The sequence below is a fragment of the Ipomoea triloba genome, chromosome 5, assembly GCF_003576645.1.
Source record: "Ipomoea triloba cultivar NCNSP0323 chromosome 5, ASM357664v1".
Classification (NCBI taxonomy): Eukaryota; Viridiplantae; Streptophyta; class Magnoliopsida; order Solanales; family Convolvulaceae; genus Ipomoea; species Ipomoea triloba.
Window position 1 is genome coordinate 12,707,750 of NC_044920.1, and position 72,089 is coordinate 12,779,838.

The following is a 72,089-nucleotide window of genomic DNA, read 5'->3' on the forward strand; positions in this document are numbered from 1 at the left end:
TGGGGGTGTGGCAGAGTTGAGATTGATGGTTCTTCCCAATATGGAGGGTTGTAGAGGTAGTATGGTTCTCTTTCTTCGCGCATGAAGTGGGTGTGGTGTGGTGGGGGTTCATTTGGATATTGCATGTGATTAGAGACGTAGGAGTATGTGGTGTTAGGAACATCATGTAATTAGTTTTGATGATACCAAATGTTTAGAAAAATCCCCTAAGTCTCGAAGTATAGGCATAATATTGTAAGTTTGCCAAGTAAACTAAGAGCACGAATACAACCGGGAAAATAAATTTAATCCGGAAAATGTTTAGGCTCAAAGTAAACTTGGGTGAACACTTTAGAAGTTTTGTGTTGTAAGTTTTGTCTTTGAGAGATCAGAAGATGGCACGAGATATCAAGAAACATCGCAGGAGGAAAAATGGTCTGCGAGACATCGGTTGAGTTCGAGACATCAACTAAGTCTCAAGAGGTCAGAACGTTTCCGACGGATGAAAAGTTCGAGACATCGGTGGATGAATATTAATCAAGTTTGGAGAAGAAGAATATCATGGAGTCAAAATATTAAATTGGAAGAAATGCTGATTAGTATATGGAATATCAGCTACAAGCTCAAAAGGTCTTGAAATGGAATCCACGTAGGATTTCCATATCAAACGGATAAAAAGAGCACCTGACCAAGCATGATCTTATTCCCTAGAACAAGGTATGGTGGGAATATAAAAAGGATTATATTTATCATAAGAGGAAAGCTAGATATTCACTCGAGAAAGTGGGATAAGGAATATCCACTAAAAGACAAAAGGCTCAAGTTACAAGACCACTACTCCATGAAATATGCTGAACGAATACAAGTCCCATGATCAGCATGAGATCAAGAATTCAAACGGAATAATTTTCCCTCCAACGGAATTATTCCAAATCTCTCTATAAGAAGGCACTTGAAGACAAATCACAAGAAGAAGAGCTGTACAAATTAAGAGGTCTGAAAAGATTAAGGTAATACAGTGCGATCGAGCCAAGTGCCAAAAACTGAGAATATCTTTATGATATTCACAAGTGCGAGAAAAAAACATCCTAGTGTCTGAGAGAGTTCTAAGCTTAACATCATACACATCTAGAAGGTGATCAAAGTTGTTCTACAAAGGAGATATCCAACGACAAGCTGTTGATCAGATTGGAGATTGAAGATCAATCATGATCAAAACAACCACCTTACTTTGGAGAAAGTAAGAAGAGGCGGAGTAGCTTGGAGGCTGTCTTGTGAAAAACCCGGGAGAGGCGGAGTACGGGTGAAAAACCTGAGGTGTGAGGCTTGAGGCTGACTTAGTGTTCAAAGCTCAAGCGCTCGTGAGACTTGAGGCTGGCTTGGTGATCAAAGCTCTAGGGCTCATCATTGTACTAAAGGGAAGTTAGTGCAATCCTTCTAGGGAGTTTCTAGAAGAAGAGTGGAAGTAGGCAGTGTTGGCTGAACCACTTAAAAATCTCTCTCGCATTTACTTTATGCTTTCTAACCTCTCGAATTGCATTGCATACTTAATCTCACCTCTCGAAAGATCAAACTCGTGCTAATCTAAAAGGGGATAACATTTCCGCTGCACATAAAACCTTGTCTTCAACTTGTGAGAAGTTAGACTTAAACATCCTAAGTCTACTGCTCACGAGAGGTCGAAAAAGATTTACGAAATCTTATACAAGTCTATTCACCCTCCCCCCCGCCCCCCTCTAGACTTGTACCCCATCTCCTCGAGACCAACATGTGGCATAACCCTCTCCAATGGGTATGGTGGACCGGTGGTGAAGGTGGATGATTGTATGGGGGTGGAGGATAATTATGTGTAAATAGGGGTAATGGGGTTGTTCTACGTTCACAAGTGTGAGGTAGGAGAGGTATCTATGACTCTTCTCTACGAGGTGGATACACGTAGGGAGGAGCATCATTGTACAACGGTTGATTCCTTGGATCCATTTCAAGAGGTTGAACCTACACATGCAAGAATCAACAAGCAAAAGAGTGGCAACTAGAAGTAGTTGCTCTTGAGCGGTTAGGATAAACAATGTGTGAGCTCAATTGTCAAGTGAAGTGAAAAGTAAAAATAAATAAATAAATAAATAAACAATGAAAAAAATGAAGAAGCAACCTAGAATTCTTGCCAATACACTTCAAGTAATGCACTCTAATCTACATTGTTTGCCATCCCCGGCAACGACGTCATTTGGACAAGATGTTTTATAGCCGTGGATGGAAAGAAAGGTGGGAATGAAGATTCCTAGGAATGTCGTTCTCAAAGGATGACAACTTGGAGAGATTCAAGTGCGTGCAAATTACAAGCAATGTATTGACAAGAACTATCTAGGTGCACAAGTGGTAACATAGAGCATTGGTTGAAAGTTGTAAAAGCATAAAAGTAAAGAAAATGTAATAAACAAGCAATCAAGTAAAACGGAGAATTGGATGGGAACTCTTGGTCTTATGCATTCTATGTCTAGGGTGGAATTGATGAGGCATATGAATGACTACTTTGTGAGAACTAGCAACAAGTACTAAGCCATGAAAGACTTAGCCTCTTAGACATCTTCAAGTGCCTAAGGCATTCATCAAACACCTAGTCTACACTCTCCTTTCGGGCTTAGCCCTCTCAAATCAATGGCGGGAAAAACAAGTGAACAAGACTACATGAGACATCAATCTCTTGCAAGCCTCACTCTCTCTAACACCTAACCTATTGTGGCCACCAATAAAGCTAGGAACAATCAAAGTTCACTCACAACAAAGATATTTCTCCCATACACCAAATCTCATCATTAAACAATTAAAGAACTAGAATGCATAATCAAAAGAGATTCCAATCCAATTCCTAGAATATCTAGCCACACCTCATCATTATAGATTGAAAACACAATGAATTGAAATCAAGATTGAAGATAGACAATGAAGATGGAAATTGAAGTGCAAAAAGTAAAGATGATACCAATTTCAATCCAAGAGTGAAGTCCAATCTACAAATTGAGGAAAGAATGCTCCAAGATCTCAACCATAGAGCTTTCTCTCACTAGAATTCAAGAAAAAAAATGTGTCTAAAAATGAATTGATATAATGAATCCCGCCAAACAACAATTTAAACCAAGTGATCTGTCTCACGTACAAGCACCCATATGTGCGTACGCGTACACGCACGTGTCTCATTTTAATCTCGGCCACTGCCACGATCATGATCCAGTCCACACCACTCGGCCTCCTGATGTGTGAGCCCATGTACTATCATGCACTCGTACATAGCACAGTTTCCATGTTCTTCTTCATTTGTCATTCTTTTTGTTTCCAATTACCTTCAAACACTAAAATGCCTTACAAGTGCTCCAATGTTAGTGCTCACATGAAAATATAGCAATTAAACATACAATCCAACCCAAGAGGACCCAATTAATGTAATAAAGACCACTCAACCCTACAAAATAAGATGCATTGGCACTCATCAAGCTCCAATCTCTGGCTATAAATACTGTTATCCAAGTTCAGGAAAATCATCAACTCAACTCAATCCTTCTCCATCCCTTGCAAAGCTTCAAAGCTTTTACAGAGAAAGAAAAACTTGCATACCTATTATCTCTTTTGTTTTTAATCTTAAAGGCTTGTGTTGTAGTCTTCTAATCTTATAGCCTTCAAGATTAGTTAGCTGTTGCTAAATCCTAAGGAAGTAGGTAGTGGTTTAGACAGGTACTGAACCACTTTTACAGAGAAAGAAAAACTTGCATACCTATTATCTCTTTTGTTTTTAATCTTAATCTTAAAGGCTTGTGTTGTAGTCTTCTAATCTTATAGCCTTCAAGATTAGTTAGGTAGTGGTTTAGACAGGTTACTGTTAATCTTATAGCCTTCAAGATTAGTTAGGTAGTGGTTTAGACAGGTTACTGTTCCACTGAGGCTCGAACCCACCACCTCCCGTATAAAGAAAAGGGTTTGATGCCACTAGACCACAAGGTCCTTGGCACACTGGTCGTTATCATTATACTTACACACAGCCTCTTGAATATCACTTGGACTCTTAGCACAAAATTTTTAATAACCTAATTCAATCCCCCTCCTAGGTTGTTTATTGGTTTTCAATAGTTGATTGGCTCAAATCAATAAAAGAACTTAACTTTGTCGTTACCAAGTCAACAGTTTGACCAATTTGGTTAGGTTGCCCCACCTTGAACCTTTTTGATAAGTGGTGACTAGAAGTGTTGAAATAAATTTTCCACATTAAAGATAGTGAACAATAGACTTCATAGTTAAATTATATAATTGTAATGAATAATTATATTCCCTAATTACCAAAGAGATATTTTTTAAAGTGGTTTTAAAAGAAAATTATAGATGGAGACAATTGTATGATAAATTGATTTACAGTGTGTCAAAGCAAATGTACTTGAGAATTACATCCCACTAAAGCACATATCATAAAAACTGCATGAATTGGTTCATTCTAATTCAAATATTGCTCTCAACTCTCTCCATTATCATACAATCAATCCAAGAAAAGTCAATTTATACAGAAAGGAAAAACCCAAGTCTAGGAACAGTGAAGATACACACACTCATAGGGGCTCTATTCACAAATAGAAAGAATCAAATCCTATATGGTATTTACACTCTGTCCTGTATGCACATTGATTGACAAACCATTCATCAAAACCTTGGACTGTCTGGAGTTATATCCTGGAAGACTTGCAGTCTGTTCCTTCGCTTTAGTAGTCTAAGAGGAGTTTGGATGGTTAAGTCCCCCCCTTCAGGTGGAACCAACTTAACAATCTCAAAATTCAACTGTGTGTGGAATGAAGAAGATGGCCATGTCTCTATTCCATCTGTACTTTGTTCAGGTTGAGTATAGTATCCACCATTGAGATCTAATGTTTCAAGACTTTGGCTTATATTCTCTGCTAGATTCTTTAGACTAGGGATCTCTCGAATTACATTGCAGTCAGCATTTTCGTCATTGAACTCCTCGTCGTCGTCTCTAAGCTCTTGACTGTTAGAGGACTTGTTGCTTTGAGTTTCGAAAGATTGCATGTCTTCTTGCTCATCTTCTTCTTCGACCATATCAGCCCAACTCTTCTTATTTTGTTGTTTCTCATTATTGGCAGATTTCTCAGTTCCTATGAGATTGAGATGTTCGGTTGTGTCAAGCAATTCAGAATTCTGTTTCAAGAAATGAGGTGCACTTGAAAAATCAACAGTTGGTGATTCTTCTTCTAAGGCAAAACTAATTGACTCCATAAATTTCTTCTTGTTATTTTGCAACGAGTAGTAGTCTCTTCTCCATTTCTCATCATGAATCATCTTTGGCAATGTAGATTGAGTTTTCATAACATTGCAATTTTTCCAGTGACCCAAATCAGATCTCAGCAGCTTCTCATTAGTAGAAGGTGGTGGTAGAAAGATGCAAGTAGTATTATTATTGCTTTCAAATGACAATTTTCTGCTAGTTCTGGACCATCCTCCTTTCTTCTGATGGCCATTATTATTGAATGATGACCATGCAGCAGCACATCTTCTTGGTTGCGTAAAGGGTCCTCCTCCCGGGGATTCTAGATGTCCACCGCCATATTTTCTCCAGCAAGAAACAGAATCTCTCTTCAATTTATCAACGGTTAAAAGCCGTACAACAGTCCCTCCTTTGCTGTCAGATTCAACATCTAATGTACTAGTGGAGGATGTTCTTCCTTTACAAATCTCTCCTCCCGCCACCATACTACCGTTCTGTGACTCAAATTCAGCAAGCATTTCCATGGCTCGTTCTAGGGACTTGTGACACGAGTCATCCATCTCCCTATAATCAGATGAAGCCCTTATGGATTGAAGCAGAAACTTCGCCTCAGCAATCTTATTCATGTGCATCAAGCAGATTGCAAGATTGCACTGCTTATTCTTATCTGGCTCAAGGGAAAGAGCTTTTCTGCAACAAAATATAATACCCAAATTGTAATTTTTTTTTTTTTTTTTAGCATTGCCACTAAAAGTTTTGCAAGCATGGAGTCAATTCTACATACCTGTAATTCTCTTCGGCTGATTTATAATTCTTCAAATGCATGTGTGCCCAGGCCAAGTTACCTAGCAATCTGCATTTTGAATGATACTGAGTTGAAGTGAAAAGCAGAAAACTAAGTTGAAATTAAGCCAAAGCAGATAGATAAACATACCTTGAGTACTCTTTCTCAAGTGTGATTTCAACCTTTTTGCCCTGAGATCTAGCTGTCTTAGTCTTCTTCCCACCAAAAGCTATGCCCTCTTCAATGTTCTTAAGTTTATGTTCAATCATTTCAATTTCCTCTTCGATTCTACCCGATCTCTGAAACAATTAATATGACCCCCAGCCCCATGAGGCAAGGCAAGAACACCAAAATGAAACCATAATTTGAGAATTAGGTTACCTTGTAGAGTTCAATCAATATATTGTCAATGGATTCCTGTGAGTCTGTAGGGCTAAGATGGCGAAAAGACTTGATTGCTTCAATGGCTTCATCTGAACGGTTGAGCTGTTTCATCACAATAGCCATGTCTTTAAGAGCACTATCAACTCGATCACCAGAATTTATAGCTGCCCAGAACAGCGAAACTGCCCGGCTTGGATCCTTTTCGATTAACTGCCCATCATATTATATTCTTGATTTCATAAGATTTTCAAGGAATCAAGAAATAACTGAATAATACACAGAATTCTGGAAAATTTAAAGAATTGATATGATATTCAACATGGAGGAATTCATCAAACTCGATCAAGAACACTGACCTGAACATGTTTAGCCCGGACATAGGGAGAATCGCCGGCGGGTACTTTGTGAATGACGTGAAAGAGATCCTGTTTGCCGGCGCTGTGAGGACGAGGCGGCTTACACTGAGAGGCCGGCACCGGCGAACCACTTAACTTGAGCGGCTGCGGCGTAAAGAAACCCCTTGGATTCTCGTTAGCCAACATCTCTAGTCCTCGCCGGATTCTCTAACCCAAAGAGAGAGTAAGTTTACTGAATTCTTGGAGACCCTTTTCAATGGGGTAATGATTGCAAAATCACTGTTGAAGAAACATACAAAATGTTCAGAAAGTCGCCTTTTTCCTCTCGCCGGAAAATTTCAGAAGAGAAAATTGGAGAAAACCAACTGAAAGGCAATAGCCGTTGTATATGTATCCGTTGGGAAACAACTTCGCGAAGCGATGGGACGCGTAGCTTAGACGCGCTCTCCTTTTGTTGTTTCTAACTAGCTAGCTACCTAAAATTTTATCTATTCTAAAATTTTTAAATAATAATCCACTTAACAATGTGAACTACAAGTTTGTTACCCTTCTGATGCAAATGCAGTGGTATGCTTTAACAAGTACCTAGCGGATCCAAGATTGATATCAGTCCTCGTTAGTTCTTTTTTTTGAAAACATCCTCGTTAGTTCTGAAGCGCTTCGGATGTACTCATCATATTGTTGCTAGATATTGGTAAACAGTAAAGCGCATATAGATCTAGAGTGAAATTGAAAGCTCGCATGTTTTGCTCAATTTAATTATTTGAAGGTTCCCAAGGTAATTTGTGACTTTCAACCTATTGAATTACAGCGATGCTAGAGACTTTGTTGCCTTTAATATGATTTTGTTTTGTATTGTTTTTTTTTAATCTGGTCTTCATGGAGAGTTCATTGGCGACTTTAATAGCAGTTTTTGATGCCATTCAATAGTGGGTCAAGTCGTGGTTTCCCTCTTCGTCGACAAGCTTGCCGATGCTTCTATAGCCTATCCCCTAAGCCAAGTGAGTACATAGACTTCCATCATCAACAACAACGGATTTTTCTCCAGCAGCAATGGTTGTGAAGATGGTAGTGACATGCTGAACCAAATGTCCGATGGCATCTCCACTTTCAATGATAGTAGTTGTAGTGACATCGATTTTGTAGGGATTTTCTGACGATGTCCCTTCCGAGCAATATAGTTACTTCTCCAATGATAGTCTCCGGTGACAAGAGTTCAAAAAATGGTGGAATGCAACCTAGAAAACTAATTTCTAGTAGCTCCAGTCTGTTCTTAGTGTTCGATCGCATCTTCAGCGTACTAAGATTTCTTTGATCATTTCAGAAGGTGAGAGTCCAAACAATGGTGGAGCATATCCCAAAAGATCGATTCTAGCAGTTTCATTTCCAATGTCTTTAATCTCTATAGGGTTCATTCTTTGAGCATACGTTGTATATAACATGAATTTTGCATGTTCAAGATTAAATAAAAAATATATATCACAATTATAATTTGAGATTTTACTGTTTCTTGAATACAATAAGATCATTTAGTTTACTGGAATTTATCATTCAATTTCACTTACTGTTTCACGATCTTATTAACCTATTAATAATTCAGATAGTTAAATATGCAACTAATGTAAATTAAATGACAAAGAAACGCAATCAACACAGAATTTGTTGACCCAATTCGATGCAACCAACATCTACACCTTGGGGACCACCATCGGTGAATCCAATCCGCTATATCAAGTAGTATTCAAACAAACGGTAAGAGGAACGATATGACCAGTATGTGATACACCTCATACTATACAGTACCCACTCTATAAACACCATAGACGGATTGATGAAGTTCGGTGATCTTCACAACAACTATCGAATTTCCTAATTCACCTATCGTTACACCATTGCTAACATAGAATACAGTCTAAAGATGTGATAAAATCACACAAGTGTGTTTCTCTCAAGATCAGTTTAGATCAATGTTGAAGATGAATATCTTGAGAAAGAAAATTAGAGAATAACTTGAATCTGAAATCCTTTTAGAGAGGAAATTTTCAATAAAAGTGATTTCTTATATTTCAACAACCAAAAATCAACTCTCTTCAGGTAATACTGTGATCATATATGGTGAGAAGGGTCTAGATATTTCCAAGTAAATCTAATTTTCCCTTTCACCCTTGAGGCTAGTGTTAGAGATCTCGTTCATTGACCATTAGATCTCCCAACGGACTTATACATTCGTGTAAATTGACTCAAGACGGTTATATCCTTGCTAGTTGTAAAATGGACGCATGTGATAGACTTCAAACACTGGTGATAATATCAACTGTACTTAGTTCTAGGTTCAAATAAAATAGAGTATTATCCCAACATAGCTTTCAATGCAAGGATAGAGATGGATCAAAATACCTTATTAGACCTCACGTGAAACCCTTAGTTCCGAATCCTCAAAGACTTAAGAAGAATCCCGTTGTAGCTTCAAGTACCTTTGATGATTCAATCTTCAATCAACTAGAGTCCGATCTAGTTTCCTTCAATTAAAGAATGATTCCACAAACCTAAATCTAAAGTTGAAGAGAGGAAGAATGATTCGAGTCCACGAATCAATTGCTAGTTGAGTCCACGAGCTAGCCACTAATTGAGTCCACAATTAGCAATAAGGTTTCTTACACAAGTGTACAAAAAGACTAAAGAATTTTATTGAATGAAAAGTTGTCTTAAATCTTTTATGTTCATGCTTTATTCATAGGTAGAGGGGCAGCATTGTTGTCCTAAATACAATGAGAAACAGAGTCCTACACCTAATCTATAAATGCAAGTAAAAACAGTCCTATTTAGAAAGGAAATTAAGGTGTTATCTCCAGAGACTAATTTAAAAAAAACAAAATGAAAGTTCATTTTTGGGTGCCTCACACTCTTGTCACACCATATCACAAATTCTAATCTCTAAAACGAGTTATGTCTATATAAGAATGTAATACTAAGGAAAAAGAATGCAGCTCGTGTCTGAAACGCTCTCAGAGTTAACAACGCCGATGGCGACCACACGGTCGCCGGAGGACCAAGATTTACTAGAAAGAAGTACCAAGAAATCTAAGCGAGGAAGGGAGACAAAGAACAGAACCGAAGCGTCACCGGAAGTCGAGATGGTTCAGGAAACCCCAAACTCAGCCGGATTGAAATCGCCGGAATCGGCCCAATGGAGAACCCCAGCGGCGACGCCAAATCATGCATGGCACCAAGAACAACCTCAAGAGCGTCCAGAAGAAGAACCGGTCTTAGATGAGGAAGTTATGAATGAGGATGAAGCAGATCCGATGTGCCCTGTTATTCCCATTACGAAGGAGGAAAAGGAGAGACTTCGCCGGCCGTGGAAAAGATCGCTCATCATCAAGGTTCTTGGCCGAAGAGTGACTTACTCATACTTGCGGCAAAGATTGCTCAAGATGTGGAAACCGGAGGCTACTTTCGAATTGATAACACTGGATTCGGATTTTTTCTTGGCGAAATTCGAAGCACTCCACGACTATGAGTTCGCCAAATTCGAAGGACCATGGATGATTATGGATCACTATCTGGTGGTTCAAGAATGGAAACCTAACTTCGACCCAAGGGATGATAAACCAAGTAAGTTACTAGCCTAGGTTCGGTTTCCGGCTCTGCCGGTAGAATATTTCGATGATGATTTTCTGGTAAAGATTGGCAAGAATGCAGGTAGACCGATTAAAGTAGACACTACTACTAGTCTAGTTTCGAAAGGCAGTTTTGCTAGAGTCTGTGTGGAAGTCGATATCTCAAAAACTTTAATTTCAAAGTTCACCCTTGAACAAAAGGTCTGGCCAATTGTGTATGAAGGTTTACATTTGGTATGCTTTAGTTGTGGATTATATGGGCACAGGGCAAAACAATGTGGGAAGGACTCCCCAATGGCACCACAGGTTCCGGTGGAGGTGGATGCCCCCATTCAGAACAGAGGGGTACAGCCAGAGACTCGAAACGTTTTCACGCACCAACGCCAATCTGCTGCCCACCAGTTCAAGGATAACTTTGGTCCTTGGATGTTGGTTTCAAGAAAAGAGATAAGAGGGAGAGGTAGAGGTGGCGGTCCAAATTCAGGGTACCATCCGACAAGGAATACTTTGTATACCCCAAGGTTCCCGCAAGGAGGAGTTGATACGCAATCGCGCTTCGCGCTACTAGAAGGACTAGAGGAGGAGGGCCAGGTACCCGGGCAGGGAGGAATAGTTACTGGAACAACTCCCATTAGCTCAAAGGAGAATCTTCCTAGGATCATAACCAATCAACGCTAGAAGCAAACGTATGACCACCAATTCTCATTTGGGATTCAACAGCAATATAATGCCCAAGCAGGTCAACATGCTCGATATATTCCACCTCATAGAGGAGGGTCCAATTTGAGAGGTGGCAGAGGCGGGACCTCAAGACAAGCGGCGGCCGAAATACAACATACAGTAGTACGGGGTTATAACAAAGGAAAGAGTATTGTAAGTTCAGTAGTCGGTGCGGGGACAGACCAGCCGGAATGTTCGCACATTGTACCAGACAATACTTTACTGGGAGATCCACCAGACATCCCTGCAATCTTTGATGTTCGGAATGAACCTCCCGTTGAGGCGATGGAGGGCTTAGAGAGTAATCCTGGTCAATATGACCACGAGGCCAATGGCCACATGCGCCCATGAGCGCTTGTTGTTTGGTTATTTATTTTTAATATGATATGTTTGATATGGAACTACCAGGGTGCGGCATCAAATTCGTTTCGCCGCACTCTGAAGAATTATACTCGAATGTTTAACCCTTCTATTGTTTGTCTGTTAGAACCTAGAGTGTCAGGAGATCAAGCTAACAGGATTTGCTCTAGCTTTGGATTCGAAGATTGGGTTCGTGTGGAAGCAGTAGGATTCTCGGGTGGCATCTGGGTCCACTGGAATCCAACAGTTAATGTTACTGTGATAAAAACTCACCCGCAATTTGTCATTTTGCAGGTTAATGATGGGAGAACCAATCCCTGGATGTTAACAGTTGTATACAGCAGTCCTAGTCTCATGCTGCGCAGAAGTCTCTTTACAGATCTACGCCTGCAAGATTTTGGCCCTCACAATCAATAGCTCACAATTGGAGATTTCAACTCAGTCACAGGCCCCAATGAGGTCAGCAACCCCGATGTTTTTAACCAAGCCAGAAGCACAGATTTTAATGAATGGATTTTCTGGGAGGGTTTAATGGATTTAAACTACCGGGGATCAACGTTTATCTGGGCAAGAGGGGTGAACACTCAGTTCTATAAAGCTGCAAGACTAGACCGTGCCCTTGGAAACTCAGAATGGATGCTTCGTTTCCCAGATGCTATGTTAGAACATCTCCCGATGATGGATTCAGACCACACCCCATTACTTCTAAACACAAATCCAAGTGAAAATCATGGGGGTAGGAAGAAGTTTAGGTTTAATGCTGCACGGACCACCCACAACAAGTTCTTTGAACAAATACAGGATATATGGGAAGCAGAAGATGAGCTGGAATTAAACAACAGGCGTATGGCGGAAGCCCTGACTAACTGGAACAAGGAAACATTTGGGAACATATTTCAAAGAAAAAAAAAGAATGTTGGCCAGATTAAGAGGGATTCAACGCTCTTTAGCCTAGCACATGAGGTCTGATCTTATTAAACTCGAAAGGAAACTCCAGAAGGAATTAGAAGTCACACTTCATCAAGAAGAATTGTTATGGTATCAACGGTCAAGGGAGGAGTGGATTACATCGGGGGATCGAAACACAAGGTTCTACCATCTAGCTACACTGACCAAAAAAGGTGCGGTTAAGAGAGGTAGTCTGAAGAAGGAGGATGGAAGTTGGATCACAGAGGACCATCAGATAATCGAACACATACAAAATCAGTTTAGTAAGCTATTTACTGATGAGCAGATTTCGCAACCACAGCAACAGATGTGCAGCCAGTTCCCGGTTCTTAGTAATGAAGAGTGGCAGGAGATAAACAGTCCCTTCACACTAGAGGAAATTAGGAAGGCGTTGTTTGATATGGAACCAACCAAGGCACCAGGACCGGATGGATTTACCGCAATGTTCTATCAAAAAGCTTGGGGTGTAGTTGGAAAATCACTCATAAAGTTTGCAATGAATTTTTTCAAAGAAGGGACGCTGCCAGTTGAGTGCAATGATACGCTAATCTGCCTGATTCCCAAAGTCCCTAAACTAGAAACGGTCAATCAATTATGGCCTATTGGGTTATGTAATGTCGCATATAAATTGATAATCAAGGTGATGGCATCAAGATTACAAAAGGGGCTCACAAAGCTTATTGGTCCATACCAATCAAGCTTTATTCCGGAACGACAAATTTCGGACAATATCCTTGTGTTTCAAGAAGTCTTGAATTCAATGAGGATTAAACAAGGTTCAACGGGCTGGATGGTGATGAAAATAGACTTGGAAAAGGCGTATGATAGATTGTCGTGGAAATTTATTAACAATACTCTTAATGATGCAGGTTTCAACGACACTTGGAGGATGTTGAGATTCACTGTATTCTTATGTGCTTTTATTAGTTTTTATTTGCTTTTATTAGTATTTATTTCCTAGATAACTGTTAGTATCCCTAGGTGCTGTTAGTATTCTTCTACAGCCTATATATATTGTTGTCAATGATTGTTTGTAGAAAGTTCTAACGAATATATCTCTTCTTCTTCAACATGGTATCAGAGCCACCTCCTGTGGCCTGATTTCTTTTTTCCTCCTTCGCATGAACAGTATGAACAGTAGCAGTACTGTTCATCAAACCCAAAACAAAATTTCCAGACTTTTTTTTTACAAAATCTGAAGAGCCAACTCCAGTCTAGAGATTTTCCAGTCTGGTTCACGACTCTCCCCTGACTGCCTGATTTTCCGGCGAGGATTTCCAGTCTGGTTGGTGTCCCTCCCCTGCCTCGTCTGGTAATATCTTTCCTTTTTTTTTCAACCATGTCTTCAACTGGAACTGGTGAAACCTTTTTTTTTTCAACCATGTCTTCAACTGGAACTGGTGAAACCTCTGGCAGTGTTGAAAATGCTTTCCCTAGCTCAGGTGAAACCTCTGGCAGTGTTGAAAATGCTTTCCCTAGCTCAGTTTTTGTGCCTGGCAGTGTTGAAAATGCTTTCCCTAGCTCAGTTTTTGTGCCTAACTGTGTTGAAAATGCTTTCCCTAGCTCAGTTTTTGTGCCTAACTTATCTGGAAATCCTGTTATAACCTCTGAAAAATTATGTGGGTCACAAAACTATCATTCTTGGTCGAATGTCGTTGAAATGTGGTTTATGGGCCAAGGTGTTATTGACCATTTGGAAAAGGGGGTAGAAGAGGTTACAGAAAATGAAAAGGCAATTTGGAAAAGGGTAGATGCTCAACTTTGTAGTCTCCTATGGCAATCCCTTTCACCTGAGTTAGTTCAGTTGTTTAGAGTTTTTAAAACATGTGTTGAGGTTTGGAATCAAGCTAAAGCCTTATACACCAATGATATTTCACAATGTTACACAGTTGTTGATAATTTGGTTAATTTAAAGAAGGATGGTGTGAGTATGGAAGCCTTTCTTGGAAAAACTCAAAGTTTATTGACTGAATTTAATAAACTATTACCAATTGGAGGGACACCTGCTGAACAGACTGCCCAAAGGGAAAAATTTTTTGTTGTCCTCGTTTTATCTAAATTAGGCCCTGAGTTTGACAATACTCGAAACCAGATTCTTGGGAATAACGTTGTGCCAGGAATCAAAGAATTGTTCAAACGCCTTCTTCAAGTGGCTTCTTTTCCTGGTGAGATTCCTGGACCCACCACAGAACAGTCTGCTCTTGTGATCCAAGGAGGTCGAGGTAACAATTCGGGCAATCGGAATAAAGACCGTAGTGGGCAGAAAAATGCTAGATACTGTGATTACTACCATAGATCTGGACACACACGGGACCGATGTTGGAAGCTACATGGGAAACCATTGCCTGCCCCTACAAATGTGGCTCAGCTCAATCAAGAAGGATTTGGCTCTAAAACTATCTCTCTTGCAGAATATGAAGAATTTGCCCGGTTTAAAGCTAATGCCCAAGCTGTTGTTGTCACTCCTTTGGCTCATACTGAAGAGACTCATACTGCTCTTGTTTCTCAATCTGAATCTCTTGGACCACGGGTCCTTGATTCAGGTGCCTCTGAACATATCTGTGATAATTCTTCTTTATTGACTCACCTCACAAACTCTAAGTCTCTCCCGTCCATTGTGTTTGGTAATGGATCCATATGTACTAATAACGGAGTGGGTAAAGCGAGACCTCTTCCTAATCTACTTTTATCATCAGTTTTGTATATACCTGCATGTCCTTTTAATTTGATTTCCATTCGTCAGCTTACTCACTCTCTAGATTGCCTTGTCACCTTTTCTTCTGATTCTGTCATTATACAGGACCGTCGTTCGGGGAAGACGATTGGCTCGGGGTATGAATCAAAAGGGTTATACCGTCTATCTACTCCTGCTTCCACTGTCTGTAGTGCTACTATTCCTCCGTCCCTTACTCATTGTCGTCTAGGTCATCCAAGTTTGAAGAAACTTCAACAACTTGAACCGAGTCTCTCAAAGTTGTCTTCACTTGAGTGTGAATCTTGTCAATTGGGAAAACATTCAAGAAGTTCCTTCCCTGAACGAGTTAACAAAGTATCCTCATCCCCTTTTTTCTTTAGTACACAGTGATATTTGGGGTCCTTGTCGTGTCACTTCTGTGTTAGGGTTCAAGTATTTTGTTACTTTTACTGATGACTTTTCTCGTTGTACTTGGGTTTTCTTAATGCGACAACATTCTGAACTGTTCAACATCTTTCAAAAGTTTAATAATGAGGTTAAAAATCAATTTGGAGTGTCTATTAAAACCCTTCGAAGTGATAATGCCAAGGAATATTTTAATACTCCTCTGTCTATCCTTCTTGAATATGAAGGTATTCTCCATGAGTCTTCTTGTCCAGATACCCCACAGCAAAATGGTGTGTCTGAACGAAAGAATAAGCATCTAGTGGAGACTGCTCGGACTATGCTTCTTCACTACAAGCATCTAGTGGAGACTGCTCGGACTATGCTTCTTCACTACAAAGTTCCTTCTTATTTCTGGGGAGACGCTATCCTTCATTCATGTTATCTCATTAACCGTATGCCATCATCTGTTCTACACGGTAAAATACCCTATAGCATATTGTTTCCTCAAGAGCCTTTACACAAGCTTCCACTTAAGGTTTTTGGTTGCACTTGCTTTGTTCGGGATATTACCCCCGGTCGTGATAAACTCTCACCCAAATCCTTGAAGTGTATTTTTGTGGGGTACTCTAGGGTTCAAAAAGGGTTCAGATGTTATTGCCCTGGCACACGACGGTTCTATGTCTCACCAAATGTTACCTTCTTTGAGTACACTCCATTCTTTTCATCCGACTCTACAAGGGTTGTGGATCCTTTTCCTGATGTTCTACCGGTTCCCTCATTTGAAGGAGGGATAGAAATACCTCTGTCTCCTAGTGTCCTACCTCCCAATACATCACAAGGTGTCCTACCTCCCACTACATCACAATCCCGCACTGTCTCTCCTTTCTAGTTCACCTATCATCGTCGATCAAAGGTACCACCAACCACTACTGCTGATTCATCTCCTGAGTTGGTTCTTCCCTCAGATCCGGTTCCTGCTCCTATCTCCAATACTCCCATTGCTAGTCGAGTGGGTAACAGGTCTACTTGCAATCCCTACCCTATATACAATTTTGTCTCTTATCATCGGTTTTCCCCTGTTTATAATGCTTTCATCTCCAGTTTACCATCTGTTTCTGTTCCTAAAACTGTTAAGGAGGCTCTTTCCCATCCTGGTTGGCAACAAGCTATGGTGGAAGAAATGGTTGCTTTGCATTCCTCAGGAACTTGGGACTTGGTTCCATTACCGCCTGGCAAAACGGTTGTTGGTTGTCGATGGGTCTACAATGTCAAAATTGGATCTGATGGACAAGTAGATAGACTCAAAGCTTGACTCGTGGCCAAAGGGTATACTCAAGTGTTTGGTATTGATTACACTGATACATTCTCTCCTGTAGCCAAGATCTCTTCCATCCGAATCTTTCTATCTATTGTTGCTATACATCATTGGCCTTTATACCAGTTGGACATCAAGAATGCATTTTTACATGGAGATCTGAAAGAAGAAGTATATATGGAGCAACCTCTTGGTTTTGTTGCTCAAGGGGGGGAGACTGACTTGGTCTGCAATGGTTTTGTTGCTCAAGGGGGGGAGACTGACTTGGTCTGCAAACTAAAACGCTCTCAAGGGGGGGAGACTGACTTGGTCTGCAAACTAAAACGCTCTCTTTATGGACTGAAACAGTCTCCACGTGCCTGGTTTGGACGTTTTAGTACAGTTCTACAAGAGTTTGGGTTAGTTCGGAGCAAAGTGGACCACTCTGTGTTCTACCGGCATCAACAAGGTAAGAGCATTTATCTTGTTGTTTATGTCGATGATATTGTTATCACAGGAGATGATGCAGAAGGAATACTCCAGTTGAAACAGCATCTTCACCAACACTTTGAGACAAAAGATCTTGGAAAATTGAAATACTTCTTAGGGATAGAAGTTGCCCAGTCAAAGCAAGGGATTTGTATATCTCAACGAAAATATGCTTTGGACATATTAGAGGAAACAGGTATGCTTGATTGCAAACCAATTGATACTCCCCTGGATCCTAACGTTAAGCTTGTTCCGGAACAAGGGAAGCCCTTTTCAGATCCAGGAAGATATCGAAGATTGGTTGGAAAATTGTTATACTTAACAGTCACTCGCCCTGACATTTCTTTTGCAATTAGCACTGTAAGTCAATTTTTGGCCTCTCCGTGTGATAGCCATTGGGATGCTGTCATTAGAATTTTGCGATACATCAAGAAGTCACGAGGAACCGGGGTGTTATACAAAGATCATGGAAATACAGAGATTATCGGGTATACTGATGCAGATTGGGCTTGTTGCCCTTGGGACAGAAAATCAACATCTGGGTACTGTGTTTTTCTTGGTGGCAACCTAATATCATGAAAGGGCCTATGAAACTGATGTGCGACAATCAAGCAGCCTTGCATATTGCATCCAATCCCGTCTTTCATAAGAGAACAAAACACATCGAGATCGATTGTCATTTTGTTCGTGAAAAGATTGCATCCGGAGAAATTGTTACCTCATTTGTGGGTACAAATGATCAGTTGGCTGACATCTTCACCAAAGCTTTAAGAGGTCCTAGAGTTGAATATTTGTGTCACAAGCTTGGAGCCTTTGACATCCACGCTCCAGCTTGAAGGGGGTGTTGAGATTCACTGTATTCTTATGTGCTTTTATTAGTTTTTATTTGCTTTTATTAGTATTTATTTCCTAGATGACTGTTAGTATCCCTAGGTGCTGTTAGTATTCTTCTACAGCCTATATATATTGTTGTCAATGATTGTTTGTAAAAAGTTCTAAGGAATATATCTCTTCCTCTTCAACAGAGGAGAAATATTATGACATGTATATCTACTACAAGACTGGCAGTAACATGGAATGAACTCCAATCTGAGTGGTTTACACCGGGTCGTGGAATTAGACAAGGAGACCCCATATCACCCTTATTATTTGGGCTTTGCATTGAAAAATTAAGTCATATTATATGTGATGCTTGAAGGGTATATGGAAAGGGATTAAAATCACTAGACATGGCCCCATGTTAACACACTTGCTTTTTGCAGATGACATGGTTTTATTTGGAGAAGCTACACCAACACAAGCTGAAGAGATGAAAAGATGCCTGGATGAGTTTTGTATGATGTCTGGCCAAAGGGTTAATTTCAACAAGTCAAGTATCTTTTTCTCTAAGAATACCCTAGTTGCTGTTCAGGAAGACATATCTGCTCTATCTGGAATTCCTAAGGTCAGAAATTTAGGAAAATACTTAGGAATTCCGTCGATCCACGGTAGATTGAAAAACGAGACATTCTCTGGTATTCTGGAAAGGATGCGAAGCAGATTGGCGGGATGGAAAGCCAAAACACTATCGCTGGCAGGCAGACAAGTGCTGGCACAATCAGTTTTGTCCTCAGTCCCTTTCTACACGATGCAAACCACGCTAATACCTAAAGGGGTCATCGCGAACATGGAAAAATTAATCAGAGGCTTCTTATGGGGTAATCTGGAAGGGGAGAAAAGGTGCAACTTGATCAGATGGGACACGGTTACTAAAAGCAAAGAAAATGGTGGCCTAGGAATTCGGAAACTTGCTGAAATGAATATAGCATTCCTAGCAAAACTAGGATGGCGAATAATGATGAATGAAGATAATCTGTGGGTGCGAGTGTTCAAAGCCAAATATTCGATTCAATCAATAGATTGCTCGAGGTGGCGTCCAAAGACTAATATGTCTAATGCTTGGCGAGGTATATTACTAGCAGTCCCTACACTACAGCACGGCACCAGAAAGTTGGTAAGAAATGGAAGGAACACTTTATTCTGGAGAGATGTCTGGATAGGTGACAAACCACTACAAGATAGAGCCTTATCTTCAATTCCCCTAACTGAGATGAACAAATCAATGGCTGATTATTGGGACAAAGGGTGGAAGTGGAGCAGACTCGACAACTTATTACCAAATGAATGTTTATGCAGCATAGCAGCCGCAATATTAGCTGAAGAAGACAGTGAACCAGACTCCATTGGATGGAAAGGGGGATCGAGTGCAAGCTTTACAGTAAGCTCAGCCTATAACAATGCGACAAGTGAGGGATCTCCAGTAGAAGCAGCTAAATGGAATAACATCTGGAAGCTTAAAATCCCAAATCGAATCAAGACTTTCATCTGGCTCGCTAGACATGAAAAAATTCTCACCAATGACAATCAAAGAAGAAGAGGCTTAACTGAAGATGACAAGTGTTGGAACTGCCCCAATGCGATTGAGGACACGGAACATGTGCTGCGCAGATACCCTATAGCAGCGGAGATTTGGAATGCAGTGTTATCAAATTATCATATGACACATTCAGCTAGTCCCCTACTAGAATGGCTAGACAAAGGTATCTCAATTAAGAACTCTGGGAATACCCCGAGCGATGACAAAGTACTATTCGCCATCACACTATGGTGGATATGGAAGTGGCGCAATGATGCCATATTCAACAATAAGTTAGCCCCCCCTGCAGGTCAGAGTGAACTGGATCAGATCCCAATGGATTGAAACAAGCAATGCTTTTATTAAAGCTAAATTTCATATGAATAAGGAGAAACAAAGAAGCTGGAAGAAGATGTGCTGGGCAAAACCGCAAGGTGAATTCATGAAAATGAATGTTGATGGCGCTGTGAATTTGACAACCAATAGAGCTGGATGCGGAGGAATTCTAAGAGATAGCAAAGGAGAATGGAGAGGAGGCTTTGTAAATAATATAGGGGTTAGCACACCTCTCCAAGCTGAGGCATGGGCACTCCTAAGAGGCATTCAAGTTGCAACTCAACTAGGATGCAGAAAGGTTATATTTGAATGCGATTCGAAAGAGGGCCATGAACAAGAATACCATAACAAATGCAATTGCACAGAATATTGTATCAGCCTGCAAGAAAGAGATATGCAGACTTGAAACCTGGAAGGTAGCATGGATTGCACGAGAACAGAACGCCACTGCCGACAAATTGGCTGCATTAGCCATAGTATGTGATAGAGGCCTTCATATCCTCAAGGAGCCTCCACAGGTTGCCATTGACACTTTAGAAGATGAGGCTATTGGTATTCCCTGTTGGCGTAATACATTTGGCAATAGCTAAAATTCTGTAATCAAACATTCTGGGTATCCCCCTTCCATTTGCATATAAAAAAAAAAAAGGAAATTAAGGAATCCTTTCTAAATACAAATTAGTGTTTTCTCTCTCATACCAAACATTTTAACTAATGATAGACCCAAAATAATAAGGCTAATTTGGGCCTAATTTAATTCCAAAATTAGCACTTAAACAATTATAAAAAACAGTGAGTTATTCTTCATCTTTTGCAATTGGGCTTGACTTGGATTCCCACAATCTTTGAACATAAGTCATAACCAATGAAGAGTTGTCTTAATTATTTGGACTTGGACCTTGTGATTGGACCACTATAATTCTTTCCTCTATCAAATGAACTTCTTATTGGCCTTTCTTATTCCTTCCACCAATGATGCTTTAAGAGTGTAGTGATGGGCCTTGTGAAGAGCTTAATATGGACTCTTATTGGATCCCATGTGTGTTGGTTCCTATTAGGTGGCATAGGTTCTGTTCTAGCATATCTTCAATCAGTCACGAACCAGATACACTAAGCCCTAATCTAATATTGCCATAATAATCAATCAATTATATAGGTGGGTACAAGCATAAAACACTAACAAACTCCTCATTTAGTTATTATTTGACAAAACAATAAAAATTAGTCAATTTTACATGCTAGGCAAAAGAAGAAAAAAAACACTTTAAAAGATCAATTACATTTCAAAGTAAATTGATTAAACAATTAAACACAAAAAGTCCAAAGGGAAATTATCTCATTGTCTCAAATACCACCCATAAAAAAGAAATCTATTTTCAACCAACTAGTAGATTTTTCAACGAACGATCAAATCATCAAAAAGAGAACGTTCATCATAAATGTCATCCCCTTAAATAGCAGCATCACACACCATCATCAAAAGACCACACTCACTCCCCCTTTTGGGCAAATGGATAGCCAAATATCATATTTCCTCAGCAAGAGGATCTTCATCAACTTCAAGTTCTTGCTAACCACTAGGTTCAGCAAGGCTTATCCTCAAGCAGGGGTTCTTGCAGGGGAGTCCTAATCCTTAATGTTAACTTCTTGTTCAAGAGACTGATTGTAAACTATTTAATCACCTTGGGACTAAACTTATATCATTTCTCCCTCATGTAAATATTGTGGAATTTGGAGCTAGTGAGATTGTTGATATCAGCTGTCAAATTGTAGTAAAATTCCACAACAAACAACTCGGACCAATGACACACATTAACACACATTGTTCACTATTTGGAGGGTACCCACTTCAATCAATAAGGGCACTATATTGCAGGTGGAATTGAACTGTTGAATATCAATTCCTCTTTGTACTATCAAACCTCATTGCAAATAAATGTTTATATTTTTTCTTATAATAATAAATATTTTATTCATGATTTAGTATTACATTTCAGCTTGACTGAGACCGTTTCACCGAAAAAGAATTTTGCCAAATATGAAATATTGGAGTTTATTTCTCATATAGATATTACAAAAATAAGAAATAAAACACAAGAAATTATAGAATACGAAACACAAATAAATAGTACAAATATTTTTTTTTAAATAAATGCATACTTACAAACACTGTTGCAAAAATCCCCGCCTAGGCCGGGTGTGCCTAGGCGCTAGGCGCTCCTAAACCGAGGCGAATTGCTCCCTAGGCGTCCGCCAAAATGGCTGGCTGCCTAGGAAGCCGCCTGGCGCCTAACTCGGCCGACTAGGCCGAATTTGGCCTAGTTAACTAGAACGAGTCGGCCTTGTTAATTTTATTATTATATTTATATATATTTAAATTTATTTATTTATATAAGTAAGAATAGTATATATAATTCAATATATGACATACACCCACACATATGAATTAATTTTTTGTTTTTATAGATCACCGCCTAGAACCGCCTAGGTACCGCCTAGACCGCTTAGGCGCTAGTCTACCGCCCAACTAGCGCCTAGCGCCTACTGCAACCATGCTTACAAATAGTTTTCTTTAATAGTATTTATTTTAAAAAGAGTGCATTTTTCAATTTTTTAAATTAGTAAAACAAAATATTTTAGAGTTTTCTTTAGTTCATTTGAAAGAGACGATTACGTGTTCCAAAACGTAAAATTCTTACCCTTGAAAGTGAGTTTCTGTGCGTCATGACTATGCTTTTTCAGTATTGCAAACGATCTAAACTGAAATTGTTTGAAGCAATCAGAGTATAATTGAAAATTCTCACTTATAATATTATTATAAGCCTAAATATTGAAATGCCCAAAAGAAGGAAAAAAAGAGGAGATAGGAGCCCTGGGTTGCAAACTTCCCAGAATCCATATATCTTTATACAACACAAGAAAGATGCAACAAGAATGATCCCTGTATATAGCATATATAAATTGCACATGGAAATTCTTGATTTAAGACCTATAACAGTGTCATATTAATCAACTAAACAACTAAAGAATAATCACTGATTTACAACCTCTAAAAGATTTGTAGACCATACATATCCTAAGCCAGTAGCACAATTTCTCCACGAGCACCTGTCGATTGAACAAAACAAAAACAAGGTGAAGTAGTCAGGTAACAGATTATAAAAGAATATATATATACACACATGTATGTCGGGTTGAGTTCTGGTGCGGATAAGCCTTCAGGTGAGAACCTGCAGATGCATTGTTAGGCAAACTATAAATGCACCGTTAAGCATTTCCAAATGCACCAAAGTTGACAATCAGGTAGTGCCCGGTACATTTGAAAATACTTTACGGTGCATTGATAATTATTTGACGGTGCATCCTCCACTGTTCATTGATTTTCAACCTTTGATATGCACCACAGCATCCTTAAAATGCACCGTCAAGCATTTCCAAATGCACCAGAGTTGACAATCAGGTAGTGCCCAGTGCATTTGGAAATGCTTTACGGTGCATTGATAATTACTTGACAGTGCATCCCAGTGCATCCTCCACTGTTCACTGATTTTCAACCTTTGATATGCACCACCAAGCATCCCTAAAATGCACCGTCAAGCATTTCCAAATGCACCAGAGTTGACAATCAAGTAGTGCTCTGTGCATTTCGAAATGTTTTACGGTGCATTGATATTGGCTTGACCGTGCATCTGCACATTCTCACGGGGCAAGCTGTCCACATCTAATCCCACTCCCATGCATGTATATGGTAAAAGGAGGGAACCAAAAAGAAATCAAATTTTCATAGTTACATTTGTCATAGATATCCTTTGCCAACTGAAGCAGTACGTCACTATCCTCAGCCATTCGCGAGACCCTCTCAGCCTCCTTGACAGCTTCAGCTGCCACAAATGATTTGTTTTCTGCTTCTGCAATCATGTAGGCAGCCGCTATAGCTGCTTCTTCTACTGTATCACCGAGATAGCCAGTGTTTTGCAAATCCTCTTTTGGCCCACTCTCCTTTATTTTTGGAGTCGGAGTTGTTGATGATGCATGTAAGAACTCTTTCTTGATCCTAAAGCAGTTCTGTATCTGTATCCAGAATTCCAACCCAATATAACCAAACTCCACAGTATACTATCACCAAAAACCTTTGCATGCAACATGATAGCATGATCCTTATTCTAAAACCTAAATACATCATGCTTCACAATATGATTTTGAAATGCGATGGGGATCCCACATGACAGAGGGTGCCTCTTGATCAAGAAAAATAATTACCATACAGTTGAAATACATAATTGCATTAAAAATGGTTAGACCAACGTCAGTGTAAACTTCAAGGATCATTTCCAAGCTTATTCTTGTAACAATTTATATACATTTATAGTTGCACCACATATGAGGTCACCACCAGAATGATGGCACTAGCAATGTTGAATTATAAACAAGCATAGATGCAATGAAGTTCAAACAAATAATACTCCACTATGGTGACAAAAGTAGTCTGGAACAAGATAATCAGTTATAGAACTGGTTTAGATGTAGGATCAAACTACCTTTTCAAGTTTGTCTTGTTGAACAAGCCTCCTCAACCTAGAACTCAGTAGCCGTCTGAAATTTGGTGGCACTTCATGTCTTTGCTGTATTTAACAAATAATAATAACAACAATAATAATGATGAGAAAAGAAATGCAAGGTCAACTCAAGAATTAGAATAAGTGAATTTTAAGGATTTTAAAAAAAATGAGGGTATTCCGAACAAATTCATAAATTATGGCAACGATTTTAATTGCTATATTGTAGTTCCAAAAACAAACTCCTTTCCTTTCTTTCATTCTTACTCTGAACACAAAGAGTAATAGGTCTATAACCTTTTCATTAAAAAATACATATCTAAGTGCTTGCATTGATCAAATTCATAGAAGATATTCATCTGCTAGGAAACCACATAAAGGCTTTATACCCATAGATAATGGAGAGCAATTAGCAAAATAGAGAAAGGGAGATGGGTAATGTCAAATTTCTATATATACCTCAATGAAATTGACAATTGTACCTATATCGCATCCACTTGGGTCCTTTAGATTCGTAAGTGCTTCATAAATCATTCCATTGTACCTGAAAACAAAAATAAAGAATTCTGTAACCTTAAACAAAAATTTTATAAAAATGAAGAAAAAAGATCCTACAGCTGTAACAGGAAAAAGAAAAATAGATCGTAAAGATTAGGGTGTAAACTAGAACAGAAAATTAATCAGGTTTTCCTTCTATTTATATCCTTCTTTAGTTTCCTGATACCATTGTGAGTGTGTATTTAAATTTTAAGCAGATCAAATTTGCTAATGACCACACTGTTATGATGTAAAAGGGATTGTAGCAAAGAACACTTTGAGCATTTACATTGATCTCTCTTGGCAGCTTTCTTATCAACGTTCCATCCTACAAAACATCTAAAGATTAGAGCAGACCATGTTGCCTGCATAACGCTATGTCTGAAGCTCTAATACAAGCATCAGTTTGTTGCAGAATCACTGTCTTTATCTGCTCATGGCAAAATGGCATGCTACTTCAGTATGAATTTTTCACCCCAATTTACGAAGTACTTGCATTTTACTTTGTTTCATGTACAGAACTTTTGACCACATATCTACTGGTGTACAATACATAGCTTCCATATTTCAGTCTTCAACACTCAGGGTCACATACAGTTTACTAGAAATAGATTATAACTGGACAAAAATAATAAACATGGCTCCAAGTATGAAATCTCTTGCAGAAACATAGGTAAAACAAAGGCAGAGAAAACAAAACCCACTTTGAAGCAGTTTTTCCATCTAATAAACATTTTGAGTTATCCTCAACGGCAGCATCTGCTGGTGTTGCTGTCTCCAGTAAAAGTGGAGTGGAGGAAGCATGGGTTATTGCATTGGGAACTGGAGTCATAGGAACATCAGCAATGGCCTTTGGCTTTTGATTCCTTGATTTATCCCTTGAGCCTTGCGCATTTGCACTTACATTCAGATTCCTCCATTTATCCTAAACAAAAAATAAATACAATAAGCCTCTTATATTAAGGCCCGCTTAAACCTAGTTGTTTGGCCAAAAAAAAAAAAAAAAAAAAAAAAANTTCACTGATTTTCAACCTTTGATATGCACCACCAAGCATCCCTAAAATGCACCGTCAAGCATTTCCAAATGCACCAGAGTTGACAATCAAGTAGTGCTCTGTGCATTTCGAAATGTTTTACGGTGCATTGATATTGGCTTGACCGTGCATCTGCACATTCTCACGGGGCAAGCTGTCCACATCTAATCCCACTCCCATGCATGTATATGGTAAAAGGAGGGAACCAAAAAGAAATCAAATTTTCATAGTTACATTTGTCATAGATATCCTTTGCCAACTGAAGCAGTACGTCACTATCCTCAGCCATTCGCGAGACCCTCTCAGCCTCCTTGACAGCTTCAGCTGCCACAAATGATTTGTTTTCTGCTTCTGCAATCATGTAGGCAGCCGCTATAGCTGCTTCTTCTACTGTATCACCGAGATAGCCAGTGTTTTGCAAATCCTCTTTTGGCCCACTCTCCTTTATTTTTGGAGTCGGAGTTGTTGATGATGCATGTAAGAACTCTTTCTTGATCCTAAAGCAGTTCTGTATCTGTATCCAGAATTCCAACCCAATATAACCAAACTCCACAGTATACTATCACCAAAAACCTTTGCATGCAACATGATAGCATGATCCTTATTCTAAAACCTAAATACATCATGCTTCACAATATGATTTTGAAATGCGATGGGGATCCCACATGACAGAGGGTGCCTCTTGATCAAGAAAAATAATTACCATACAGTTGAAATACATAATTGCATTAAAAATGGTTAGACCAACGTCAGTGTAAACTTCAAGGATCATTTCCAAGCTTATTCTTGTAACAATTTATATACATTTATAGTTGCACCACATATGAGGTCACCACCAGAATGATGGCACTAGCAATGTTGAATTATAAACAAGCATAGATGCAATGAAGTTCAAACAAATAATACTCCACTATGGTGACAAAAGTAGTCTGGAACAAGATAATCAGTTATAGAACTGGTTTAGATGTAGGATCAAACTACCTTTTCAAGTTTGTCTTGTTGAACAAGCCTCCTCAACCTAGAACTCAGTAGCCGTCTGAAATTTGGTGGCACTTCATGTCTTTGCTGTATTTAACAAATAATAATAACAACAATAATAATGATGAGAAAAGAAATGCAAGGTCAACTCAAGAATTAGAATAAGTGAATTTTAAGGATTTTAAAAAAAATGAGGGTATTCCGAACAAATTCATAAATTATGGCAACGATTTTAATTGCTATATTGTAGTTCCAAAAACAAACTCCTTTCCTTTCTTTCATTCTTACTCTGAACACAAAGAGTAATAGGTCTATAACCTTTTCATTAAAAAATACATATCTAAGTGCTTGCATTGATCAAATTCATAGAAGATATTCATCTGCTAGGAAACCACATAAAGGCTTTATACCCATAGATAATGGAGAGCAATTAGCAAAATAGAGAAAGGGAGATGGGTAATGTCAAATTTCTATATATACCTCAATGAAATTGACAATTGTACCTATATCGCATCCACTTGGGTCCTTTAGATTCGTAAGTGCTTCATAAATCATTCCATTGTACCTGAAAACAAAAATAAAGAATTCTGTAACCTTAAACAAAAATTTTATAAAAATGAAGAAAAAAGATCCTACAGCTGTAACAGGAAAAAGAAAAATAGATCGTAAAGATTAGGGTGTAAACTAGAACAGAAAATTAATCAGGTTTTCCTTCTATTTATATCCTTCTTTAGTTTCCTGATACCATTGTGAGTGTGTATTTAAATTTTAAGCAGATCAAATTTGCTAATGACCACACTGTTATGATGTAAAAGGGATTGTAGCAAAGAACACTTTGAGCATTTACATTGATCTCTCTTGGCAGCTTTCTTATCAACGTTCCATCCTACAAAACATCTAAAGATTAGAGCAGACCATGTTGCCTGCATAACGCTATGTCTGAAGCTCTAATACAAGCATCAGTTTGTTGCAGAATCACTGTCTTTATCTGCTCATGGCAAAATGGCATGCTACTTCAGTATGAATTTTTCACCCCAATTTACGAAGTACTTGCATTTTACTTTGTTTCATGTACAGAACTTTTGACCACATATCTACTGGTGTACAATACATAGCTTCCATATTTCAGTCTTCAACACTCAGGGTCACATACAGTTTACTAGAAATAGATTATAACTGGACAAAAATAATAAACATGGCTCCAAGTATGAAATCTCTTGCAGAAACATAGGTAAAACAAAGGCAGAGAAAACAAAACCCACTTTGAAGCAGTTTTTCCATCTAATAAACATTTTGAGTTATCCTCAACGGCAGCATCTGCTGGTGTTGCTGTCTCCAGTAAAAGTGGAGTGGAGGAAGCATGGGTTATTGCATTGGGAACTGGAGTCATAGGAACATCAGCAATGGCCTTTGGCTTTTGATTCCTTGATTTATCCCTTGAGCCTTGCGCATTTGCACTTACATTCAGATTCCTCCATTTATCCTAAACAAAAAATAAATACAATAAGCCTCTTATATTAAGGCCCGCTTAAACCTAGTTGTTTGGAAAAAAAAAAAAAAAAAAAAAAAACATTGTAGAACAATTGTAGATTCCAGCACAATCAAACTTTTGCTTTTTATGGTCAAATTATCATATCCTCCTCTTACTATGCATGATGGCCTGCCTGCACATATAAAATATCATAGATTTAGACACACGACTTCTTATGAAAAGATGAACATGTTCACCTCTCAAAGTTCTAAGGTAAGGCTCCATGTCTCTCAACCTCATGTCCAAAACATTTGACTTCCAATAAAAGTACACCATAGATCCTTTGGTTTTGGCCTTTTGGGGGATATAAAAATCAATATTATTAATTTTAAAAGAGAAAAAAAAAAAACAAAAACAAAAACAAAAACAAAAACAAAAAAAAAAACAAAAACAAAAAACAAATCATATAACCAAGTACACTTGCCACTAGGGCAGTACTAAATAACATAGAGGAAGTTGCCCTTTAAATGCATGACATCACTTATAGCCCTTGAAGATTATACCATAAGGCCATAAGGTGTATGATTTAAGGGATTGAACTAATAATCCCCTTAAATCCCTGCTCCGCTGGACTAGATTTGACATTGTAGGCATCAGTAGTTTTGTGATTTTTCATCCTTAATCCTATCACTAAGCTTTCAACCCACATATATTATTGTTAGTCCAATTCATAATCCCCATCATTAATTCCCCAAACCAAACATAGTATTGTACTTCCAATTTCAACCTCAATCCCACCTTTATCTGGCAGCTTTAATCCCCTCTATGCTTAGCTACCAACCAAACAGCCTCACCATCCAAGTGTCCAGTCACACCACCAAGGAAGCAGATTGACTTGAATATAGAATAGCCAAAATTACCTCATACTTATAGTTGTAGTTTCATGTAGGCATCTGATTTACCATAAATGCACACTTTTGAAGGGTCCAAATCATTCATCAACTCATCAAGCTAATACATAAGTTTCTAGTGAGCAATCCAAATAATGAACTGAAAGCAAATCCCAGCAAAACCTTCACACATATTAAAACATGTACAGTAAATAACTAAATCCCAGAGCTCCATAGAGAAAACCCAGAATTCCCAACATAAAGCACAGAACTTTAACCCTAAAACCCTTCGGGCTTTCCTCCCAATAACATCAAATCATCGATGCCCCCCTTATTCAAAACCAAATTATAACTGCAATCAAGACATTCAAGAAGAGAAAAAAAGAAAGCACGCAGCTTTATCGGAGAAAGAACCTTAAGATCAATGTTGGAGCGAGAATGTAGGAGGTGGTTGAATTCAGGGTCTCTCTGGATATTTTTCCACTTGCCTGCCCCGTGCTTGGCCACGCCGGCGCGGAGAGCTTCCTCTTCTTCCGATGTCCATTTCTGCTTGGGGTTCCCCATAGCTCTCGCGCGCTCTCTCTTTCTCTCTCTCTGTGCGGCTGCTTAAACCCTCTCTGTAGCTACTGTAGATGAATTATTTATAATTGATCTTCCTCTGGATTTTTGTTTGAAAGGAGTAAATGGAAGTATGGAAACGAATAGTATCAAAGATCACCACCCGCTTTCTTTTCCCCCACGATTTGGACCCTAAATAATTAATTATTTCTAATTGATCCATATTACTTTAGAAATCACTATTTTTGGCAAATAATATCGTACCCACCACCCACGTCCATCTTTAAAGACAAAGTCTAGTCTATATTAGGGTGTATTTGATCATGACTTTTAAAGATTTAAAAAATGATAGATTTTAACAGTGTTGTAAAAATCTCGCCTAGGCTCTAGGCGTCGGTCGACCGCCTAGCGTATCACCTTAAATGGTGATCTAGGCGGCTGGCCGACTAGGCGACCACCTAAGCCGCCTAAGCACTACCCAGGCTGACCTCTTATCGCTCTTAGGCTTCCTAAATGCCGACTAGACCTCTTAGGCACTGACTAGGCTGCCTAGTCGGCCAATTATCTATTGTTCTTCTTTTTTTAATGGGTCATTTCACTCAAAACAATATTGTTTTGAGTGAAATAACTCTAAATTGTACAAACTCTAGATATTTTTTAGGTTAATATTTAATATTTTAGTATTAACTATTAAAGTATTATATGATTTATAATTATTAGTTTTTAAAAATTGGAAATACTTAAACAAATTTTTTAAAAAATAAAAAATAAAATAGAAAAATACATTGACGCCTAGGCGCCGGTTAATCCCCGCATAGGCGTCCTAGACGCTAAGCGCTCTCTGCCTCTCTGAGCGCTCGAGTAGCGCCTAGCGATTTTTTCAACCATGAATTTTAATAAACTTTTATTGAATTTTATAAAGGCATTCAAAAAGTTTTTTAAACTTTAGAAGACTTTATAAAAGTCTATATAAAAAGCATTTATAAACTTTTATCAATTTTTTATTTTAAAAAATCTACAAAAGTCACTGAAGTTCTAAATTGAATACAACATTACAAACTTTCAATGATTTTGATTCTTATCATTTATAATTTTCTTACAAAACATGTTATAATATATCATAAAATTCTTCATATTATATAGTTTTCTTCACCCACATCAACATTAGTATTTTTATGCATAGTATCGTAAGACTAATTATATGCTAATTACTTATATAGTATTAATAAGTGTCAACAAAAAAAAAACTATTTCATAAGAAATTCATAACAATATTGAACACTAAAATTTATAGTAATATAATTGTTCAAATCAAATATTTAAAAATATAATTACTAGTTGAATAGAATTAAAAAAAATTAATAGTATAGTATTAATAATATATATTCAAAATTATACTTGATATACTGCATTTTTTTAAAAAAAATACTTGATATACTGCTAGGCATCAAGCAAATATCTATTATTTACAATAACAATTTGGAAGTACGAACAACAACAAGGTGATATTGTTTGCAGCCCCAAATAGTGGTTGCGAATAGTAATTCGCTAGTAGCATGTTATTCGCTAGTAGCATGTTGTTTTATATATATATATATATATATATATATATATATATATATATATATATATATTACGAATATAAACATAAAAATAATAAAAATCAAAATATACAAGTATTTATATATATGACTATTATGAAACATATAGTAAAATTTGACGATGATAGATGAAAATTTTGCTTTGTTCATGTATTTACTATTTAGGGAGAAAAAGTTCTTAGAGAAAGTTTAGAAGTCAAGGAGAAAAGTTTGTAGGGAAAGTTTAGAAGTTGGTGATAAAAAAGTTCGGAAAAAAAATAAAAAATCAAAATATACAATAATGAAGTAAAAATAATATTATTTTGAATTTTATAATAAGATTGTAAAATTTAGGAGAGAGAAAAGAAAACTAGTAGAGTTTAGGTATGAAGAAAATATAGGATAATGAAGAAAAAATAATTATTGAATTGAGGTATAAGGTTTATAAAGTTTAAATAGTGATAAAAAAAATAGAGTTTAAATAGAGAGAGAAAATCTTTCGGAGGTTGGTAGAAAGAAAATTTTGAAATCTTGGAGTTGAGACCAAGTTGGTTTGATCTTGATTGAATACCACTAGTTTTCCCTTTCTCAATCTAAACCTACCGAAGCACAAAGAGCTCCATTGAGGCTTAAACCCACAACCTCCCATATGGGAAAACAACTTGATGCTACTAAACCACACTGTCCTTGGCTAAAATTTATAAATTTAATAAACATGTAATATACTAAAATTCTAAAAATAAATATGTATTAGTCATCTTACAAAATGGAGTCGAGTCCAAAATGTAATGATCGACTATTTTCAATGCACCCAATACGAGATTCTTAATTAATTAAGAGCTACTTAAAAAATATTTTTTGTGGTATGTTACTTCTATCACATGTAATTATATTATTAAAAAAGTAAAGTTATGAAATGAAAAAAAAAAATAAAAGGCAAAGTGTCAAATAGCTTTATCTATTACTAGTAAGTGCTCAATTAACTTGTTGTTTTAAAATAAGATCTAATTGGTCATATTTACTTTTAAAATTATGTTCACTTAGCATTTTCTCCAAGTTTCCATCAAATAACCATTCCATAATACTTATATGAAATTTAAATAAAAATAATTTGATGACTTGTTTCATTGTTGACTCAAACCCAAAAGAAAACTGCTACTATCTCCATCCTTATCCTCACCACCATCATCGTGGTTGCCAATCTAAAAATTGAAAATTATTTGCTACTCCCACTTGTTACTTGTGTGCCCAAGTAATTCCACAATATCTTTAGTATTGGGGTTGCTGAAACTTTTTATGGTTGTATGATATTTATATTCTTATTACCATGCCCTTCCATGTTTTGTTGTAGAGCTTACTAGTATCCCTCCTAAAACTCTTCGCCGCCTAATTCGTTAACATGCTCTGAGGCAGAACTTAAATTATTCATGGCATTGCGCTGCTACTCACAATTTGAAATTTCATTTATCATGTTTGCTTCAGCTGTCTCAGTTGGGGGTGCACCAACCGTAAAATGTCCTATAATCTACAAGGTGTTTGAAACCAAATTTGCCAGGAAACTTTGAACTAGATAGTTAATGAGCACATCTATTCTGTTCATTTTGAAAGTGTAGAGTGTCGATAGTGCGATCACTCACCAAGTTTCACGACCACACGAGGGAGAGCCTAAATGGTAGTGCAAAGCTAAGGAAAGCTACTGATTTTTTTTTTTCAGGTCGGCAATCGCGATGATGGTGGTAAGGATGAGGGAGAAAGTAGAAGTGTTCTCTAGGTTTGAATGAGTCGACAATGAAACAAGTTATCAAATTATTTTTATTTAAATTCTAGTCAGCATTATGGAAGGATTACATTATGGAAACTTCGAGAAAATCCTAAGTGACCACAACTTTAAAAGTAAGTATGGTCATTTAGATCTTATTTTAAAATAAGGGGTTAATTGAACAGTTATGAGTGATAGATGAGACTATTTGACATTTCTACCAAAATAAAATTTTAACCCTCTTTTCTCTAAGCCAATTAGTATTTAGGGTGTGTTTGGTTGGTGGGTTTAGGCATAAGGAATGCGTATGAAAGTGATTGCTAGTGTTTGGTTGACAGATTTTGAGAATGCTATTATGGGTTTGGAATAATACCCCATTAATGAGAAAACCTATACCCTTATTAAATAAGGGTTTCATTTCCCTTTCTCATTTCTTCCCCAACTATTAATAATCAATCCCATTCCACCCAACTACCAAATATGCTAAATACTTTCACCAAAACCCATTACCCTTATCAAGTATTTGATACCCATTCCGATTCCGATTCCCATGTGCGAACCAAACACACCCTTAATACGTGTAATGTAAGTGGAGAGTAAAACATGAAGTAAGTAAGTAAATAAATAAATAAATAATAATAATAATAATAATAATAATAATAATAATAATAATAATACATAAATGTATAGTAGTATTCACTTAAAACTAGATATATAACATTGATTATCTATCCCGGCCCTATAGCTAGGAAATGATAAAGAATTACCCCAAAACGAATAGTCAAATGGATGAAATTTATCTCTCTTGTTAATTTTACACATGAACAAATTTCTCTCATCAATTAAAAAAAAAAAAACAATAAAGGATTTCTCCGTAACCAAATTATTAAGAAGTCATAATACTCTTGCTCACTTTCATGCAAAATCTATTTAATTGTTGGAATAAGGTTCAAATTGGGCACTGAACGTAACGTGAAAGTGCAATTAGGCCACTGAACCAAAAAAAAGTGTAATTAGGTCACTGAATACTCCAAATATATGCAATTTCACCTGATAGCAGGTTACCACCCATTTCATCAGGTTACTTGCTTATGTGGACAGTGAATTAACATTTTAAAATAAATTTTAATAATAAACTATTAAAATAAAAATTAAAATAATTTTTTAAAAAAAACACATCATAATAAAGCAAAAGTTGTTTTGTGAAGAAGTTGACTTTTCGTAAATAATAATAATAATAATAATAATAATAATAATAATAATAATAATTAATTAAATTTGATTCATCCACATGTTTCCTATTAAGGTGGCAAGTGTATTATTAAAGGGGGACGAGAGAGGGGGTGGCGGCAGCCGCCGACAGGTGTGTGTGTGCGCTTTATAATTATTTTAATTTTTTATTTTAATAATTTATTAATAAACAAGCAACCTGATGAAATGCATGGGAACCTGCTATCATGTGAAATTGCATACATTTGAAGTGTTCAGTGGCCTAATTGCACTTTTATTTTTGGTTCAGTGGTCTAATTGCACTTTCAGGTTACGTTCAGTGGTCAATTTGAACATTTTTCCTTAATTGTTTTCTAATTAAGGTTTTAACCGTGAATTTGAATTCATTAATGTGGTTTCATTCAATAATCCATGATTGTTTAGTACAAATAAGATTTCTATATTTGCTTGGTCAAGTTTATTTCCAATCTTATCCACCTTAAAAAGAAAGAATTTGAACCAAATATTAATCTTATCCAAAATCCAATTAAGTGTGAAATTTATTCTGAAACTTGGAACAACATGCATGTTAGGATAAAAATGAATGTATAATGTATTCTTCTAATATTAAAATGATGACAATATCGAAATAGATTTTAGAATAATTTATAAAATTCACAGTATGCCATCTTTTTTAGTAACAGAGTTAGCAAAAAGTGTTTAACAGAGTTAGCCAAATTGTGCTTAATAAGATTTTATAAAGAAAAAACAAAAGTTGCAGTTATTTTAGTTTTGAAATTAGTAAGGTGTTACTTCAAAATCCAAGACTTTTGATACAAGAGGAAAGACAAAAGCTAAAAAGAACTACATAAATTGAGACTAGACAATGCTGGTGATATTCGTTATTATGAGTGTTGAAAAAATTAAATTAGATAAAAATCACGTTTAAGTTGTTAGTTTGAGACAATATTTGAGTAAATTCACTATCAAATTGGATCTGATCAAAGTAAAATTCGTATTCTCCAAGTGAGAGATTTAATTTGATGTATTATACACTCAAAATGAATAATAGAGTGTTTGGTAAATAGCTATTAGTTGATTGGGTTAGTGAGTTGTTTAATTAGTTGATAGTATTGATTGATTGTAGAAAAATGTTTGATAAATTAACTACTAGCTGATCGCAAATTATATCACGGACCGTGGTCCACAAAGCATTGTGGACCAAGGGAAGAAACGACGTCGTTTTGCTATTTCCTAATCGTTAGATTTAGACGGCGTTGTTAACTATCATCGGCGGCCATTTTTCTTCTTTCAGCTTTCATTTGTTTCCTTTTTTAGTTCGATTTAGTTTTTTTTTGTTTGCAAAGGGAGCAGAGGAGATTACATTTGTGCATCGCGATTTCAGTTCATTATTTCGCAAATTATGAGAGAGATGTTAGGTAGAAGCAATCTTATTGCTGATATTGATTTGAATGCGTTGATTGTTGAAGATTACAGTTCATCATCTCCCGGTATGTATCTTCGTTTGATTGTATAATTAGCTTTCGTTTGTTTACTCGTTTGATTGTGTAATATTTCTAGGTTATATTTGATGTTATATATTTTCAAATTTTTATGCATTGCAGTTGAATGTAATCTCCCTACTGGTGTTGAATTGGATTCACTAGTTGTATGTAATGCTAGTTCTTCATGTTTTGATGGTGATCACGATGACATTCTAGGTTTTAATCCTGTTTTTGGTGCTTATTTGAATTATGTATTTGTGTTAGAATCATCATAGTTAGTATGAATTTGATTTTGAAGTAGTTTCAGTTATTGGATACTATAGTGTCAGTTATGGGACACTATAGTAACTGTTGTAGAGCATGTCAATTTCAATGGATAATGTTTGACATTAGTTTCAGTTTAATATCATTGTAGTTTCATTTTGTTTACTATGTAGTTTCATTTTAGTTTCGCTGTAGTATCAGCTGATTTCTTTTGCCTTGATTGGTTTTTGTTTGTTCAGATGGCTGTAATCCCTCTGCTGGAGGTGTTGGTACTTCTAAAGATGCCAATGAGGAGGATTCATCTATTCCAGGTTCTTATGTTTAGCTGTTTGTTCATTGACTTTGAACAGCTTAGTTATATTTTTTGTTTAGGAGCATCATACTTAGGTACATTTACAGACTACATTAGTATCTTTTTAAGAACACTGTATTATCTTTTGAAGAACATTGTAGTATCTTTTTAAGAACACTGTATTATCTATAGTGTCAATTGATTTTTCCAATTAGTATGAACTGTTAGTGTATACTTATTGAAGGTTCATTTTAATAACTCACAGCTAATCAAGAATTGGTGGGACATTCTGTTTATTCAGATGAAGAAGCATTTGATATGTATAATGATCTTGCATCTCGAATGGGATTTAGTGTTAGGAAGGGAAAACAGTACTATTTTCCTGGAACTCGGAATGTGAAGTCGAAAAAGTTCCATTGTTATAAGGCTAGGTTGAAAGCAAAACCAGCGAGTGCTAATAAGTGTTATACAAAGATAGATACTCGGACTGGATGTAATGCAATGTGTCAATTCGATTTAGATTGAAGTGGGAAGTGGGTTGTTACAAAACATATAAAGGAGCACAACCATGAGTTGTGTCCGGCATCTGCAAGTTATATGCTTAGGTCGCATAGGAACGTTTCTGTTGATCAGTTGACATACCTTAAAGATATGAAGAGGAGTGGAGTTCCATTATCTGATGGTATTCGGTTTTTAAAACATCAGTCTGGAGGTTCACCATTTGTTGGATTTACTGCCAGGGATGCTTATAACACAATGTTGTTAGATTCGGCGAAGCATTTAGATGGGACTGACTCTAACACTTTGATTGAGATTTTTCGGAAGAGACAATTGAATGAGTCTGGTTTCTTTTTTGATTTCGAAGTTGATGATGATGCTAGGTTGTGTAGTTTTTTTTGGAGGGATGAGCAAATGAAGTCGGATTATTTGTTGTTTGGTGATTTGGTGGTACATGATACAACATACCGTACCAATAGGTATGATATGATTTGTGGTCCATTTGTAGGTATGAACCACCATTGTATGAATGTGATGTTTGGTTGTGGCTTTTTATTGAATGAGAGGACAGAATCTTTTGTGTGCCTGTTCAAAACGTTTCTACAGTCAATGGATGGTAGGCAGCCACAAACAATAATGACTGATCAGTGTTCTGCCATGGCTGCTGCAATCATGCAAGTATTTCCAAATTCAAAACATAGGCTATGTATTTGGCACATTGGGGAGAATTCAAAGAAGCACATCAAAGGATTGAGAATGCAAAAGGGTTTCATTGAGTTATTTAATTTTCTGTTAAAGTATAGTGATACAGAAGCTGAATTTGAATTTTATTGGAACACATATTTTTTGCAACTTTCATCATCAGATTTTGCTTTGTTTATATAATGATAATGCTGTTTTGATTAGCAGATACTATGGTTTTGATCAAATGATAGTATGCAATTTTGACTGTATTTGTTTTCTACTATAATTGGAATGATTTTGTTTTATTTATAGAATGACAGTACAGGCTTGAGTGAATGAAACTGCTGTTCTGATGAAAGGATACTATGTCAGTGTCTGTGTTTTTATGTTTTTTCCCGTACATTGTATGAGTTGCCTTTGTTTATGAAATGATAGTACTGTTATGAGAGAATGATATTTGGGGTTTGATAAAATGATATCATGTCAATATTTATTTATTTATTTATATATTTATTATCGTATTTTCAGTTTGTTTTTGTTTATTAGTTGTAGATCCTATTTGTTTGTAGAGCTCAGCTAGATTTATTCGGCATACCCCACACCCTCTCTACTTACAAATATGGTATCCAAATTAGTTGTGCATATGAACTTTTTGTTTTGTCTTTTTTGCTCTTACAATTTATCTTTTATGTTATATTTTTTGAGGATGGTGACTGAATATAATATTTATAAGAATGTTTGGTTAGATAGATTATATAATATTAGGGAGAAGTGGTGTCCTGCTTTTAGCAAACAGTATTTCTCTAGTGGTATTTTATCCTCGCAAAGGAGTGAGTCTACTAATCATTCAATTTCTAGAAGACTTTCGAAAACAGCTAGATTGTGCGATTTTTATAATTCATTTGTTAGTGTGATTTCTGAGTGGAGGAGTAGGGAGAGTGGTGAAGATGTTCGTTGTTCTCAAGGTTTGCCATCAATGGCTATGAATTACGTGAAGTTACTTTCACATGCTAGAGAAGTTTACACTATTGAGATATACTTTTTATTTGAGGAACAGTTCTTGAAAGGTTCTTCATGCCATTAAGATTTTGTGGGGGTCAATGGTGAGGTAATGAAATATCATGTTTGGCGTCCTGATGTTGATTTGATTCGGCATGAGGTTTGTTTTAGTGTTAAGGACTTGGATATATCATGTAGTTGCAGGTTGTTTTCAGAGATGGGTATTTTGTGCTCTCATTCTCTTCGCATTTTAAATATTCATTGTGTTGCAACAATCCCTGATAAGTATATTCTTAAAAGATGGACTAAAAAGGTTGTTGAAGACAAGACAGTAGAGAATGTTTGTGGTGTTGCTTCAAGTGGTTGGGTTATACAAATTGGTAGAAAGTTTCAGCGGTTGGTTTTATCTAGTCAAGACAATTCTAAAGCTCGGGAAGCATGTGAAGATGCATTTCAGAATGCCAAGATGAAGATTGAAGCTGAAATTGGTCCTATTTTCTTTGAAGATGGTGAACAAACCACAGGTGGTGTTATACAAAATCCATCACGTAGTAGGCCAAAAGGTGAACGCAACAAACGGTTGATTAGCACAATAGAAAAGAAGTATAAATATGTAAGAGGACGAAAGAATTATTCAAAGTATGTTGAGTTGAATACAAAAGCGGCAGTGCAGTCCTTTGTGCGAGAATCTGTTTCTAGTATGGTGGGCAGTGGATATTTGGTCCATCCGTCTAGTGGTAGTAGCTCAAAGTTGGTTCATTTTAATCCAAATGAAAGTATAGTATAGGTAGAATGAAACTATTTCACACACAAAAAGATACTGATTTTTTAAGTAAATGTGTTTTTATTTTTTATTTTTTGTTTGTTTTTGTTTATATTTTTATTATATTACATAATGAAGTTTCTATGTAGTAAAATGTAGTTTTAATCATATTTTGGTGTACATAAAATGTAATTATTATTTGATATAATTTTCTTTTTTCAATCTAATCCTAATGAAACTGGGGGGTAATTGAACTGAAACTGCAGTATTTAACAAATGTAACTTCAGTATAAACAAATTGATAGTGCAATTATAATGATTCTTGATTAAACTTTTTTCTATATCAAACCTTACAGTATTCGTTGGTAAACACTACACTTTCCTTTCACGGACACTGTAGTTCCTTTTCATGAATACTACACTTTTTTGTTTTCAAATGGAATTATTCATTTCGAGTACTATAGTGATTATCATTTAGGGTTTATTCCTTTTTTGGTTTAGATTTAGCATTTAGGGTTTAGGGTTTAGGTTTTACCCTTTAGTGTTTATGGTCTAGGGTTTAAAAAAAAAAAACATTTAACAAATAGTAAGAGGATATAAAACAAAAATAAGTTTAACTCCCACATGACTCTTTAAGGTTTAGGGTTTACTCTTTATGGTTTAGCTTTTAGGGGTTAGGCTTTAGTGTTTAGAATTTAGGGTTCTAGAATTGACACCACATTTGGTATATAGTATAGTTTCAGTTGTTTGACAATACAGTTTCTTTTCATGAACACTGCAGTTTCACTTTGTACATATTACAGTGTCAGATGTAATTACTCATTCGAATTACTCATGAATTCATTTTCATTTTGAATATATATCAGTTTCCTTTATCAAACACTACAGTTTCTTTTTGAATACATTACAGTTTCTTAGTGCATATAATATAGTTTCAGTTGATGAATACTATATTTCTTTTTATACAGTTTCATAATGAATCACATATAAGAATATATGACACTTTATGAAATTAACTAAAGTATTTTGTGAATGGAAATGTAGCATTTCAGGAATTATATTCCATTGATATATATTAACATGATAAGTCATAAACATAAAAGTATTTTTAGCAAAAACTATGATGATTAAAACCTGCATAATAAACGTAGTCTAAAGCTACCTTGGCTTCACAAACAAACAGAACAAAACATTGTCAGGTGGTGCATTTATCCTTACATTCAAATTCACAGTCACTGTAAGAGCCTTTTTCCAATAAAGTATTCTTCGGCATTCCTTATGACATTTGCTTTGTGAACATTCACGGGCATCATGATGATCCTTGATGTGTACAATGCTCGTAGTGATGCCAAATATGGGTCCTGTATTAGTGTTAATTGTTTGTTATTTAAATTTTTATAATTGAATGAGCAGTATAAATGTGTAAAGTTCTATGTAAACTTACATTTGGGTTTTTGGGAGTAAAACCACATTTCCATTGTGGATTGCCCATGTAGGTCTCCATGTGGCGCATGCAATACAATCCACAATCAATTTTGTTATCAGCTGTTCTCCAATTCATTTTTACCAGCTCCAAGGGCAGTTTCGTTATCTTCTCACCTAGACTGGTCTGTCCTCTTTTTATCAAATACTTTGCAAATGCATTGCTCTGCAAATTAAAACTAGTTAGATATGCATCATATATTCATATATATTTTTATAATTAGAGTGTCAAATGGAATTATTCATTCGAATTTCTCATGAATTCATTTCTGTTTTGAATATATATCAGTTTCCTTTACCATACACTACAGTTTCTTTTCGAATACATTATAGTTTCATTTTGCATATACCAAGGTTGCAAAAAACGCTAGGCGCCCGATTAAATTATTTATTTATTTTTTATTTTTTTAGTTTCAGCATCCATCTTCCTTTACTCCTTTAGTGTCATTAATTTTTTTTTTATGGCATTCCCTCTCCCAAATCCCAATAGAGCATTCACTCATGCTGTCTTGTAGAGTTGTAGTTCCAATAAACAAATAAAATAATAATAAACTATAATAAAGCAGTAGCCATGCCCATTATATTCAGTTCAGAGCACTTAACCCACAATATCTAATCCCAATAAAGCTGTTCAGTATTGGGAGAAGAATAAGACTGTTCAATATTTTAGTCCTAGAGATGTGAGAGAACCAGATCTGGGTTCTTCTTTTCTTCTCCCATCTGGGTTCTTCAATATAACAGATCTGGGTTCTTCTTTTCTTCTCCCATCTGGGTTCTTTCAATACAACAGATCTGGGTTCTTCAATACAACAAATCAACGTAACACTGTAAGTTACGATTGCGAGTTGCGACTGCGTGCTACTAGCTGAGGCTGAGGCGACCGGTGGAGGAGGAGGCTGAGGCGACCGACGGAGGTGGAGGAGGAGGCGACCGATGGGAGTGGAGGCAGAGGTGGGCGTGGGCGCGGGCTGCTTCTCCGTTCAGATTATTTCGCGAAAAAAAAAGAAAAAAAAAGGGTGGGGGCTGAGACGCGGCCGGCTAGGCAGCCAAGGCGGCCGCCTAGCTAGCCGCCTAGCCGGATGGCCGCGGAGGAGGCCGATTCCGGCCTTCCTCGACGCGGCTATCTGGCGCCTAGCGCCTAAGTGCGATTTTTACAACCTTGGCATATACTATAGTATCAGTTGATGAATAATACATTTCTTTTTACACAGTTTCATAATGAATCACATATAAGAATATATGACACTTTATCAAATTAAACTAAAGTATTTTGTGAATGGAATAAGTAATTAGAATACTTACCAAGACTTTTGGACTGTCACCATACTTTTGTTGAATTTTCATTCCTTTTGGAAGGGGCCTGTCGTTGTGAAATTGTAGCACATTATGTAGAAGTGATGATGTCGGTATATGCCAAAGAATATCTGTTAACAATTAATAAAATGTTAGTAGTTTGTTTAATCCTAAGTACAATATTTTTTTTGCATAAGACATTATTTACCAGCTGAGCATCACTTATGTCCAACTTTCCGACGTCGTTTATTTCAGTGTCTAAGCACTGCTCAAAGTCTATCTGGTAGGAGCTTTGTTTTGTATTATCACCACTCTCCCAATTTGTTGGGCTGTCTAGTTGGAGCTGTAAAAATTTATTTTATGTTATAGGATGTTAATTATAAAAATTAAGCATAATGTAAAAAAGTGTTGTTGCTTATAAAAGCCTGGGTTGAGAAGAATATTCGCTTGGGCTTATCAACCTGTCTGTTGAGATCCAGCTGATTTAGTCTTAGACACCAAACATCTACAATAACACTTTCTAGCTCTCCGGCTCTCATAGATTGCAATGTGTCTCTATTCAAGTAATATTCAGCATACTCAAATAGTTGTTCACTTCAAAAAGAGCATGTATAGATATTTAAGTTAGTTAGGCAAAAATATGGAGATAATAATATAAGATGAGTGTCTTTCATACGTCAAAGGCTGTTCTTTTGTTGGGTCAAGGAAGGCATAATCAGATATCAGCTTTTCTTTTGGTCCGACTTTCTTCAAAATTTCATCGTTCTTGGTCCAAAAAGGTGATCTCAGATTCATTGGTAGATTTTTAAATCTTCGGGTCCTTTCAGCCACTACTTGCTTAGAGTGGTCATCATCATTAGGTTCAGCAATCAAACTGCAGTTTAATTGTTCAAATATATAATCTGTGAGTCATGCTGGTCAGTTTCAGTTTATATACACTGTAGTTTCTTTTCACAAACACTTTAGTATCTGTTTATTACAACTATAGTTCCTATCAGATCTCATACAACATAGAGTAGGCATGTTGTTCAGTTTCAGTTGATACACACTGCAGTTTCTTTTCACAAATACTTCAGTATCAGTTTATTAGAACTATAGTTCCTATTAGGTCTCATACAACATAGAGTAGGCATGCTGGTCAGTTTCAGTTTATATACACTGCAGTTTCTTTTCACAAACACTTCAGTATCTGTTTATTACAACTATAGTTCCTATTAGGTATCATACAACATAGAGTAGGCATGCTGGTCAATTTCAGTTAACATACACTGCAGTTACTTTTCATAATCACCTCACTATCATTTCTATTCAATTATATGTTCAATTGGCAACATAGAATAAATATGTTAGACATGCTGTTTAGTTACATTTTATAGACACTTCACTATCTTTTCATGAACACTACATTATCTTTTAAATTAGACTATAATTTCATTTTGTTATCATGCAAATAGTATGTGTTAAAATTAGTGTATATATAAAAGGATTGAGCATACCTATCAAAGAGTTCTTTCATTGTGTTGTCTACTGGGGTTGTGTCCAACTGTTGTTCATCAGAAATGGTATTCTCACTATCTTCTTCAAGATCTCTTGCAATATTTTGTAGTTCGTTAGAATCAAACTTATTTTGGGGTTGTTCCATTGCAGTAGGTTGAGGAGAGGGTACTCCAAGGTCAAAAGATGGTGTTTGAATTTGTTGTTGTGATTGTGAAGTTGTAGGCTGTGTCGGCTGAGCTGGGTAATTTTTTCTTGCCTGTAAGAATGCTTGCTCAAGAGCACTTACTGCATCATGAAAGCTCTGTTGATTGAAGATGCCATCATCATCTAGCAGACCTTGTTGTTGTGGAGGTTGAGAACAGGACACACCGCTGATCATTTCAGCAATATTTTCAAATGTTTTCTTTATTATTCCATCTCCAGTCCTGGTGTTGCCAATCTCAGCCATTACTTCAGCAAACTCAACCACTGTGTCGGCCATCTTCCTCAAGACAGAAGTGACCTTCCTTAAAGACTCATCAGACAATTCATCTTGGACATTCTCATTTATCTTCTCAGGTACCTGTTCTTCTTTCCGTTCGAATCGCGGGATTACCTTTCCCCTTCCAAATTGTCCAGATAATATCTCTGACTTTATCCTTTCCTTTACTTTTTCTTCAGTCCACGCTGTTATTGCAGGTGCTGTCCTTTGTATCTTTTTGCCTTTGAATTCTAAACGGTCAAGGTATGTCAACTGTGTTTGAAACAATAAGAATATTAGTTAGTACAAGTTAAATTTAATTGTTCTAGTATATTGGACAATAAGAGAAATATTATAAATATATGGTCTAAATTATTACCATCAGAAACAGTGCAGGGCCAGAGAAGAATGCAGTCGACTTCTTTTTCCAAGCTTCAACAGAGTCAATCAAAGATTTTAAAGTGTACTCGCACCAGTTCAAGTCTTTTATTTTTGAAACATCATTCAGCGAGTATAGGACCTTGTACACTGCATTCCTACTTTGGTTCCCTTTGAGTATGCTGGACACCAATAGGATAACAAAATCCCGTTTGAACCAATCTCCACTATCTCCTCTTTCAATCATCTTTGCTGGCATGTGTCCTGTGAGTGGTGAACCTTTTGTTATTTCCCATCTTTGCCTCCATTTAGTCAAAACATCAACATACTCTACAGGTTCATTTTATGAAGTAGCTTCAATGACAGGGTCTTGTCCATTGGGGAGCTCCATTGTGCTATACACATCATCAGCAGAAAGCCTCATTTGATCGCCCTGTAAATCCAATGAGCATCTATAGGGATCAAACTTCTGGACTAGGTATCTTGTTAACCTACTGTCCCAATCAAAAACTGTCATTGTCAGCATTGATCGAAACCCGATGTCTTGAACTGCTTGTTGCTGTGTAGGGTTTAGTGAAGATAAGAGTTCCCGAAAGTGCTTTGGTGACATCCGGGTTTGCAGGTATTCAAGGTCAGTAATCATTGTCTTCTCTGGAGTTTTTTTTTGATTTTTTTGTTTTTGGCTGCTTTGGGAGTTTTTGTTTTTCAGCCTTGCGCTTAGCACCAGCTTTACTACCCTTGGTTTCTGGCATTGCTGTTTCGATATCGACTTCTTCGGTTTTTTTTTGTCTTGCTGTTGCCTTCTTCATTTCTGCCCTGCAAACAAGGTCAGAAATTAACAATGATTATTATAACCAGGTAGATTTCATTGTTTTCTTTTCATACTGTTTTGTGTTCATACAGTTCATAGATTTCTTTTCATAGATTTCATAGTTTTCTGTTCACACAGCCCCCTGTTCTGATACACCATACAGTTTCTTTTACAAAATACTACAGTTACTTTTGAAAAACACTACAGTTTCTTTTTCATTTAGCTGTAGTTTCAAATGGAATTGCAGTGGAATATTTGACACCACATTGTTAGTTCTAGTTAATAAACCCTTCAATTTCAGTTCATGAACACTACATTATCATTTCAGTTACTCTATAGTTTCATTTAAGATTTTTAGGACTTATTGTGAAACAATATACTTAAAAAGAATATAGTTTCTTTTTGAAAATACAGCACTTTCCTTTACCAAACACTGCAGTTTCTTTTAAAATACATTACAGTTTCTTATTCCAAACACTATAGTTGCACTTTATCAGATTCATTTTATGAACAATGTAGGTTCTTTCCCAAAACACTACAGTATCTTTTCAATTACTCTATATTTTTATTTAATAATTTTTAGGGCATAACAGGACACCATCTAAACTGTTATATTTTACAAACATACAGTTTCTTTTTGACAAACCTACAGTTTCATTTAGACAAACCACCAGTTTCTTTTAGACAAACCTTTAGTTTCATTTTCAAAATACAACAGAATATTTTGACGATTTATGTGTTTTCATACAGCTAGTTCGATTTTATAAACAATGTAATTTCATCGTTTGGAAAGATTAGTATCATTTCAAGTACTATACAGTTTTTTGAATGATACACGTGATTTCTTTTTCACATTTGACAATAATATATGTATTTTTGTTATATGCCTTTTTCATTTCAGTGCATGCGTTGTAATGGATGTAAAAAAACTGAAAATAAACTTTTAGCTCATGCATGATACATAACAATGTGTTTGTTTGATACATAACAAGATGTTTACCTGTATTGAAGCTTTTAGACTGCAATAATGGTTGAAAATGTGTCGACAATGGCGATGAAAATGGTCGACAATGGCAGAAGAGCATTGTTGCTTTTTGGAGAAGATGGTAAGTCTTTTGCTTGTTTGAAAAGAAAGTGGGAGAGTGGAGATGACAAATGATGCCTTTTTCCCGTTCTTTTCGTATTTTATTTAAAAAAAATAATATTAAATGTCCCACGACGGGATGACGTCGTGGGACGGAGTAAACGGCCGCCATTTCATTTAGTAAATGAAACGGCGGCGTTTTGGGACCACGGTCCACAATGCTTTGTGGACCGTGGTCCACCATATAAGAACTGCTAGCTGATAGCTGATTATTGATCATGTTTGGTAAAATAGTTAGCCTATCAATCAATTTTGGCTTGTTTGACCACTATTAGTTGTTTGACTTGGTTAAACAATCAATATAAGTGTTTGGTTAATTAGGTTTTTCATTTTTGTAACAACTTATTGCTCCAAAAGGCTAAAATTCAAAAAGCTGTTCAAAGTAGTTTTTTCTATTAGCTTTTGAGAAAGTCATTTTGCATATGGGCCTTGTTTGATAAATGGTTGTTAGCTGGTTGGGTTAGAGGGTATAACTAGTTGATAACATTAACCAATTGTAGAAAGGTATTTGGTAAATTAGTTATTAGTTGATAGTTGTTTTGTATAATTTCTTTTCTAAAAAAGCTAATTGAAAAAATTTCTTTGAACAACTTTTTGAATTTTAGCATTTTGGAGTTACAAAAAGCTGATTAACCAAACACTTATATTAATTTTTAACCAAGTAAAAAAAACTAAAAGTGATTAAATATGTTAAAATTGACTGATAAACTAACTATTTTATGAAACATGACCTAATGAGAATTTGATTCACAATTGAGTTGGTAAAATTGGAGCTTTGAACAACTTTCGAGCAATATTTGACCTACATTGAAAAAGTATGTAGGTTTGTGCTAGTATAATTACAATTTAATTTATTTTTTTTATAAGTTTGAACTCTGTAACATAGATGTATACTCTTGAGCGTAAGGGAGCAAATCAAATCATGAGAAATGTACACGTTGACCAAGGATTTTTTGGAATAGCCTAGCAACTTTTATATGTCATCTTCATGTAAAAGCACTTTTAATTCTTGCAAGACAATTAACAAAATTTCAATGATTTTTTTTTTACATAAATAAATTTCAATAGGCTATATAACTTGGACAAATAAGCAATAAAAGGGGGAAAGGAATTTTAACTTCTACGATTAATAAGTTTAAATTGAACAAACAAATATTATGAGTAAAACACCTATAAAGTTATTGTACTTAAATAAATAATAAATAAAATAAAATAAAAATAAACAACAATAACAACAAATGGCAAGACTTTAGTTAGTTTAGTATAAAGGAAAATTGCACTTTTCTTCCCTGAGTTATACGATAATTGTAGAATTCGTCCATAAGCGTTGGTTATACCCACTTTTTGTCCCTAAGTTATCATTGGCATTGCACTTTTCATCCCCTACTAACAAAACATTAAGGACAAAATTTGCAACTTTAGTACTCCGGATCCGTATAACTCAGGGACAAAAAGTGAGCACGAAAAATTAATAAAAGAAGAAAAGTGCAACACCAATGATAACTTAGGGACGAAAAGTGAGCATGACCAACACTTAGGAACGGATTCTACAATTATCCTATAATTTAGAGACGAAAAATGTAATTTTCTCTTAGTATAATTAAAAATTAGTAATGAATCATATAAAAAAAATGAATTTGAGGTAGCAACATATATACATTTCAATCAGGGCCGTTCCAAACATTTTAGAGGCCCGGGACGAAATTTTAAAAAGGGGCCCTATTAGAAAAGACTATAATTTAAATTTAATAATATTAAAATATGATAATAATATCAAATAACATGAAATAATATTACAAAATTTGCAACAATTTCGAAAATACAAAAATAATCATGACAAAAGATTTCTACGTGATTTACTTGATGCAAAATCATCAATAATTGTATCAAGATTAATATTTTCTAACATATCCTTCTCAATACACAAAATGGCCAAACCATTCAATCTTTCTTGTGACATTGAAGATCTCAAATAAGTTTTCAATAACTTCAATTTTGAAAAACTTCTCTCCGCTGATGCTACAGTCACGGGTATCGTCAATAATAGTCGATAAGCAATAGAAACCATTGGGAAGCAATCAGCAACTTTGACAAACTCAAGAATCTCAATTGCTGGCATTAATGTATCTGGCAAAGACATTTGTAACACTTTTAATTCAGAGAAAAGACAATCAAAATCAACATCAAACATATCATTATGAGAAAAAGTAGTAGCAAAACTATTACAACATTCTCTTAGTTTATCATTATCCAATGACTTTAATATTTTTGAATTATATAAAAATCCAAAAACATTTTCAAATATCTTTAGTTGCTCAAATCTATTATTCAAAGAAGTAATTGACATATCCACAACAGTTAAAAAGTAATTGACTCTAAAATCCTCCTCAGGTGATTGAATTTCCTCTTCAATATCATTTTCATCAAATTGTTTTTTCCTAATAATGCGCCGTCTAATTGGAAATGTGGAATCTATGTTCATATCACTTGCAATGTTTTTGGCAATATTCATACTAGAAGCAAACCCTTCATTTCTATATTTCTCAAAAAAATTTATCACACCTTCTATTTGATTCATGGTAGTTTCAATGCACATAGATTTTGATTGCAACTTTTTACTTACCATATGAATAGCAAATAAAATGTCATGCCAAATAACAATTCCAAGTAAAAATTCAAAATTCTCAAGTGCACTCACCAAGCTGTCCGCTTCACTTTTTGATTTGGCATCATCACAAGAATTAGATAATTCTAACAAAGCCAACCTTATTTCAGGAGCTTGAAATCTAATTGCTTTGACACTTTTTATTCTACTCTCCCAACGAGTATTTGACAAATATTTCACAGTCAAGCTTGAAACATTATCAAGTAAAATTTTCCACCTTTTAGGAGAACTTGAAAATAAAGCATATAGACGTTGCATAACTCCAAAAAATGAAATTGCTTTAACACAAGAATGTGCCATATCACTAACAGTAAGATTAAGACTATGACAAACACATGGCATATACAATGCTCTTGGATTTACTTCAAGTAATCGTTTTTGAACACCTTGATGCTTTCCTTTCATATTAGAACCATTATCATAACCTTGGCCTCTCACATCATCAATTTGAAGACCTAAAGCTTTAATTGCATCTAACATTTCCTTAAAAAGTCCTAAACCAGATGTACTGTCCACTTTTAAAAACTCTAAAAAGTATTCTTCTATTTTTATTTTAGTACTAGACGTATTAACACATCGTACTACTAAACTCATTTGTTCTTGATGACTAACATTTGGGGTACAATCAAGAATTATAGAAAAATATTTAGCATCTTTAATAATCTGTATGATAGAACTTTTAACACTTTGGGCCAAAATAGAAATTAACTCATTTTGAATTTTGTGACCAAGATAATGACGATGAATTTCATGGTTTTGAATACGTCTAATATGATCTTGCATTATCAAATCAAATTCTGCAATCATCTCAATCAATCCCAAAAAATTGCCATTATTATCAAAGTAAATTTTGTCATTGGATCCTCGAAAAGCCAAATTATGTTTTGCAAGACATTTTACAACAGAAATTATGCGTAGTAAAACTTGTCTCCAACGTTCTTTTTCTTTTGAAATTTCATTTTGTAAATCTTTATCAATAGTTTGATTATTATTTAATCTCATTTTTAGTTCATTCCAATTTGTTATTTTAGTCATATGTTCAACACTATTCTCATGTTCTTTGAGCCTCTCACCAAGATGCTTCCAATTGCTAAATCCATCATTTGCTAAAGCACTTGTATTGTTATTGGATTTGAACAACTTACAACAAAAACAATATACTTTATCCACATGTTTTGAGTAAACTAACCATTTTCGATCACTAGTTTCTCCATTACTCAACTTTCTTGTGTAATAAGTATATGAAAAATGCCTAGAGGTATTATCTAAAGGAAACACAATATTTAATTCCCTTATAGGCCCCTTTTCAACTAAAACATCTCTTGATTTATTATCAAGATTAGACCAATTTCTAGGGTCATATATATCAAAATAAGGAGTAATTTGTTCATCTTCATCAACTAAAGGACTATTATCCTCATCAATATGATCTTGATTACTCACATTTTCATTAGATTGTTCAAGATTATCTATGTTTGGTGTTTCTAAATTTTCATTAGAGGATCCAACTTTTTTAATAAATTTATTCATAGCTCCTCTTTGTGAGTCTATTAATTGATCAATTTGTTTTCTTTTTTTCCTTTTTTCACTTCCGGATAAATATTTTTTAGGCAACATTATATATATAAAAAAATAAAACAGATTAAAAAAAAAAGAACAAAAACACCTGGCAGTTATGATTCAATCAATCCGAATCAGTCAATCAAATATGTGCCTTCAATCCCTGCATATAAATATATAATAAATTATACACTTAATAAACTTTCAATTTCATTTTACATACAATTATACAAATCATAATAAATAGAATTAAAACCAAAATAAAATTCCTAGGTAAACTATTTTGATGATTGATGAATGATGATTGATGAATTACCTCTGCTGCTGCCTGCTGAGTGCTGATGAACTGCTAATGCCTAATGAACTGAGTAACTCGCTTGAAGAGTTGAAGTGCATATTAAGTGGAGCCGTGAGTCACTGGAGAGTGGAGACCTGGAGTGCATATTATGATATTAAGTGGAAATTTGGAATGTTGAATTGCATTCTCCACCCACCAACGGAAACAAACAAAAATATGTGGAGATATTTGTTTTTTTTTGTCTGCCATCATTCCCATCAATGCCATGCGTAGCCACTAGCCACCAGCCATACTTTTCCTTTTTTCTATGCATATATAATATATCCTATATTCCTATGCCATCCTACTACTATAGTACTATGTATATAATATATCCTATGGGCCCCTTAGAGGGATGGGCCCTGGGCAGGCGCCCAGGCTGCCCCCCCCCCCTTGGGCCGGCCTTGATTTCAATAAGGTAATTCTGAATTAAATGTATCTTAGCTTTTCACTTCATTTACTAGTTTAAGCAATGGGAAGAAGATGCACAAGAGAATACTAATATGAGAATGCAAAAAAATTGTCGCATTCACAAATTTGATATAAACTTGCCTTAAATAGTAATTTTAATACATAATGTGTCATAAATCTAATTTGTATATATCTAGTTGGGCAATTTTGAAGCGGCTGTAGTGGGTTTGGAAAAAGGACATTAGAACTATGGTCATTAAAAGCAACTCCAGAGTCCAGAGAGGCAGTGAGCTGGTTGTAATAAGGAGTCAAGTTCCCATATATATGCATGTTTCTTGTGAGCTGGGCATTTTATTTGGGTTCGCTAGGATGAAATGTTATAGCTACTAATAATGAAGGCTCAATTTATTTACTTATTATAATATTGTTCTCCACTTTTTTTTTTTTAACACACGAGGTGTTCAGGGTATTTCTCCATTCGTTCGGATCCAAGGGGAATTGTCACTTATGAAAATCGAATTTAGGTTATCCGGGAATCTTCCCCACACAGAAGCTCATTTGCCACTTGATCTACCCTTTGGATCATTCGTTCTCCACTTTTATATAACATAGTAAGTCTTGTATGTCTCTTTTATTGTATTTTTAAAAAATTCCTTTTGTGTTTTCCCTTCCCATATAAATCCGTGTGCGCAAATAGTTTACATATGTGAAAAATGAAAATAAATCTCAATCGTTTATTACAACAACAAAAAAAAAATGCTTGAGATTTATGTTTAAAATCAAGAGAATGTGACATTGTAAATTAATTAGCAAAAGTTTGAATGAATAAACTGTTACAGAAAAATCTTCTGACAATCGGAAATTCAAAGAAATTGGAAAACAACTGTTAGTGTACAAATGATACACATTTGGACCACTTTTTATTGGCTTAATTATTAGTCAAAAACATAAGTTATATTATTAGGGTGTTTTGTCCGTTTCCTTGTTTAAAGGTAGATTTCTCTTCACACAGTCTGGAGCAGCGCCAGCGAGCAGTCCAGTGGACGGTTTTTATTCAAATCATATTTCAGTCTTCATGATCCACGTTTTGCTCAAATCTACACTTCTGGTTGAGCCTTATTTTGAGTGGTTTTCAGCTGCAAATATTGAGGGAAGATTGGTTAATAGTTTGGCTATAAATATAGCTAAAACTCATGGGATTCTTTACACGCTTAATCACAATTCTAATCCCACTTCAATTACTCTTTCGAATCAGATTTTACAAGAGGATTTTGTACTGGTTTCTCACAGTTCTTCACGTGTTCTTGTCCTGGTTGCTTGAAGGTTTGACCGTGTTGGTGAACCTTGATGAACTGCACAGTGTCAGCTTGAAGATGAGGAAGGCTTAGCTAGGAGTACTTTTTGTAACCATTAGTGTAGGATGGTTGTTGTGTGACTCCTTGTAACCCTTGTGATCATCTAGTGGATTGGACTGACGTGAAGTGCCCCGCAGACGTAGGAGTGGAGCTCCGAACTGCGTAAACAATTCTGGTGTCTGGTTCCGTTTTATTGCTTTATTGTTTTATGTTTTTATTTATCTGTTTTTATAGTTTAATTTTTTCAGATAAATAATTCCTTCAAAATAACGTTTGGAACCTTTATAGTAAATTGTACATTCAAGACCCTCAATACAATTTCAACAACAACAAAAAACAAATTACAAGGAAAGGAGTAATAATCCACGTAGGATTAAACAATTACAAATGAAGAATGAACCATGCTGGGTTGAGTGGCCTTGGAAGATGTTGGGGTGAACTGGACGAACTTTGGGCGGTTGTAAGTACGAGTCGCGTTGCCACTTTCCTTAAAACCTTATTTACCGCTTCCCGGAGTGTTGGAACGTTGCGGTCTAGGTTTCCCAGGATAAAACGTACTACGACTCCTGCGTTTGAGCACACAAACTTGGAGCCCGGCGAACTAAACCGTGGGATGAACGCAGATGGCTTGAAGGAAGGGATGAGCAGAGTTTTGAGGAGGAAAAGTGTTTCGTGTGTTCTGTGTAGCTTGTCTGTGCTTGCTATCAAATCTGCTGCTCACCAACGAATTTGTAGTAGAGGATGGGATCATTGCATTAAATCTGGCATTTAATTCCCAAGTGTAACCTTCACCCACTAGCAACCTATTTACACCCACTACTAATCCATTTAATTAAGAAATAAACTCTAAACAATGATTGGAATTAATAGATTTAATTCCGTAATGCCAAGAGTCATTTCTTTCACTGGATCCAGTAGGTGAACGGTCGCAGTTAGAGAGGTCACCAGAGTCGCGGTACGAGACATCGTTCCAGTCTGCGTACCTACGAGACATCAGCGCTGGTTCGAGACATCAAGTAGTGCAAGCTGCGAGATGTCGTACCGGCCGCGAGACATCGCATAGGTTCGCGAGACATCGGACGCACGCGCCAACCCGAGCTGCGCGACATCGCACTCGCACGCGAACGACCTCTCGCGAGAGGTCAACTCCGCAAGCTGTCCACGACACATCGAACTACTTCTTTGAGAGGTCAATTCGTTTGATGTCTCGGAAGAGAGATCATTTCTGATCTCATGTGGTTCTGAGATGGAAAACTCGTACATTCGTGCCCGCAGGTGTACACGAGTTAAGCCTTTTCAGGCTCAGTTTGGGATTTGATTTGCACCCCCCCCCATGCGCGCGAGAGAGAGCCTCTATGCTATACAAGTTACTTAGTCATAAAAGGACTCTTGTATATATAGTGGCGCAAATGTTCATTCCCAACCAATGTGGGACAAAGCTACATAAGATTTTCCACACTTGAATTCCATCTCAAATGGGTCTACTTTGAGAATCAATTTCTCATTCACCCATTATCCATTTTGAGCGTATAATATAGCAATCTCTTCATCTAACTACGAAGAACCCGAATCCACTTTGACCCGACCCAAAATCGAAAGTGGACCCACAAATATTTATACCACAAAATGGCCACTTAAAATGCCATTTTTAGTGCAATTTTCCAACAATCCCCCACATGAATGAAAAAATTATTTTCAAGGGAATTTTGAAATCGGAAACAACTGCGTTCAACGGTTGATTCCTGCATAGCAAAGGTAGGTGTAACCCTTTGAACCTTGCCTCGTGAGATCTATGTATTCTATTGGCTGTACGGTAGAACGCGATGTCTTTGAACCGACTGCCGTTTGTGTAGACATTGAAAAATCTCACACAAGAACCTTCCAACCACGTTTTGTTCTCATGACTGTGCCCATTTTGGTCGTGGGACACCATTCCTGGTTCTGCAAGAGTTTCTAAAGAACTAAGCCCCTTCAATTCTCCTTTGAAGCGACCCTCACTTCTCTCTCACATAGGTGATTCTTTCTTGAGTTTCCCGCAACTCAACATATGTCCATTTGACATTGCATACACAGCATATGTCAGATGACAATCGAATCATTAAAGCACTAGTGTACTAGCCTCGATCGGGAGTCACTGTTTTAACGAGGAGTGGTAGGGAGTCTGGGGACCCCCACAGTGACATGCTATTCCATAATTTAGTTGTCTCATTGAACCTAGGTGCCAACTAGGTTGGGTATCCACTATGGAATTTTTAGTCCAAGGGCTTTAGACCCATTCCTCGTGCCAACTTCTCGACAACTTCTTTGCTCAACCCTTTGGTTAGCGGATCCGCTATATTGTCTGTTGACCTCACAAAGTCAATCGAGACAACACTAGTTGCGAGGAGTTGTTTAATGGTGTTATGTCTACGACGCATATGTCTAGACTTACCATTATAAATCTGACTTCGTGTTCTCCTAATTGTTGCTTGACTATCACAATGCACACAAATTAGAGGTAAAGGTCTTTCCCAACTTGGAATATCTTCAAAAAAATGGTGTAGCCATTCAGCCTCTTCACAGCACTTGTCCAAGGCAATAATTTCTGATTCCATTGTGGACCTGGCTATTACTGTTTGCTTGGAAGATTTCCATGCAACGGCTGCACCGGCTAGTGTAAACACATAACCACTCGTGGATTTAGAATCCTTAATGTCAGATATCCAGCTAGCATCGCTATACCCTTCAAGTACAGCGGGATATCTTACATAGTGCAGTCCGAGATCACGAGTATACCTCAAGTATCTCATGACCTTTACTATTGCCTTCTAGTGAATCACACCGGGATTGCTAGTATACCTGCTAAGTTTACTAACAGCAAAGGCAATATCCGGCCTTGTACAACTCATAAGATACATCAAACTACCAATTACCCAAGCATATTCTACTTGAGAGATACACTCTCCGTGATTCTTGGTTAGTTGAACATTTGTATCAAATGGTGTTCTAGCCAATTGATTATCATCCTTGTTAAACCTTTCAAGGATTTTATCAACATAATGAGATTGGCTCAACACAAGACCATCAGGTCTTTTAATAATCTTAATCCCAAGGATTAAATTAGCCAAACCCATATCCTTCATGTTAAATCTTGCATTTAACATGTTCTTGGTAGACTTGATCATTCGATCATTACTACCAATGATGAGTATATCATCCACGTATAAACAAAGAATGACATAGCCATCTACCGTTTCCTTAACGTAGATACATTTGTCGCTTTCATTTATTTTAAACCCATTAGTTAACATCGAGTGGTCAAACTTCTCGTGCCATTGCTTATGCGCTTGTTTCAAACCATAGAGCGACTTAACTAATTTACACACTTTCTTTTCTTGGCCCGGAACCACAAACCCTTCGGGTTAGTCCATATAGATTTCCTCATCTAATTTGCCATTTAAGAAAGCAGTTTTCACATCCATTTGATGAACTTCCAAATTCCGCAATGCGGCTATGGCAAGGATCATCCTAATGGAGTTTATTCTTGTCACAGGAGAATATGTATCGAAGTAATCAAGGCCTTCTCGTTGCCTATAACCCTTGATTACAGGTCTAGCCTTATACATCTCGATGGAACCATCTGGTTTCATTTTCCTTTTAAAGACCCACTTGGATCCTAAAGGTTTACAACCTGGAGGAAGATCAACAAGTTCCCAAGTGTGATTCTGTAGGATAGAATCCACTTCACTTTTGATCGCTTCCTTCCACATTGGACCCTCCGTAGAAGTCACAGCTTCTTTATAAGTCCGAGGTTCGTTTTCTATCAAACAAGAGAGAAAATCCGATTCCTTTTCTATCAAACAAGTTAGAGTATTCGAATCATACTCTAACAAGTAAGTTAGAAAATCGGGACCAAATGATTTTCCAACTCTCGCCCGTTTACTACGCCTCGACTCGGGCTCGGGTTCTTCCTCAGAATACCCGACATCTTTGTCCATAGCAACATCAACCTCTCGAAGTGATGTACCTCGTCCGTCCATCTCTCGAAGTGACATAGTCGGTCCGTCAACCTCTCGAAGTGACATACTTGGTATGTTGACCTCTCGAAGTGACGTACTTGGTCTGTCGACCTCTCGAAGTGACGCCCTTGGTCTTTCATTAGACCTACAAGGAAATACATTTTCAAAGAAACTTGCATTCCTTGATTCAATTATAGTGTTCTTATGTACGTCCGGATTATGAGAGTCGTGTACTAAGAACCGATAAGCACTACTATTGTGTGCATATCCAATAAAGATACAATCCACCGTCTTTGGACCTATATTTATTTTCTTAGGTGTTGGAACCAAAACTTTGGCAAGACACCGCACACTTTGAGGTATTGGTAGGAAGGTTTCCTACCTTTCCACAGCTCATAAGGGGTCTTATCGAGCTTCTTGTGAGGTACCTTATTCAAAAGGTAATTACTTGTCAAAATCGCCTTACCCCACATGCTTTGAGGTAGGCCCGAACTTATAAGCATCGCATTCATCATCTCTTTCAATGTACGATTCTTACGTTCGGCAACACCAGTCGATTGATGTGCATAAGGTGCAGTACGCTCGTGTATTATTCCAACACTCGCACATAAGTCACCGAGAGGTACTTCGTACTCACCACCTCTATCGCTTCTAACCTTTGTAATCTTTCGATTAAGTTGGTTTTCCACTTCATCCTTATAAAGAATGAACTTTTCCTTAGCTTCGTCTTTGCTCTTTAGCAAATACACATAGCAAAATCGTGTGCAATCATCGATAAACGTGATAAAATACTTATTACCACCTCTCGTTTAAATCGATCTAAAATCGCACAAATCACTATGTACCAATCCTAGTGGCTCAGTCTCTCTTTCAACCGATTTGAAGGGAGCTTTAGTTAGTTTTGCCTCAACACAAATTTCACATTTATTTGTATTAACTTGAAATGTAGGGATATGGTTCATGCTAATTAATCTACGCATAGAATTGAAATTAGCATGACCTAGTCTACCATGCCACAAATTGGAAGACTCAAGCAAGTAAACGGAATTAACTTTGCTTTTATTGATAATAGGCATTACATTGAGCTTGAAAAGCCCGTCAAGTACATATCCTTTACCGACAAACATCCCTAATTTCGACAAAACTACTTTGTCCGATTCGAAGACCATCTTGAATCCATGCTTGTTCAACAACAAGCCAGAAACAAGATTCTTCCTAAGGTCCGGAACATACAACACATTATTTAATGTTAGTTCCTTCCCGGAAGTTATCTTCAGAATCACCTTGCCCACCATCAACATTGGACTGAGCAGAGTTTCCCATCCAGACCTTTTCACTCTCAATGGCTTCAAAGGTACTGAACATACCCCGGTTGCAACATAGATGCCTAGTTGCACCAATGTCGATGAACCATTCGCGCGGGTTGGAACCCACCAAGGTCACCTCGGTGACCATAGCCGAGAGGCTAATCTCAGCCACCTTTTGGCTCATATCACCAACCAAGTTGGCTTCAGAACCCTTGTTCTTTTTCTTTAGAGCCTTGCACTCCAAGGACTTGTGGCCCATCTTGCCACAATTGTAGCATTTCCCTTGGAACTTGCCCTTGGAGGCACCACCTTTCGGACCCAGCTTTTTCTTGCCCTTCTTGACCTTTTTGGAGCTTTGCCCGTGCTCCACCACGTTGGCCTTGGAACCTCCCACGAGAGGTCCTCTTCCATCACTGGTCCTATTCCTTTCCTTAACACGAAGCCGCTAGATCAGGTCCTCCAGACTCATCTCCTTCCGCTTGTGCTTCAGGTAGTTCTTGAAGTCCTTCCATCCCGGAGGCAGCAAGTGGATCATGGACGCCACTTGGAAGGCTTCACTGATTGGCATGCCCTCGTCACGGATCTCGTCAAAGAGCAATTGCAACTCTTCAATTTGACTCAGCACGGTCTTTGAATCCACCATTTTGAAATCAAACAACCTGCCAACAACAAATTTCTTTGCCCCGGCATCCTCGCTTCGGTACTTGTGGTCCAAAGCTTCCCACAGTGCCTTAGTTGTACCGATCTTACGATAGACATCGTAAAGGGAATCACACAGCCCATTCAGAATGTAGTTGCGGCAAAGGAAGTCATAATCCTTCCAAAGCCCAACTGCCATTACTGACTGAACATCTTGTTCCTTCAACTCAGGAACCTTCTCGGTTAAGAACCTTGACAAGCCGAGAGTAGCGAGGTAAAACAGCATCTTTTGCTACCACCTCTTGAAAAATGATCCGGTAAACTTGTCCGGTTTTTCAGCCGTACCGTAGGTACCCTCATCGTGGGGATATACCGCTCCGAACTGACAATCCCTTGTGAACCTACGTTCACTGGTGCCTGGGAATGTGCAACTTGGTTGCCGTTCCCCCCACTGTTATTTTTGACAACATTAGGATTTTCATCCCCAAGGTTGGCTACTGGCAACACATTTTCCATTTCTTTCCAGAAATCCGAGAGTCAGAAAGAGAAGAAAAAATAAGGTTTTAAGATTGTTACAGAAAAATCTTCTGACAATCGGAAATTCAAAGAAATTGGAAAACAACAACAAAAAATAAATTACAAGGAAAGGAGTAATAATCCACGTAGGATTAAACAATTACAAATGAAGAACGAACCACGCTGGGTTGAGTAGCCTTGGAAGATGTCGGGGTGAACTGGACGAACTTGGGGTGGTTGTAAGTACGAGTCGCGTTGCCACTTTCCTTAAAACCTTATTTACCGCTTCCCGGAGTGCTGGAACGTTGCGGTCTAGGTTTCCCAGGATAAAACGTACTACGACTCCTGCGTTTGAGCACACAAACTTGGAGCCCAGCGAACTAAACCGTGGGATGAACGCAGATGGCTTGAAGGAAGGGATGAGCAGAGTTTTGAGGAGGAAAAGTGTTTCGTGTGTTCTGTGTAGCTTGTCTGTGCTTGCTATCAAATCTGCTGCTCACCAACGAATTTGTAGTAGAGGATGGGATCATTGCATTAAATCTGGCATTTAATTCCCAAGTGTAACCTTCACCCACTAGCAACCTATTTACACCCACTACTAATCCATTTAATTAAGAAATAAACTCTAAACAATGATTGGAATTAATAGATTTAATTCCGTAATGCCAAGAGTCATTTCGTTCACTGGATCCGGTAGGTGAACGGTAGCAGTTAGAGAGGTCACCGGAGTCGCGGTACGAGACATCGTTCCAGTCTGCGTACCTACGAGACATCAGCGCTGGTTCGAGACATCAAGTAGTGCATGCTGCGAGACGTCGTACCGGCCGCGAGACATCGCATAGGTTCGCGAGACATCGGACTCACGCGCCAACCCGGGCTGCGCGACATCGCACTCGCACGCGAACGACCTCTCGCGAGAGGTCGACTCCGCAAGCCGTCTACAAGACCTGAGATGGAAAACTCGTTCGAAAATATGGCATAACTTAGCCCACAAGGCCAGGGCATACACGAGTCAAGCCTTTTCAGGCTCAGTTTGAGATTTGATTCCCCCCCCCCCCCCCTTGCGTGCGAGAGAGAGCCTCTATGCTATACAAGTTACTTAGTCATAAAAGGATCTTGTATATATAGTGGAGCAAATGTTCATTCCCAACCAATGTGGGACAAAGCTACATAAGATTTTTCACACTTGAATTCCATCTCAAATGGGTCTACTTTGAGAATCAATTTCTCATTCACCCATTATCCATTTTGAGCATATAATATATCAATCTCTTCGTCTAACTACGAAGAACCCGAATCCACTTTGACCCGACCCAAAATCGGAAGTGGACCCACATATATTTACACCACAAAATGGCCACTTAAAATGCCATTTTAGTGCAATTTTCCAACATAAACAATATGTATTTTTCTCAAAACGGTGCATATTTAGGGTGTTTGTCAATTAGTTTATAGTTGATAACTGATTCAGTTAGCTAATAGTCAGGGACATGGCCGATTTTTAGATTTTTGTGACCTCGTTCTTGTAAATAAATGAGGCCCTACCAAACACGCAAATCTTTAAAATCAATACTGTAATTTTTTCTAATAATAATAATAATAAGGTGGTAAAATACTGTTGTGCGCAAAGAAAAAGGAAAAAGGATTAAAAAATAAATAAATAAATAAAAGAACGGGAAGGTGTGCCCAAAGCAAAAGGGTTAGAAAAAGAGAGAGAGAGAGAAGATGTGCGCAAAGTTGGAGTAGCGGGCATGATTCAAACCTCGAATTTCCAATATGAAACTCGGTAGATCACTCGTTTCTACCATTTCTCCATTTTGGAGTCTTAAGAGTAATTTTAAATTTTTTGTTTTTAAAAAAAAAAAAATTCTTAACTAGCTAGGTAAAAATTAAATATTGGGCCCTCTAAAATTTGACGCCCTATGCTATTGGGTAGCTTGCATAGCCCAAAACCCGGTCCTGCTAGTAGCTGATAGCGGATTATGTTAGTTGTTTTGATCAAATGAACACATAATTTCTAAATATTTATGAACACATATTTTGTTAATTTTATAATTTCATTTCTTTAATCATATTTCATATTTTATTGATTATAATTTAATGAAATTGCCAAATATATTGCCACGGAAGAAATATTATATTTCTCAATGAAGTTAATTATATTAATTATAATTATCAAATATTGTGGCAATTACCATAATAATTTCATTAACTATATCAATTATAATATTTTTTTCTCTTCTAATATTAAAATATATTACCATAAATTAGCATAATAATTAATGAAATTGTCACAATTTTGAAATATATTACCATAAACTTACCATAATAATTACACTAAAAAGTGAAAAATTACCAGAATAATTATCATTAATAAATATTAAGAAATTAAATTAAAAATAATTGTATACTAAAGTAAGTATAATTTATTTTGTGCAAGGTTGCAAAAATCGCTAGGCGCCTTGGGGCGCCTAGGTTTTTTTTTTTTTTTTTTTTTTATAAAATTTAAATAGTTAAATAGTTAATACTTATTAAGTTATTAATTATTATTTATTAATTATTAGTACATTACTTATTAGTTTAATTTAGTTATTACTTATTATTTTATTAAGTTATTAGTTATTACTCCCTCCGTCCCATTTTATGTGTCTAGTTCGGTTAGCGAGGCTTGACCGAAGTTTTTAATTCAATTTTTCATATTATTATGTTTAGCATTAATATACAAAATTTATATATTTAGAAACTACACTAAGTGTACTATTAAACAAAAAAAATCAAATAAAAAAATAAGTAAAAAATAGTAAAGAAAATAAACAAAGAAGAAAGAGTTGGTTTGACCAATAAATAGTAAGTAGTACAGATAAAATGAGAGAGTTATTACTTATTAGAGTATTAGTTAATACATTATAACATTACATTAATAGTTTTTTTTTTTGAGTACTACTGCCTCGGTTACAATGTAGTATCTGTTCATAAACTACTTTCTCAACCTACTGAAGCATAAAGAGTCAACATCGCCTCCACTGAGGCTCGAACCTGCCCCCTCCAACATCAATCATTATTTCATGGACCATGGTCCACACAGCTGTGTGGACCAAAAATAAAAAGTACATTATTTTTGTACTGAAAGTACATTATTTTTGTACTGTAGGTACATTTGTTTTTTGAGTAAAGAAAAATTTTATTGATGAAAACGTCTAGGGGCAGAAAAACCCCGAAGATCGTACAAAAAGGATGAGCGAACCGAAATAGGCAGTAAATCAAAAGAAAGAAAACAGATCGGCCTGGTGCAAGAGAGTCCGACAGAAGCTAAAGCATCAGCAACTGAATTGGCTTCACGGTAGACATGGGTGACCGTAGAAGAGCTGAAGGCAAGATGGTCCTTAATACGAGCGATAGGGCCTTGTATTCGCCATGGAACCTGAGGAGCTGGAGAAGAAAGGAAAGAAGCAAGTAGTTTTGAATCTACCTCAATAAAATGAGGCCATTTACCCGCAAGGTTACACCAGTGGAGGGAAAAATCCAAAGCTAAGGTCTCTGCCTCCAATGCTGAGGACGCATCAATAGGGAAAGCCAAGGCAGCAATAAGGTAGCCACGAGAGTCTCGAATGCATGCCCCACCAGCACTCCTTGTCGAAGAAAAGGCTGCGTCAGTATTGAGCTTTAAGCGCCCAGAGGGTGGTTTAAGCTATTTAATCCACGAAATAAAAGATTTTTTCTTGGGAGCAAAGGCAGCAATAAGATTTTCAGACAATAACAAGGAGTCTGAAGATTTTTCAAAGATTGGTGGACGAGCAATCGACAACTGAAAAAGTTGGCGCCTGATGTTGTTAATTAAATGTTGGCTGGTTGCTCTTGTCCCATCGAAGATAGCTGAGTTGTACGCTGTCCAAAGTCCCCAAATAATGTAGCTTGGCAGAATCCTGCAGAACGTATGAACAGCAGAGCTTCCATTCGCATGGATCCACCAAATATGACAAACTGAACGAATAGATGTAGCTTGGCCAAAATTAATGCCAAAGATTAAGCCAAAATGATGCCAGATTGCCAAAGCCACATCACAGGAAAAAAGGTAGTGTTCCATTGAAGCCTGCGAATTCCAACAAAATGGGCATACCGTGACCAAGTTCACTCCAAAACGTCGCAGGGCTTTGGGAAACGGAAGAGCGCGTCGGAAAAGTCTCCACATAAAGATTGAGATTTTTGACGGGATGTTAATGTTCCAAATAGATTGTGCTGAAAGAGTCTTGTTTGCTTTTGGGCGAAAAAGATTATAGGTTGAAGTAATTGAGTGTTCCCCATTAGTTGATGGAGTACAAATCAAACCATTAACCGAGTCCAGTATACAGCCCTCTGTTTCGTCCGCAATATCTATCATGCGCTTCCAAACGTGGGAGGTCAGATGGTCGAACCTGAAAGATAGGACCAGGATAGCGTTGCCTCATGAAAGTGCTCCAAATCGAATCAGAAGATCGGAATTTAAACCACATCCGGGAAGCAAATGCCTGTTGAATCGCCAACATTGATCTAATACCCAGTCCTCCCTCGTCAACTGGGTAGCAGACCTTACTCCAAGAAGCCCAATGATATTTCTGGCGGTTTTCAAAGGTACTCCAAAAAAATCTAGCAAGTCTTCGATCAATCTCATGAATTATTTTTCGTGGGAGTTGCACAACCGCCGAAGAGTATACAGGTATAGACATCAGAACATGCTTGATTAAAGTGAGTCTTCCTCCCGGGGATAATAATTTTTGTTGCCAACCTTGAAGACGGTGGTCAATTTTTTCAAGCAGGAACTGATAATAAATTGTTAGATTTCGCCCTTTGAAAAGATTGACACCCAAGTATCTGAAAGGTAGACTACTGGACTTCATGTCCAGAATTTTTTCCAAAGATCGAAGGTGAGCAGCTGACCAGTGTTTTCCAGTCACAAAGAAACTTTTGTGATAGTTGATTCGCTGGCCAGATGCGTTTTGATAGTGTGAGAGCACCTTGGATAGTCTTTTAAGAGAGGTTGTCCCTCCATTTGTAAAAATAATAAGGTCATCTGCAAACGCAAGGTGCGAGACAGTAGGCAATCCCCGGCAAGTAAAGTATGGAGACTGCCCGAAGGAAAGGCCATGCCACTCTATCGAATGCTTTCATCATATCCAGTTTCACTGCGACGTTGGACCCTCGGCATTTCTTATCGATAAAGTGGATGAGCTCGTAAGCTAATAGCACATTATCTTGAATATTTCGGTCACAGACAAAGCCTGCTTGTTCCCGGGAGATCAACTTAGTAAGCAGATTTTTTAGCCGGGTCGTGATGATCCGGGTAAAAACCTTGCTAATAAAGTTGCAAAGACAAATTGGTCTAAAGTCTGCAAAGGTGTCGGGGTTAGATTTCTTTGGAAGAAGAACTATTTGAGCACTAGTTATTGCCTGAGGAACGGGAACACCCGCAAAGAAATCCAACGCTGCCAAGTAAAGATCATTTTCGATAATGTGCCAATAGTGTCTGAAAAAGGAGCCGGAGTAGCCATCAGGTCCAGCAGCGCTTTCTGGGTCTAGAGCCCAAACAGCATCTTTCACTTCCTGCCTTGTGATGACTCTTGTAAGAGTTGCATTGTCAGAATCTGAGATAAAAGGCTGAATGTGTGTTATGAATTCCTCTATATTTGAATACGGTTCTTCAGTAAAGAGAGTAGTGAAAAAGGAAACAACTTCAGATTGAATTAATTCCTGATAAAAAATAAAGTCACCAGTCGACCCTCGAATACAACTGATCCTCTGTCTCCTGTGACGGTCCCGAACCGAGTTATGAAAGAAGCTAGTATTGTTGTCACCTTCTCGAAGCCATTTCACCTTGGCCTTCTGTTTCCAGAAGATTTCCTCTTGCCGTAGTGCCAACATTAAATTAGCCTGTTGTCTTGCTAAGTGTTCGCGATTCTCTAGAGAGGCTTCAGCATCAAAACGCAGCTCGGCATCAGCAGTCGCAGCTTCAGCTGAGCGAAACTTATCAAAGACATTTCCAAAAACATTATGGTTCCATTCTCTTAGTGCTTGCTTTAGGCGTTTTAGTTTGAAAGCAAAGGCTCTCATACCACCTCCAACAGTAGGTTCTGCCCAGCTCTTAGCAACCAATTCATCGAATCCATGGTGAGTAAGCCACATATTTTGGAAACGGAATTGCCTCGGTCCAGAAAAATCATTCTTTTGCCCGCAGAAGAGAATAGGAGCATGATCAGAAGATGTGCGGCTAAACATTCCTGCTCTAACATCAGTGAAATAATCCCGAAAACTAGTAGACATGAGATATCTGTCTAGTCTCTTCCATACTCTACCAGTTCTCCGAGTTCCAGACCAAGTATATAATCCATCCGCAGTAGGCAAGTCATATAAGCTGCAATCTGAGATAAAACTGGAAAAGTCCGCAATACTATTCAGGTCTAGAACAGAACTTCCTCTGTATTCAGAAATAGATGAGATAGCATTGAAGTCTCCACCAATTAGAACCAGAAAATCGTCATTTAATAACTCACTCAGATCCGACCAGAGAGATTGCCGCTCCACCCGGGTGTGTTTGGCGTACACAGAGATATATTTGAAAGAGAAATCCCAAGGAACATATTTAACCTCGCAACAAACAAATTGATTAGAATCATGCAAAACATTTAAAGAGAAAGCATCTGACCAGAATAACCAGATTTTGCAGTTACTAGATGCAAAGGAAAATTTGAGGTTTAGCTTCCTCGCAAATTCTTCTATACGATCAGGAGTAAAAAAAAGGTTCAATAACAGAAATAAGATTGATTTTCTCGCGTCTAATTAATTGGCGAAGCCTGCGACACGAGGAGGACAGGCCACGCACATTCCAAAACATCACTTTCATTTTAAACGATGGGAAAAAGAAACACGAGCGATCTTACCGGCGGCCAAACGAGTGGTGACCAAAGGGGAATGAGCAGAGTAATCTTTGCGAGGTCGGCGCTTTTTCTTTGTCACTGTCACAAAAGCATCCATATCTGGTTGGCACAACTTTGCTGAAAAACCTTTGCTAGCTTCTTTCCAGGACTCAAGAAGACTCTTCGAATAAACCTGTGCATCTTGCAAATCATCTCCGTCGGAGTAGTGTCCTGGAGCACATTCCTGGGAACTATCAGCACGAACGCAATGATCATCAATTAAATGAGTCCCTAAGGTGGCGTGGCATTCAGGAAAAGACTCGGAACAGCCAGAGTCCTGCAGGTTGTCATCATTTTCCAAAGAATTTGGTGTTTTTTCATTTGAACCAGCAAAATGCGGGTTGTCATTCTCAATGTTAGAGGGAGCTATTGCAGCGGCTTGGGACACAATTTGCCAGCGTTTACGTGGAGGGATCAAAGTTGCCGCTGGTTCCGAAGTAGTGCGGGGTTTGTTTGCGGTCGGAGCTCGTGGCATTTCTGGCATTTGAGAGGTGGTGTGGATAGTGGTGTTGACAGCAGTTGAGCGGCACTCTTTAGTTGTATGTCCAAATTTGTTGCAGTTCGAGCAATATGGTGGTATGTACTCATATTTGACAGCTTGCGCAAAACCCCCATATGAACCGTTGTTGATCCAAATTGTCTGCGGCAAGTTTTTGGTTACATTTAATTCCACGCAGACTCTGGCGACAGAAGGTCTATTGACTGATAGTGTAGAAGCATCAACCTTCAAAGGAGTTTCGATGATATTCGCGATTGAGTAAACTGCGCGCTTGTCCTGCAGGTGAACTGGAAGCCCTTCAAAAGCAACCCAAACTGGGACGATAGGAGATTCGACCTCCGGTCGGAAGTTTGGTGACCATTTGAAGATGTTCATAATGAAACCTTGAATAGACCAAGATTTTCTGAGCCAACAACGCTGATAATCTTCCTCAGGATCGAAATTAATCAAGATGTGTTTTTGGTCGATCAAGCCCAAGGAGAAATGGCCTCCGAAGCCGATTAGCTCGAAGGTTTTACGAATAGAAACCATTGGGGGCCTACCTTTTTAGAATTTTCCGATTAAGGCGAAATTGAATTTCTGGGCAAGAATTTGAATATCTTGGTCAGAGAAGGATACTGCCGGCATTCCTTTAAATTTTTCAGGTGGGCGAATTGGAATGGAGCTTTCTGCAGAATTAGAGACTACGTCGACAAAAGAACGCGGTGGTGGGGGGGCTGGGGTAGCCCCTGTAACACCCCAATTTTCAACAAAGAATCAATTATCCAAATTCAAGTGACTAATTCCAACTTAAGGGAATTCCTTACCTCAACCGGGTTACTAGTTCTCGTAGAAGGCTTTTGGAGTTGATTTCCCCAATTTCACCTTAAAACCCTATGATTCCACCAACAACATAACACAACATACAAGAAATCTTAACTTAGATTCATGCTCTAGGAAGGATTATAAAGCTTTTTACCGAATAAAATTGGAATCTTACCGAATATAGTTGAGAGATGTGAAGGAAATTAGCTATGGAAGCAAGGTATTCATGGAAGAAGATAATGAAGATCACACCCTCTCTCCCTCTCTCTTCATTTCGGCAATAGGAAGAAGAAAAGGGGAAAAAAATGCTTTTATAATCACATTTAGCTTATGTGATAAGGTAAGGGAAAAAAAATAATAAAATAATAAAATATCTCTACTTGGACTGATCGGGATTGAAACAGATGAATTTTCGGTAGAAAATAATCCAGATAGAATAAATTCCGAAACTAAAAATTATTCCAGACTAACCCTCAAAATTGGGCTAGGTTCGGTACACCGCGAAATTTAGCGATGTACGATCAAAATAAATTTTCGCTGCTATGAGCTGATTTAATTAAATAGGAAATTCAAGAATAATAGTATGGTGTCTAAAAATCCATTTCATAGGACAACCGGGTCCGAATACTAGTTCCTAAAATTTTACGGTTCGTGACCGGTACTTACGATCGCAGCTTATTACTAACTGTCCTTACTTATAATAATTCTTTTGAGACATCGGGAGATCATAACTTATGAATGTCAACGCCTTAGGATAAAATAATAATGTTAGGAAAATACGGGGTATTACAGCCCCCACCGGAGCTGCCATGGAAGTCCAAGCGATGAATTAGGGGTGCTGTCCGTGAGAGAATTCGAGAGAGTTCTTGTACTGTAGGTACATTATTTTTGTACTGAAGGTACATTATTTGATATATACTATCAAATAATGTACCTACAGTACAAAAATAATGTACCTTCAGTACAAAAATAATGTACTTTTTATTTTTTGGTCCACACAGCTGTGTGGACCATGGTCCATGCAATAATTTGCCCTCCAATATGGGGAGCAACCAAATGCCACTACCGGATGCCACTAGACCACAAGGTCATTGGCATAACATTAATAGTTTAAATATTAATTAAGATTTATAATTTTAAAAAAAAAAAAAACATGCCGGCCAGCGTCCTAGTTGGCCGGCTAGGCGCCCGGCCGCGAAAGAGGCCGATTTCGGCCTTCCTCGACGCGGCCGGGCGCTGCCTAGCGCCTAGGCGCAATTTTTGCAACATTGATTTTGTGTCAATAATATTACACTAAAAAAGGTGAAGAGAAATAGAGAATTACAATAAATAATTATTAGGCAATAATATTAATAATTAATTATTAAGGCATGCATGATTTATTTTGTATTAATAATATATAATAAATAAGATATAATATTATTAAATCGAAATTATTAAAAATAATGTGTGCACAGTACAAAATAAATTATAATTGCTTTAATAATTAATTATATTAATATAATTGCCTAATATAAATTTACAATTATAGATTTGTATGAGTTAAATAAAACCCTGCAAAATTATCAAAATCACCGTCGTCATCATCCTCGATCGCATCTCTACGCTTTTCCATAAACTAAACCATTAGGGTTCTATTACCGAGCATCTTCCTCCTCATTTACCTTTTGTTGAAGCAGAGCCTCCTTAAGTATCTTCGAGCTCATACCAAGCGATATAAACTGCAAAAAAATTTGAAGTACAGGGGAATATAGTTAGAAAAAGGTAGAAAATTCATACGGAAAGAACGCAAAGAGATTAGTCTAAGCGCTCTGCATTGTCTTCTACTATTGCTAGTGAGATTTGGAAGCTTTTGATCGTTTGATTGATGAGGCAACGAAAATAAAATCCCTTCCAGCAAGGCGGCTCTGGTTCGTCAACCTACTGATGCAAAAAAAAATGATGGGGTAGATATAGGGTGGAGAAGCCCTACTGATGTGGAGAAAGAAATGACGGGGGAGGCTAGGGATAAATTGGTTGAATTTATATGTGGAAAAGACTAATTCAAAAGGAAATTATAATAATTTCCCTATAGATATTTAAATATTAACTATATACATAAATATATACATCCGTTACCGTTTTCCTAATTATATAATTATAATAATTCCTAATTGCCTAACGTACATATATAATTATATATTGATTGATTTGCAGTTATATAGATATATAGGGTATGATTTTTTCTTCTTATTATATACACATATTTAATTGACTTAATTTTTTTATTAATTATATTATTACTAAAAACCAAATAATATGTAATAAGTTCAGTCGTTAAGCACTCTATAATCAAATAAAATGATGCATGAGTGTAGAATAAATATGTAATCAGATAAATAAAACTAATGCAACACTATAGTTGCTAGACTGCTATCACATCAGTTTGTAATCAAATAATATGGACAACTAAAAATAATGTTTGACTGCTCGTGCTAAGAAATGAGATTAATGGAGTTGCAATTGAAAGAAAACTACTTCTCTATACAAAGCTAATTACTAAATATGAAGTATTTTTGTTCCCATCACTAAAATATAAATACACGTGAAATTCCCTCCAATGAAACTCACCCATATGCATCAACAATTTCTTGAAAAGCAAAAGTAAATTTGTTTGTCTTAAAATATGTGGGCGGTGACTCTCGAGTACCCAATACCCGAAATATTGCACCTATTTCTGAATTGAAAAATGTTATGTTATTACATTACTATATATATATGGTAGATAATGCAATATTACCAATTACAATTATTATAATTATAATTATAATATTACCATAATAAATAATTATAATTAATATTATTCTATCATAATAATTACCATATTACTAATAATGAATTATAACCAATTATAATCAATATTATTCTATCATAATAATTACCATATTACTAAAATGCCCGTATGTTTGGGCGAGAAAATTTTGGAGGATATTATTTTTATATATAGTATAGATTAGAATTCCGCTTGTATCTTTCCTCTCTAGTCTCAATTTTAGTTTTTATCTTTTCTCTTTGTTCTATCATGTATTGCGTAACAAAGGTTCTAACTAAAGATCAACCAGGCGTATTGCGTAACAAAGGTTTTAACTAAAGATCAATCAGGCGAAAGATAAGTATATCAAGACTATCACCGAATATCAACTACAAGAAGGAACATTATAATCCACAACACTTTCAAATGTTTTCGTAGGACCAAATTTTCAGTCCAATAAAATTTAACCTTATGTAATTGTAAAGGCAATAAATTAGAAGTACCTCACCGCCCAAACTGACCTTTTATAAGATGTTTAGAGCGGTGAAACACTTCCACCACTCTAATCGTAATCCTTGTATCATCGACTAGGGTTTAGAATGCATTATGGACTTTAGTGCATATGCGTATGTGTCTTATGTCGTGAGTTTTTGTGTCTTGTGTTATGAAATTATGTATCTTAAGAGTATGAGTTTTGTACCTGAAACAAATTAGTAATTGTGTCTTATGTTATGAATTTGTGTCTTATGTTGTGAAATTCTGTACCTATGAACACAAATTATATACATAAATCAGATTTGAAAAATAAGTAAATATATAACATGAGCATGTGTCTTGTATTGTGATTTTTTGTGTCTTGTGCTCTGAAATTTTGTACCTTACGAGTATGAATTATGTACCTCACCGTTTCGATCTAGGGTCTATAATACTATGTGGATCCTGGTCCAAGATATAAATTGCCCTCATTATTGTGTGGACCGTGATCCATAAAGTACATTATTTTAACTCATAAAATACATTATTCTAACTCATAAAATACATTATCTTTCCCCATAAATTTCATTATTCTAATACATAAAGTACATTATACATTATTCTAACTCATAAAATATATTTTTTAACGCATAAAGTACATTATTTTAACTCATATAATGCATTATCTTTATCTTAAAAATTTCATTCTTCTCACATATAAAGTACATTATTCTAACACATAAAATATATTATCATAATTCATAAAATACACTATTTTATCTTATAATATTCATTATTCTAACACGCGCGTGTAATAATAAATTTTTTTATATGATCAAAACAACGTGATTTTAAACCGTGTTCCACACAATAATTGGCCTAGTGAATTTAATTTCCTGGAAGCTTCGAGGGGTCTTCCAAAATTCAAAACGTGGACTTTCTGCCTTTTTTCTTATATTGTAATATTGTATTCCCTCCCCCCGGTATTAAACAAACCGTTTGCCCCCGGACCGCGTAGCGTAATCATATATTGTATGATTCTATTTATCCAAACAAAACCTCCGCGGTCCCTGTCGCCGTCGAAACCCGTAGTAGTACCCACACCGTCCAGTCCAGTCTTAGGAATCTAATCTTCAC

General features: G+C 36.8%; 4 protein-coding genes across 4 annotated transcripts; all 4 read right to left on the bottom strand.

The window, feature by feature from the left end:
* Positions 1–4,465: 4,465 nt before the first annotated feature.
* Positions 4,466–7,072, bottom strand: LOC116020935 (protein POLLENLESS 3-LIKE 1-like). The gene is made up of 5 exons (XM_031261508.1): positions 6,764–7,072; positions 6,405–6,617; positions 6,174–6,322; positions 6,024–6,092; positions 4,466–5,929 (listed from the first exon to the last, which is right to left on the bottom strand). The coding sequence occupies exons 1-5, from the start codon at positions 6,947–6,949 to the stop codon at positions 4,663–4,665; spliced, it is 1,884 nt and encodes a 627-aa protein (XP_031117368.1). The 5' UTR covers positions 6,950–7,072; the 3' UTR covers positions 4,466–4,662.
* A 15,784-nt stretch (positions 7,073–22,856) lies between these two features.
* Positions 22,857–26,062, bottom strand: LOC116020013 (telomere repeat-binding factor 4-like). Its single transcript, XM_031260444.1, has 5 exons — positions 25,805–26,062; positions 25,023–25,107; positions 24,546–24,629; positions 23,799–24,078; positions 22,857–23,115 (listed from the first exon to the last, which is right to left on the bottom strand). Exons 1-5 carry the CDS (start codon positions 25,930–25,932, stop codon positions 23,084–23,086), a joined length of 609 nt encoding a protein of 202 aa, XP_031116304.1. The 5' UTR covers positions 25,933–26,062; the 3' UTR covers positions 22,857–23,083.
* A 92-nt stretch (positions 26,063–26,154) lies between these two features.
* On the bottom strand, positions 26,155–30,206 carry LOC116020011 (telomere repeat-binding factor 4-like). The gene is made up of 5 exons (XM_031260443.1): positions 29,888–30,206; positions 28,375–28,595; positions 27,593–27,677; positions 27,116–27,199; positions 26,155–26,648 (listed from the first exon to the last, which is right to left on the bottom strand). Exons 1-5 carry the CDS (start codon positions 30,035–30,037, stop codon positions 26,277–26,279), a joined length of 912 nt encoding a protein of 303 aa, XP_031116303.1. The 5' UTR covers positions 30,038–30,206; the 3' UTR covers positions 26,155–26,276.
* A 32,412-nt stretch (positions 30,207–62,618) lies between these two features.
* Positions 62,619–67,414, bottom strand: LOC116020249. Its single transcript, XM_031260733.1, has 4 exons — positions 66,349–67,414; positions 64,493–66,183; positions 63,850–64,029; positions 62,619–63,125 (listed from the first exon to the last, which is right to left on the bottom strand). The coding sequence occupies exons 1-4, from the start codon at positions 67,412–67,414 to the stop codon at positions 62,619–62,621; spliced, it is 3,444 nt and encodes a 1,147-aa protein (XP_031116593.1).
* Between the last annotated feature and the right edge of the window lie 4,675 nt (positions 67,415–72,089).

What these genes read in the sequence shown, in the direction of transcription:
- LOC116020935 (XM_031261508.1), bottom strand. Translation starts at nt 6,949, where the DNA reads ATGTTGGCTAACGAGAATCCAAGGGGTTTCTTTACGCCGCAGCCGCTC. An exon ending in TCCGGGCTAAACATGTTCAG is followed by an intron (nt 6,618 to 6,763) that starts GTCAGTGTTCTT and finishes TATGATGGGCAG; the next exon opens with TTAATCGAAAAGGATCCAAG. An exon ending in TATTGATTGAACTCTACAAG is followed by an intron (nt 6,323 to 6,404) that starts GTAACCTAATTC and finishes TAATTGTTTCAG; the next exon opens with AGATCGGGTAGAATCGAAGA.
- LOC116020013 (XM_031260444.1), bottom strand. Translation starts at nt 25,932, where the DNA reads ATGACTCCAGTTCCCAATGCAATAACCCATGCTTCCTCCACTCCACTT. An exon ending in GATGGAAAAACTGCTTCAAA is followed by an intron (nt 25,108 to 25,804) that starts GTGGGTTTTGTT and finishes TTTTGTTTTCAG; the next exon opens with GTACAATGGAATGATTTATG. An exon ending in AAAGGATATCTATGACAAAT is followed by an intron (nt 23,116 to 23,798) that starts GTAACTATGAAA and finishes TTCAATCGACAG; the next exon opens with GTGCTCGTGGAGAAATTGTG.
- LOC116020011 (XM_031260443.1), bottom strand. Translation starts at nt 30,037, where the DNA reads ATGGGGAACCCCAAGCAGAAATGGACATCGGAAGAAGAGGAAGCTCTC. An exon ending in GATGGAAAAACTGCTTCAAA is followed by an intron (nt 27,678 to 28,374) that starts GTGGGTTTTGTT and finishes TTTTGTTTTCAG; the next exon opens with GTACAATGGAATGATTTATG. An exon ending in CAATTGTCAATTTCATTGAG is followed by an intron (nt 27,200 to 27,592) that starts GTATATATAGAA and finishes TGTTAAATACAG; the next exon opens with CAAAGACATGAAGTGCCACC.
- LOC116020249 (XM_031260733.1), bottom strand. Translation starts at nt 67,414, where the DNA reads ATGGTTTCTATTCGTAAAACCTTCGAGCTAATCGGCTTCGGAGGCCAT. An exon ending in CCTACTGTCTCGCACCTTGC is followed by an intron (nt 64,030 to 64,492) that starts GTTTGCAGATGA and finishes GAAAACCGCCAG; the next exon opens with AAATATCATTGGGCTTCTTG. An exon ending in ATCCTGGTCCTATCTTTCAG is followed by an intron (nt 63,126 to 63,849) that starts GTTCGACCATCT and finishes TGGATTAAATAG; the next exon opens with CTTAAACCACCCTCTGGGCG.